Genomic DNA, 72,089 nt, shown 5'->3' on the forward strand with positions numbered 1-72,089 from the left:
GTCAAAATTGTGAGTCTCTATGAAGCAAATTGCCCAGTATTTTAAAATCAACCTAAAAACCCCCATTCCAAGCATGTTTCATGAAAACTTTTCTCCCCAATAGCTAGTGTGGCATCCCTTTTTTTCCTCTTATTTTTCTATTTGCTTTTGATCTTTAATTCCTAAATCTCTTTAATTTTTATCACATTTGAACCTTAAATCTCTATTAAAACCAAGAAATCATCCAAAAATTTCATCATCTTCATCATCCTCTCCCAAACGTGAGTTTTCAGGTTGTGTCAAAATCACCATTTTTCTTGCATTCAAGGTAACTAATCATATTCATATTAGTTTGAAATGTTATTTAGTTCTTTAAGTCAAATTATTAGTTTGTAAAACGCATGATTTAGATAAAAGCAGAAATTTTGGTCGTTAATGGTGGGTTTCAGGTTTGTGGATAAAAACTTGATTTTAAAGTGTTTTTCAACTTTTTTTAACATGATTAAAAGGTTTTTAAGGTTACTTTGAAGTTTCGTTAAGAAATTCTTGAGTTTTAATGAATTTTTGTCTTGAAGAACAAAACTCGTCGAAATATTTCGATACCTTAAAATGTGTAGTTTTGTGTAATTTAAAGGTTGGAAATTAGCTGTAGATGAATATGCAGGTGAATGAAATTTGTTTCATGGGAAAAGATTAAGTGTAGATTGAGATATTCGAATCTAAAGTTTTCTATATTAAAAGTTTCGGTAAAAAGATAAGGGGGTTGAAAACTATGATGGATCTTGTTATTATTATCTGAACTGTATGATAGATACTCGATTTGTTCTTAATTATGTGTTCTTAATGCTTTAGTTAATATTTTGGGTATTAATTCATGATTTGATGTGCTTATGCAGAGGAGCAAAAGTCCCTGTCTAAGAGTAGATTTGGCATAATTAAGTGGAGTTGATCGAACGCCTAGAAATAGGGTTACGAGATTTTGCCGGTGAAACCTAATATGGGAGTCCATAGATCGATTTACTGCTTCCCTATGGGTTTTAATTAAGAAAGAGATTTAAATTAATTCAACTAAGGGTTAGACGTTATTAGTCTCAAAAGAGATAATAATATAGGTTAGGGAGTCTCACGGATCAAGTCAAGTGAATAAATCGTCTGGTTCAGAGTCAGATAACAAGTGAAATCTAGGTGGATTCCTCCTTAGGTGTCGTCTTTATCAATTACTTTTCTTCAAGTCTTTTTTCCAAATCTTCTCTTTGCCTTAGTTTAATTAGTTAATTAGTTTAGTTAATCAGTTTAATAAACAACCCCTCTTCATTTCTAGGTTAAATAATAAAAAGATAGTTATTACTAGTACTTTTGGTTCCCTTGGGTACGACATCCCGGTCTTGCCATTACTATACTATTGTTCGATAGGTGCGCTTGCCTTTTCGTCGTGATAATAGTTAGTCTAGGTTTGATCTTCATTACAAATATTTATTACTTGTTACGAATCACGCGATCAAGTTTTTGGCCCCGCTGCCGGGGAACTAAAATAATAGGAACGCTCAATTTTTATTACTTTAGCGATTTATTTTTCTTGCAATTTAATTTTATTTCATTATTAATATTATTTATTAATTTACTTTTTTCTTTCTCTTGGCAGGTTTTTATAGTTTACGACTAGAAGAAACCCGTTAGGACCATTACTTTTTGACGAAGAAATTGATCGTACAGTTCGCAGAAATCAAAGAGAAATAAGGTGCAGCTTAAGATACACAGAGAACGAGCAAGAAGATGATACTCAACCCCCAATCGAAGAGATGGCTGAAAACCAAGGCAATCAGCTACCTTCTGCAATTGCGGTTAATCAAAATCCTGCTCCACGTACTATGTATGATTATGCTAAACCTTCTCTAATAGGAACTGAATCTAGCATAGTTAGACTGGCTATAGCTGCAAATACTTTTGAACTGAAACCTAATACAATTCAAATGATACAGCAGTTTGTTCAGTTTGATGGTTTGCAGGATGAAGATCCCAACGCTCACTTAGCAAACTTTCTGGAATTTTGCGATACATTTAAAATCAATGGCGTTTCTGATGATGCCATTCGTCTTCGGTTATTTCCTTTTTCACTAAGAAACAAAGCTAAACAGTGGTTGAACTCGTTACCACGAGAGTCTATCACTACTTGAGAACAAATGATCGAAAATTTTTTACTAAAATACTTTCCGCCGGCTAAAATGGCTAAATTACGCAATGATATCTCTTCTTTTGTGCAGATGGATTTAGAAACACTTTACGATGCATGGGAGAGATACAAAGACTTACTGAGAAGGTGCCCTCTCCATGGGTTACCGCTTTGGCTTCAAGTGCACACATTCCACAATGGTCTGAATCCCTAGACTCAGCAAATGGTTGACTCAGCTACTGGCGGAACCATCAACAATAAAACACCAGAAGATGCCTATGAGTTTATAGAGGAGATGTCACTGAATAACTATTTGCGGCAAGTTATGAGGACAAAGCCAACGAAAACCGCGGGCATTTATAACGTCGACTCAGTTACTATGCTGTCAAATTAGGTAGAACTTCTCAATAAAAAGATTGATGGTTTACTTGGTTCTATGCAGGTACATCTAGTAATGAGGTGTGACTCGAGTGGAGTAGGTGTGCATACGAAATATCAATCCTTCAATCCCACAACTGAAGAGGAATAAGTCAACTATATGGGTAATAATAACTTTAGATCTCAAAATAACCCATATAGTAATACTTATAATGCAGGTTGGAGGAACCACCCAAATTTCTCCTTGGGTGGTCAAGGGAATCAAAAGCCACAAAATCCTCAGGGTTTTCAACAGCCACCTTATTAACAAGAGAAGAAACCAAACCTTGAGAAGATGCTCTCAAAATTCATATCAGTGTCAGAAACCCATTTCCAAAATACCGAGACAGCACTTAAAAATCAACAAGCATTGATCGAAGGACTCGAGACTCAGATAAGCTAGCTTTCCAAACTAATCTCTAAACGACCACAAGGTAGCTTGCCAAGTAACACTGAACCCAACCCAAGGGAACAAATCAACGTAATTAATATCCAAAATGACGAAGGAGTCGTTGAGCCTAAACCAGAATTGAGGCAAGAAATAGTGGTAAACAAAGAGAGAGATGAGGTAGATCAAAATACAAACAAACCAGTGACTGTCGAATATAAACCTTGTGTGCGATACCCTAAAGCGACAAGGAAATACCGCTCAGACGAAAAATTCAGTAAATTCCTTAAACTTTTGAAAAAAAGTACATATTAACTTACCATTTATTGAAGCTTTGTCGCAGATGCCAAATGCAATAAAATTTTTAAAAGAGCTTTTAGTAAATAAGCGGAAGTTAGACGAAGCGTCGCATGTGGAGCTAAATGCATTCTGCTCAGCTATTCTACAGAATAAGCTACCCCACAAATTGAAAGATCCAGAGAGTTTTACAATTCCTTTCTTAATTGGTAGTTTAGATATAAGTCATGCATTAGCTGATTTAGGGGCGAGTATTAACGTCATGCCTTACAAAATGTTTAAGCAACTAGGTCTTGGAAAACCTAAACAAACTAGGATGAGCATTCAATTGGCATATAAAACTATAAGATTCCCTAGGGGTATTATTGAAGATGTACTCGTGAAAGTAGATAAGTTCATATTTCCCGTTGATTTTGTTGTTCTAGACATAGAAGAGGATAATAACACCCCTTTGATTTTAGGGAGGCTCTTTTTAGCAACTGCTAAAACAATTATTGATGTTAGCACAGATGATCTTACACTTCGTGTGGGAGACGAAACGATCACCCTTCAAGCTCGTAATTCTAGCATCACATCGAACATTGAAGGTAATACTCCACACCAATCTACTAAAACTGACAATATGACTTTGTAGAAATTGAGCTTCAAAGAAGTTCACTAGCCATGTTCCAGAAATAATAGAGGCATTCATGAAGAACGAAGGCTACGGATAGAGGAGCTAGACGAATGGCGAGTACACAAATTGAGAACACATGATAAACCAAAACTACGCCAAAATAAGCCCGATACCTCTCCTAATCAACTTAAGGTTGGCAATAAATCCTTACTAGATGCTGCAGATCCCCACATTGTCACGACCACACCAAATGAGGAATTCCCTCTTACGGTACTTTTAAGGTAAACAACACCCGATTAAAACCCTATTTTGATGAGATTGATAGCAGGAATGAGGAGTAAACTCCTTGAATCACCCTGACCATTCACTAGAGAGGTAAGTCGAGCTTAGACTATAAATAAGCGCTTCTCGGGAAGCAATCCGAGCACTAACATGTTTTGATTTCTTTATTTTTAATTTCTACCACTTTAAATCATTAAATTTATCTTTGAATTGCAAAGTTTTTCAGCACACATTGCCAGGAACACGGGTGTGCCTAAAGCCGTGGCCAAGCAGGGGAAGAGACACGACCGTGCGATACGGCTGTATGGAAGCAGGACATGATTTCCCCAAAATACGGGATGTGATAAATCCCCATGGCCGTGCGACATGGCCGTGGGTGAACTTGGTAGGTGAACATGGGCGTAGGAATGGAAAAACAAGGGCGTGCCAGGAGCAAGGTTCAATTCTATTTCTTCGACATGGGTGTGTGACACGCTCGTGCCGTTAGGCCATGGACAACAATACACGGGCGTGGTACCCTAACACACGGGCGTGGGTGAAGCGAACAAAGCTAGGCACGATCGTGTGACATGGCCGTGCGCCACAGACGCCCCAAACACACGGGTGTGGGATAGTAGCCGGGCACGACCTAAATTGCAAAATTCAAAAAACACGGGCTCACCTTCAGAGTACACGAGCATGGCCCTAGACCGTGTGCACCTCCCCTATATAAGCAAATCACTATTCATTTTCTTCTTCCTTTCAAAACCTTAGCCGAAATCTCCCCTTCCCCACTCCCTAATCTCTATTCCGGCCACCATCACCCAAATTCTCACTTCCCCAACCGTCAAACCACCCTAAAATCCACTCCCCCTGCATTAATCCTCACTTTCCCCTCTCTTTTCCCTCTATTTTTCCTCCACATGGCTGTACACCCACGCCACACGCCCGTGCTCGCCACCAACACACCCATGCACCACCCTACAGCAGCTTTTGGTTTACTTTCTCAACCTAAATACTTTAGGAATTTGCTTTAGTATTTTCTATATTTGAATTGTTTAAACTACTAAATAGCATATGCTAGTTTTGGGATTCTTGCTTAACTGATGATACATCTTTGATTCCAGTAAATGCTTCTGAATAATCATATAAAATTTTCACCTCTCGCTTGATATAGTGAAATGTTAACACATCTTGGACCTACTATGTCAATGCTCATACATTTTCAAGTACATTATGTCATCATCGAGAGGCAAGAAGGCCGTGGTCCCATCCTCAAAGAGACGTAGGGGACCGAGTTCTTCCTCGGTACGTGCTACAGCCGAAGTTTAGTACCCATTCCTTGAGTTTTCTTAACCTTCGCAGGAGGAGCTACTTCAGATACTACGCGCGCGACCCCTCACTACAGGTCACTGCATCGACTGGGCTGCCGTGGAGCAAGTCCAGCTAGCTGATGCCATCCACGCCCTCCTGTCCACAGACCCATGGGAATGGTTCTTCGTTGTTACCGAACCCATTTATTTAGAGCTAACTTTAGAATTATGCTCTACTTTTCATTTACAGATGGTGATGACGAACAATGACGACCTTGATACCATTCATTTTCGATTAGGCGGTCTAGTTCACGTGATGAGTGTCCCAGAGTTTGGAGTTGTTCTGGGACTTTATACCGATGAGTTTATAGAGGAGGAGAACATGAATGCACTACCACGCAATATCCACATTTTGCCCTCCTCGTGCTGGAAAGCTTTGGCACCACTCTCTTGCACCTACGACCCCAGCTGCTTGAAAGCCTCAGCTTTCGCCCTTTTTCTATACTATTTACATGCCATATTGGCACACACTTTGACCGGAAGGAGAGAAAGCACCAGCGTCGTCAACACCAACGACGCCTACTATTTATGGTACATGGCGAATGCACACGTGACTGACTTGGCATACTTCATTGCTTTCGCCATTCGCCATCAGACTGAGAGGCATCGAAAGGGGGTAATCTCTATCAGTCCTTACATGACATGACTTGCCAGACACTTCGGCCTCCTCAACATCGTGGCCCAGTCATCAGCGCCTACATTGATAGGTCAGATGTCCCTACAGGGCATCACGACAATTGATCGCTTGATTCGTAACAAGTAATAAATATTTATAATAAAGATCAAACCTAGACTAACTATTATCACGACAAAAAAGTAAGCGCACCTATCGAACAATAGTATAGTAATGGCAAGATCGGGATATCGTACCCAAGGGAACCAAAAGTACTAGTAATAACTATCTTTTTATTATCTAGCCTAAGAATAAAAGGGTTTGTTTATTAAGCTAATTATCTAAACTAATTAACTAATTTAATTAAAGCAAAGAGAAAATTTGGAAAAAAACTTGAAGAAAAGCAACTGATGAAAACAACACTCAATGAGGAATCCACCTAGATTTCACTTGTTATCTGACTCTGAACCGGACGATTTATTCACTTGACTTGATCTGTGAGATTCCCTAACCTATGTTATTATCCCTTTCGAGACTAATAAGTTCTAACCTTCAGTTGAATTAATCGAAATTTCTTTTTTAATTAAACCCCTAGGGAAGCAGTAAATCACTTAATGGACTCTCATATTAGGTTTCACCCTAATCTGGCAAAATATCGTAACCCTATTTCTAGGTGTTCGATCAACTCCGCTTAATTATGCCAAATCTACTCTTAGGCAGGGTCTATTCCTCCTCTGCATAAGCACATCAAATCATGAATTAATACCCGGAATATCAACTCAAGCATTAAGGACACATAGTTAAGAACAAATCGAGTATTTATCATACAGTTCAGATAATAATAACAAGATCCATCATAGGTTTTAACCCCCTTAGGTATCTAAGGGGTTTAGCTCATAATAAAATAAGAGTACATCTCAAAAGTATAAAAATAACAAAACATGAAGAAAACTCTAAAAAACCCTGAAGGAATTCTGAGGGAGATCTTCAGTCTTGGAGTAGCTCTGGCTTTTGGGATGGATCGTCTAGCTTGCTTCAAGTAATTCCCGGCGTGTGGTTCTGTATTCCAGAAAAGTTCTGGAAGAGGCCCCTCTTTTAGGTCACACTTAGGGTGTTTATATAGGCTTTGGATTAGCTTTCTTCCTCCCTAAGTATCATTTTTCGTGTAAAATACAACTCTTGAAAAAAAGGGACAATCCCGTGTGCCACCATCGTGTGACTTGATTGCCAGGCCATGTTCGATCCGTTAAATTGCACATGGCTGTGTGGGTCAATGGCCAGGCCGTGTGAATCGTGAGAGCCCTAGTCGACACCCTCGAAGGACACGGGCATGTGAGCAGCCCGTGTGGCAAGGCTTAGGCCATGTCATCTTCTCGATTTGGTCCGTTTTGTCCCCTTTTTTGCTCGTTTTTGGCTCCTTTTGACTCTTGGTGTTCATCTGAGTACAAAACATGAAATAACCATATTAAGAGCACCAAAATCCACAAATCTAGTAATAAACATCCATAAATATGCTAAGTATTTGGGGTAAAACTATGTATAATTTGGCATTTATCAAAAACCCCCACTCTTAAGCATTTGCTTGTCCTCAAGCAAAATTCTCATTTACTGCTAGAATTCATTCCTTTCAATCGCATAAGTATTATTGATAATGTTACAAATTATTCCACGAAAAATCATACACTGAGAATTAAACTATAGGGGCATTAGAAGCCTCAAACAATCTAAATCGAATATTTTGATAATAAAATTATAGGTAATCTCCTTCCTTCAAGTAATTAACTTTAGTCCTAAATATACAAGAGATGACATACTCACTAAAGATTCACTCAAATCACTCAAAGTGTTTAAGGTTCAAGATTAAGCACTCGATTGTCTAACATGAAAAAGTTATTACCATAGACTTGCATGAAAATCAAATCTCAACCACTTGTAAATGATATGATACACTAATCAAAAGGTCTTTGCATGGTTGTAATGGGGTTTAGGTTACAGGTATGGATACAAGCTGAAGAGACAAGGGTTAGAATCGAGATAATTTTAATATATTACCCCACTATTAAAAACTTAATTACTGAACCATAAAAAAATATCTAGAACTATTTTACATGAGTTCATGACAACTTTAGCTTGCTGAGAATTACAATAATAATATTGTTTTTTTTAAAGAACAAATCAAGTCAATACAATATAGAAATCATACTTCATGATTCAGTAACAAAAAATGGTGAACATAGTGAGGTAACAATATTAAATTCAATCTCGATAAAAAGGGTCAAATTAAGTAAGAAGATTTCAACAATAATAGGTTAATGGGTTAATGATGAGGGTTAATCAATAAAAAGGGTTAGTAGGCTCAACGGGGTTCACTAATAGTTTAATTATTTGAGAAGATTTTTTATGGAGTAAGTGGGTTAAATCCTAAGTGCCTTTATCATCTCAGTATATCAAATCATACGTGTGATCTCGACATGTATAATCGAAGCAAGTTCTAGAATAACAGTTCAATGTTGACACACTCAAACCACAAAAGAAGTGAGCAAGAAAGAAAGCAATATGCTAAAAAGGCTCAAAAATCTCACCAAAAATTTGGGTTTTTGATGTCATTCTTGTATACTTAAGATTTCAAGATAATACCTCAATTTAGGAAAAATAGTCTAAAAGTTTTATTTCTCAAAATATCAACTTATCATGCTCGAATCTTTATGGTCCTATAATCAAATAATCATGTATAATTACCTTGGTCTAATTCCTGACATATCAACAATAATTATAGATCAATCAGACTTCATTCTATCAATATTATGAGAAAATCACTTAAGCACAAGACCAAATTCAGGGATTTGAGAATAATGCAAAAAGTTAGGTTTCATGTTCACCCCTCCACTTAAGATGTACATTGCCCTTAATGTGCAAAGATAGATTATTCAAAATAAAGAAAATCATAAGAAGAAAGGAGGTGAAACTCCCTGTTATATGGATGCGGAGCTTGATTTTGAGGCTGGAGTGTTTAGGGAAAGTAGTAGCTGCCATTGTTCTTGGCTCAATGAAGAAATTGGGGCGTTGAACATGGCACTCGTGAGGTATTGTTTCCCATTTGTTTCCTCATTTCGTAAAATATTCCTAGCAATTTTGCTTGGAAGTCTGTAGAATCATGAAGAGCTTGTTAAGAGTTGGTGTGGAAGAGAGCGTAGTGGGATTACTTTTTAGAAATACCAGAAAATGAAAAAAAAAGTAAAATTTACTAATATAGATATGTCTTTTAAAATAAAATAATAAAATTGAAATGAAAATAGAAATTAAAAAAATAAAATAAGAATAAATAAAATAGAATAAAATAAGAATAAAAAGATAGGAGGATTCAATGATCCTCGTCAGTGAGGCACTCAGGTGGTGGCGCTGGAGTGGCAATGTGGAAGTGCTGGCACAGCTGCTGCATCATGGCCTGTATGTCGACCATCTGTCTGTCACATCGCTGATCTCGCTCGTGAATCATCTCGAACTGTGTAGTGCAATACTGCTCGAAGTGAGCGAGTCAGTCGGAAAGGTGCACCAATGAAGCAGTCGCATGAACTGGTCGCTCCCTAGATGGCATGGTATAAGGCTCCTCATGCTGTGGGGGGACATCATCAGGACTGTCCTTTAGATCCTCCTCGTCAATGGCATGAGTGAGACGGTACTTTGGAGGATCGGTCCCATGGTGGCGCTCAATCATCCTCATGTGTAACATAGTCGTGATGCCCTGTGGGGACATTTGACCTATCAGTGTAAGCGCTAATGACTGGGCCACGGTGTTGAGGAGGCCAAAGTGTCTGGCAAGGCGTGTCACGTAAGGGCCGATGGAGATCACTCCCTTCCTATGCCGTTCGGTCTGATGGCGAATGGCGAAAGTAATGAAGTATGCCAAATCAATCATGTGTGCATTCTCCATGCACCATAAATAGTAGGCGTTGTGGGTGTTGACGATGCCGGTGCTCTCTCTCCTTCTGGTCAAGGTGTGTGCCAATATGGCATGAAGATATCGTAGGGAAGGGGGGAGAGCTGAGGCCTTTGAGCGGCTGGGTTCGTAGGTGGAAGAGAGTTGTGCCAAAGCCTTCCAACACAAGGAGGGAGAAATGTGGATATTGCATGGTAGTGCATTCATGTCTTCCTCCTCCATAAACTCATCAGTGTAAAGTCCCAGAGCGACTCCAAACTCTGGGACACTCATTGCGCAAACTAGACTGCCTAATCAAAAGTGAATTGTGCCTGGGTCATCATTGTTCTTCATCACTACATGTAAAATGAAAAGTAGAGCATAATTCTAAAGTTAGCTCTAAATAAGTAGGCTCGGTAATAGCAAAGAACCGTTCCCATGGGTCTGTGGACAGGAGAGCGCGGATAGCATTAGCTAGCTGGACTTGCTCTACAGCAGCCCAGTCAATGCAGCGACCTGTAGTGAGGGGTCGCGCACGTAGTATCTAAAATAGGCCCTCCTGCGAAGCTTGCGGAAACTCAAGGAATGGGTGCCGAACTTCAGTTGTAGCACGTACCGAGGAAGAACTCGGTCCCCTGCGTCTCTTTGAGGATGGGACCTCGGCCTTCTTACCTCTCGATGACGACATAATATTCCTAAAAATACATGAGCATTGATAGAATCCAAGATACATCAGTAGGTAAACAAGAGGCCTAAAATTAGTATATGCTATTTAGTAGCTTAAACAATTCAAATATAGAAAATTCTAAAGCAAATTCCTAACTTGTCTAAAACATATTTGTAAGGGTAATAATATCTATGTAAAGCATGTATAGTACTAATGTAGCAACACAAATTTGGAAAAAATAAGGTTGAGAAAGTGAACCAAAAGTGCTGTAGGGCGGTGCACGGGCGTGTTGATGGGGGATATAACCGTGTGGAGGAAAAATGGAGGGTATAGAGAGGGGAAAGTGGGGATTAATGCAAGGGGAGTGGATTTGAGGGTGGTTTGGGGGTTGGGGAAGTGGGAATCGAAGGAATGGTGGCCGGAATAGGGGTTAAGGAATGGGGAAGGGTAGATTTCGGCTAGGATTTTGAAAAGGGGAAGAAGATGAATAGTGGTTTGCTTATATAGGAAAGGTACACACGGCCTAGGGCCACGCCCGTGTTCTTTGAGGGTGAGCCTGTGTTTTCAAATTTTGCAATTTAGGTTGTGCCGGCTACTATCCCATCACCCGTATGTCTTGGGCGTGTGTCGAACACGGCCATGTCACACAGCCGTGTCTAGCTTTGTTAGCTTCTCCCATGCCCGTGTATTGTTGTACACGGTTGAATGGCATGGGCGTGTCACACGTCCGTGTCGAAGAAACAAAATTGAGCCTTGTCCCTAGTAGGCCCGTGGTTTTTCATTCCCACGCCCGTAAGATCCTATCAAGTTCACCCACGGCCATGTCGCACAGCCGTGGGGATTTATCGCACCCCTTGTTTTGGGGAAATCATGTCCTGGTTCCACACGGCCGTATCTCACGACCGTGTCTCTTCTTTGTTTGGCCATGGCTTTAGGCACGCCTGTGTGGCTGGCTGTGTGTGCTGAAAAACTTTGCAGTTCAAAGATTAAGTTAATGATTCAAAGTGTTAGAAATAAAAAATAAAGAAATCGAAATATGTTAGTGCTCGGGTTGCCTCCCGAGAAGCCCTTATTTATAGTCTAAGCTCGACTTACCTCTCTGTTGAATGATCATGGTGGTTTGAGGAGTTCATACTCCTCATTCCTATTGTAAATCTTAAAATAAGGTTTTAATCGGGTGTTGTTTACCTTAAAAGTGCCAAACTTGGGATGACTCACCTCCACCGTACCGAATGGAAAAATACTGAGTACCGTAAGAGGGATTTCCTCATTTGGTGTGGTAGTGACAATGTGGGGATCTGCGGCATCTAGTAAGACTTTATCCCCAACCTTAAGTTGATTAGGAGAGGTATCGGGCTTGTTTTGGCGTAGTTTTGGTTTATCATGTGTTCTCGGTTTGTGTGCTCGCCATTCATCTAGCTCCTCTATTTGAAGCCTTCGTTCCTCATGGGTGTCTTTGTTCGCTACTTTATAATAGTGCACTGTCTCCGTTTTCTTGGTTCGAGGAGGTTTCTGCAGGAACGATTGAATATTAGTGTTGTCATCGACAAGTTTCATAGCATTATCTTGAGTCTTAGAGTTTTTGACTAAGTGGCGTGCTTGGAGTGTTACTGCGTCGTCTCCTGCACGAAGTGTTAGCTCTCCTGTGCTTACATTAATAATGGTTCTGGCAGTTGCTAAAAAGGGTCGTCCTAAAATTAAAGGTACCTCGTTATCCTCATCCATATCTAAGACGACAAAGTCTACTGGGTAAATGAATTTATCAATTTTAACGAGAACATCTTCAATAATACCCTTAGGAAATCTAATTGTTTTGTTAGCCAATTGTATGCTCATCCTAGTCTGTTTGGGTTTACCGAGACCTAGTCGTTTAAACATTTTATATGTCATAACATTTATACTTGCCCCTAGATCAGCTAAAGCATTATTCATAGACAAACTACCAATTAGGCAAGGGATTGTAAAACTCCCTGGATCTTTCAATTTGTTAGGTAGCTTATTCTTTAGAATAGCTGAGCAGACTGCATTGACTTCCATATGTAATGTAGCGTCTAATTTTCTTTTATTGCTCAGAAGTTCCTTTAAGAATTTCGCTGAGTTGGGCATCTACGACAGAATTTCAATAAAGGGTAAGTTAATATGTAGTTTCTTTAAGAGTTTGACAAACTTACCGAATTGTTCTTCTGTTTTGTCTTTCGTCATCGCTTTAGGATATGGCACACGAGGTTCATAATTCGTACTTACCTGTTTAGGACCATTATCGTTTACCTCTTCTCGACCTTTGTTCATCGCGTTGTCTTGCTGTAATTCTGGCTCCGGTGCAATCAATCTTTCCTTATTTTGAGTACTAATTGCATTGAGGTGTTCCCTCGGATTAGGTTCAGTATTACTTGGTAAGCTACCTTGTGGTTGTTCGGAGATTAGTTTGGATAGCTGGCCTATCTGAGTTTCGAGTCCTTGGATCGATGCTTGTTGATTCTTTAGTGCTGTCTCGGTATTTTGGAAACGGGTTTCTAACACCGAGATGAATTTTGAGAGCATCTCCTCAACGTTCAATTTCTTCTCTTGTTGATAAGGTGGCTGTTGAAAACCCTGAGGATTTTGTGGCTTTTGATTCCCTTGACCACCCCAGGAGAAATTTGGGTGGTTCCTCCAACCTGTATTACAAGTATTACTGTATGGGTTATTTTGAGATCGAAAGTTATTGTTACCCATATAGTTGACTTGTTCTTCTTCAGTTGTAGGGTTGAAGGATTGGTATTCTGTATGCACACCTCCACCACTTGAGTCACACCTTATTACTAGATGTCCCTGCATAGAACCAAATAAACCGTCAATCTTTTTATTAAGAAGTTCTACCTGATTAGAGAGCATGGTGACCAAATCAATGTTATAAACGCCGGCTGTTTTCGTTGGCTTTGTCCTCATAACTTGCCACTGATAGTTATTAAATGACATCTCCTCTATAAACTCATAGGCATCTTCCGGTGTTTTATTGTTGATGGTTCTGCCAGCAGCTGTGTCAACCATTTGCCGAGTCGAGGGATTCAGACCATTGTGGAATGTTTGTACTTGAAGCCAAAGCGGTAACCCATGGTGAGGGCACCTTCTTAGTAAGTCCTTGTATCTCTCCCATGCATCGTAAAGTGTTTCTAAATCCATCTGCACAAAAGAAGAGATATCATTATGTAATTTAGCCGTTTTAGCCGGCGAAAAATATTTTAGTAAAAATTTCACGGACATTTGTTCCCAAGTAGTGATAGACCCTCGTGGTAACGAGTTCAACCACTGTTTAGCTTTGTTCCTAAGTGAAAAAGGAAACAACCGAAGACGTATGGCATCATTAGAAACGCTATTGATTTTGAATGTATCGTAAAATTCCAGGAAATTTGCTAAGTGAGCGTTGGGATCTTTGTCCTGCAAACCATCAAACTGGACAAACTGTTGTATCATCTGAATAGTGTTAGGTTTTAATTCAAAAGTATTTGCAGCTACAGTAGGTCTAACTATACTAGATTCAGTTCCTGTTAAAGAAGGTTTAGCATAATTATACATAGTACGTGGAGCAGAATTTTGATTAGCCGCAATTGCGGGAGGTAGCTGATTGCCTTGGTTTTCAGCCATCTCGTCGGTTGGGGGTTGAGTATCGTTTTCTCGCTCGTTCTCCGTGTATCGTAAGCTGTGTCTTATTTCTCTTTGATTTTTGCAAATTGTACGATCGATTTCTTCGTCAAAAAGTAATAGTCCCGACGGGTTTCTTCTAGTCATAAACTATAAAATCTGCCAAGAGAGAGAAAAAGTAAATTAATAAATAATAAAATAAAATAAAATTGCAAGAAAAATAAATGGCTAAAGTAATAAAAATTTAGCGTTCCTAATATTTTGATTCCTCGAAAACGGAGCCAAAAACTTGATCGCATGATTCGTAACAAGTAATAAATATTTATAATGAAGATCAAACCTAGACTAACTATTATCACGACGAAAAGGCAAGCGCACCTATCGAACAATAGTATAGTAATGGCAAGACCGGGATATTGTACCCAAGGGAACCAAAAGTACTAGTAATAACTATCTTTTTATTATCTAGCCTAAGAATAAAAGGATTTGTTTATTAAGCTAATTATTTAAACAAATTAACTAATTTAATTAAAGCAAATAGAAAAATTTGGAAAAAGACTTGAAGAAAAGCAACTGATAAAAACGACACCCAAGGAGGAATCCACCTAGATTTCACTTGTTATCTGACTCTGAACCAGATGATTTATTCACTTGACTTGATCCGTAAGATTCCCTAACCTATGTTATTATCCCTTTCGAGACTAATAATGTCTAACCCTCAGTTGAATTAATCGAAATTTCTTTCTTAATTAAAACCCCTAGGGAAGCAGTAAATCACTCAATGGACTCCCATATTAGGTTTCACCCTAATCCGGCAAAATCTTGTAACCCTATTTCTAGGTGTTCGATCAACTCTACTTAATTATGTCAAATCTACTCTTAGGCAGGGTCTATTCCTCCTCTGCATAAGCACAGCAAATCATGAATTAATACCCGGAATATTAACTCAAGCATTAAGAACACATAATTAAGAACAAATCGAGTATTTATCATATAGTTCAGATAATAATGACAAGATCCATCATAGGTTTTATCTCCCTTAGTTATAAGGGGTTTAGCTCATAATAAAATAAGAGTACATCTAAAAAGTATAAAAATAACAAAACAAGAAGAAAACTCAAAAAACCCCTGAAGGAATTCTAAGGGAGATCTTCAGTCTTGGAGTAGCTCTGACTTTTGGGATGGATCGTCTAGCTTCCTTCAAGTAATTCCCAGCGTGTGGTTCTGTATTCCAGAAAAGTTCTGGAAGAGGCCCCCCTTTTAGGTCACACTTAGGGTGTTTATATAGGCTTTGGATTAGCTTTCTTCCTCCCTAAATATCCTTTTTCGTGTAAAATACAACTCTTGGAAAAAAGGGACACACCTGTGAGCCACGACCGTGTGAGTGATTTCCAGGCTTTGTTCGATCCGTTAACTTGCACACGGTCGTGTGGGTCAATGGCCAGGCTGTGTGAATCGTGAGAGCCTTAGTTGACACCCTCGAAGGACACGGGCGTGTGAGCAGCCCGTGTGGCAAGGCTTAGGCCATGTTATCTTCTCGATTTGGTCCGTTTTGTCCCCTTTTTTGCTCATTTTTTGCTCCTTTTGACTCTTGGTGTTCTTTTGAGTACAAAACATGAAATAACCGGATTAAGAGCACCAAAATCCACATATCTAGTAATAAACATCCATAAATATGCTAAGTATTTGGGGTAAAACTATGTATAATTTGGCGTTTATCAACTATGTTACACATGAGGATGATTGAGCGCCGACGTGGAACCGATCCTCCTCAGTACCGTCTCACTCATGCCATTGACGAGGAGGATCTTGAGGACATTCCTGATGATGTGCCCCCACAGCACAAGGAGCCTTCTACCACACCACCTAGGGAACGACTAGTTCATGCGGCTGCTTCATTGGCACACCTTTTCGACTGACTCGCTCACTTCGAGCAGTATTGCACTACCCAGTTCGAGATGATCCACGAGTGAGATCGGGGACGTGATAGATAGATGGACGACATGCAGACCATGATGCAGCAGCTGTGCATCACTTCCACATCGCCACTCCAGCGCCCCACCTGAGGGCCCCACTGACGAGGATCATTGAATCCTCTTATCTTTTTATTTTTATTTTCATTTCAATTTTATTATTTCCTTTTGAAAGACATATGTATATTAGTAAATTTTACTTTCTTCATTTTTTTTTTGGTTTTCTAACAAGTAATCCCACTGCGCTCTCTTCCACACCCACTCTTAATAAGCTCTTCATGATTCTACAGACTTTCAAGCAAAGTTGCTAGGAATATTTTACGGAATGAGGAAACAAATGGGAAATAATACCTCACGAGTGCCATGTTCAACAATCCAATTTCTTCATCTAGCCAAAAACAGTGGCAGCTACCACTTTCCCCAAACACTTCAGCCTTAAAATCAAGCTCCGCATCCATATAACAGGGAATTTCACCTCTTTCCCTCTTATGATTTTCTTTATTTTGAGTAGTCCATCTTTGTACATTCAGGGCAATGTACATCTTAAGTGGGAGGGTTGAACATGAACATGATGCCTAACTTTTTGCATTATTCTCAAATCCCTGAATTAGATCTTGTGCTTAAGTGATTTTCTCATAATATTGATCAAATGAATTCTGAGTGATCTATAATTATGGTTGATATGTCATGAATTAGACCATGGTAATTATGCATGATTATTTGATTATAAGACATTAGAGAATCGAGCATGATAAGTTAATATTTTGAGAACTAAAATTTTTAGATTATTTTCCTAAATTGAGGTATTATCTTGAAATCTTAAGTATACAGGAATGACATCACAAACCCAAATTTTTGGTGAGATTTTTGAGCCTTTTGAGCATATAGCTTTCTTTCTTGCTTACTTCTTTTGTGGTTTGAGTGTGTCAACATTGAACTGTTATTCTAGAACTTGCTTCAATTATACATGTCGAGATCACACGTATGATTTGATATACTGAGATGATAAAAGCACTTAGGATTTAACCCAGTTACTCCATAAAAAGCCTTCCTACATAACTAAACCCTTAGTGAACCCCCTTTAAGCCTACTAACCTTTTTTATTGATTAACCCTCATCATTAACCCATTATTGTTGAAATCCTCTTACTTAATTTACCTTTTTTTTATCGAGATTAAATTTAATATTGTTACCTCACTATGTTCACCATTTTTTGTTACTGAATCATGAAGTATGATTTCTATATTGTAAATACTTGATTTGTTATTAAAAAAAAAAGCTCATGTAATATAGTTCTAGATATGTGTTTGTGATTCAGTAATTAAGTTTTTGATAGTGGGGTAATATATTGAAATTATCTCGGTTCTAACCTTTGTCTCTTCAGCTTGTATCCATATCTGTAACCTAAACCTCGTTACAACCATCCAAAGACCTTTTGATTTGTGTATCATATAATTTACAAGTGGTGAAGATTTGATTTTCATGCAAGCCTGTGGTAATAACTTCTCATGTTAGACAATCGAGTGCTTAATCTTGAACCTTAAACACTTTGAGTAATTTGAGTGAATCTTTAGTGAGGATGTCATCTCTTGTATATTTAGGACTAAAGTTAATTACTTAGAGGAAGGAGATTACCTATGATTTTATTATCAAAATATTCAATTTAGATTGTTTGAGGCTTTTAATGCCCCTATAGTTGAATTCTCACTGTATGATTTTTCGTGGAATAGTTTGTAACATTATTAGTAATAATTATGTGATTGAAAGGAATGAATTCTAGCAGTAAATGAGAGTTTTGCTTGAGGACAAGCAAATGTTTAAGTGTAGAGGTATTTGATAAGCGCCAAATTATACATATTTTTACTCCAAATACCTAGCATATTTATGGATGTTTATTACTAGATTTGTGGATTTTGGTGCTCTTAATCCGATTATTTCATGTTTTGTACTCAGGAAAGCACCAAGAGTCAAAAGGGGCAAAAAATGAGCCAAAAAGGGACAAAACGGACCAAATCGAGAAGATGACATGGCCTAAGCCTTGCCACACAGGTAGCTCACATGCCCGTGCCTTTCGAGGGTGTCGACCAAGGCTTTCACGATTCACACGTCCTGGCCATTGACCCACACGGCCGTGTGCAATTTAACGGATCGAACATGGCCTAGCAATCACGTCACACGACCGTGGCTCACAGGCGTGTCTCTTTTTCAAAGAGCTTTATTTTACACAGAAAAGGATACTTAGGGAGGAAGAAAGCCGATCCAAAGCCTATATAAACACCCTAAGTATGACTTAGAAAGGGGTCCCCTCTAGAACTTTTCTGGAAGTATAAAACCACACGCCAGGAATTACTTGAAGAAGCCAGATGATTCATCCCAAAAGCCGGAGCTACTCCAAGACTGAAGATCTCTCTCAGAATTCCTTCAGGGGTTTTAGAGTTTTCTTTATGTTTTTTTTATTTTCATACTTTTGAGATGTACTTTTATTTTATTATGAACTAAACCCTTTAGATACCTAAGGGGGTTGAAACCTATGATGGATCTTGTTATTATTATCTCAACTGTATGATAAATACTCGATTTGTTCTTAATTATGTGTTCTTAATGCTTGAGTTAATATGTCAGGTATTAATTCATGATTTGATGTGCTTATGCAAAGGAGCAAGAGTCCCTGTCTAAGAGTAGATTTGGCATAATTAAGCGGAGTTGATCGAACGCCTAGAAATAGGGTTATGAGATTTTGCCAGATTAGGGTGAAACCTAATATGGGAGTCCATAGATCGATTTACTGCTTCCCTAGGGGTTTTAATTAAGAAAGAGATTTCAATTAATTCAACTGAGGGTTAGACGTTATTAGTCTCGAAAGAGATAATAATATAGGTTAGGGAGTCTCACGGATCAAGTCAAGTGAATAAATTGTCTGGTTCAGAGTCAGATAACAAGTGAAATCTAGGTGGATTCCTCCTTGGGCGTCATCTTTATCAATTACTTTTCTTCAAGTCTTTTTTCCAAATCTTCTTTGTGCTTTAGTTTAATTAGTTAATTAGTTTAGTTAATCAGTTTAATAAACAACCCCTCTTCATTTCTAGGTTAAATAATAAAAAGATAGTTATTACTAGTACTTTTGGTTTCCTTGGGTACGACATCTCGGTCTTGCCATTACTATACTATTGTTCGATAGGTGTGCTTGCCTTTTCGTCGTGATAATAGTTAGTCTAGGTTTGATCTTCATTATAAATATTTATTACTTGTTACGAATCATGCGATCACTCACTTATATGTGTTGTGATAATGGGGCGTTGAGGCCAAGGGATAGAACTCCGAGAGATAAGGGAATGTGAGCCATGCTTCATCCATCGGGATATATATGTGTGCTGTGTTGGAGAGTGTTAGCTATACACTTCACTTATGGGATATGTTTGACTCTATAAGTCTATGTGTAGTGTGTTGGAGATTTGTGTATCCGATGTGTGGTGATAGAGTCCACATTATGTTTCATCATCTCAAGAGTCAATTTATCATAATTTGTAATTGTATGTGATTCCTTATGACTATATGTGTGATTATAAGTTCTGATATATATAATTATATGTGAATAACATGTGTTGGACTATATGCTTAAATATTTGAATAGATAATGTATAAAAGGATGCATGAAAGATGACTAAGTATGTAAATTATGGTACAAAGTTAAAGACATTTAGATTTATGCTATATGTTGCCCTGATGATGCATGATGACTTGCTTGTGTAAGTGATTATTCTAAGCATTCACTGAGCTTGTTAAACTTACCCACTCATATTCAACCATTGTAGATACTTTGAGTTACTGTGAGTGGTGTGGATGTTGAGGGATTGATCCAAGCTTTTCTTTATTCTTTATAGTATGTGTTATTGATTGTTTTTGGATATAGAAGTTAAGGAAATGGGATAGACAAGTACAATGGTTTTGCTAAGTAAATTTTGGATTATTTATTTGCATGTTAAGTATGTTTAGAAGCATGTGGACTTGGATATGGTATTTGGAATACTGTTTAGACATTTTGATGCTTATTTGACTAGATAAATGAAGTATGATGTTTAGGGATAAAGTTTGAATGATTTAAATACTCTTAAATGCTGAATTTATGAAACCAGAAGCAGGGGTATTGATATTAGAGTCTTAAAATGATGCCTCTGTATCTTCGAAAGTGTAGGGAGTCGAAATACCAAATTGTTATCGATACCTTGACCCGAGCATCGATACTCGAGGCGTAATTATCGATACCTTGCAAGAGGTACTGATATTTTCCTATAATTTTGATTTCCAAGTGAAAAACATTAAGCTCTTTTGGTATCAATTTTGCATGTGGTATCGATACCACTAAGAGGAAATATCGATACCTTCGTGACGGTATCAATATCTACGTAATCTTTTTGGGAAAATTTGCTAAGTGGTCCCAATGTTTTATAAACGCTCATTTTAAGTTCGATTGTTGTATGCTAGCTCAATTAAGCATTAAATTGAGTTTGCATGACTTGTAATTGGCTTTAGGTGCTATCATTTTAAAGAAATTAAAGGATGCATGTTAATTAAATAAAACGTTTATGTTGGATTGAGATGAGACGGTGGTGTAGTGTCCTAATATCCATGCTCAGCGGCTAGGCTGGGTATACGGTGTTAGAACATAGGTGTTTTGTAATTCTTAACATGAAATAATAATTTTTTAGCTTACAACCTTTATAATGCTTGATTTTGGTAAGGTTAATGCTTATATGAAATAGTATGTTTTTGGAAAAAGTTAGTGTTTAATTAAATGTATATGATTTGGTAAACATGTTGAGATATGTATGTGACACTTGAAATAGCATGATTGAATGTGAATTAGTAATATTGTAACACCCTGTTACTTGTCTCGATTGCCAGATCTAGGTTACGAGTGTCACATTTGTTGTCGGAACAACCACAATCAACTGATGTTTGAAATATACAATTTATTGATAAATAAACAAGTAAACATAATCAACATAAAATACAATCATTTCCAGGCCTAGAATGAGCATACATAAGCTTTAAAGTTGATTCAAATTTGAAGAAGAACTAAAATGGAAAGATGCAAAATACAGGGCTAACGTTGCAACGTCAGAGATTTCCTCATCGCAATGTCACACACTAACTAGGTCTCATTGTGATGATAAGGTTCCTCGTCACGACATGACCTGGAGCTCAATCTTGTCCTGGATGAAAAAATTTTCATTCAATGTGGATCCCTTGTTGCGATGACATATGAACGACGTCGCGACATCAATGGTTGTTTTTGTAAAATTTCATTCCAAAAACGTGAAACTTCTAACCAACTCAAATTCAAGCTATTTGCACCTTCAAAATGACCAAGTAAACAGTTCCTAGACATTTTGAAATGTCCCAAAATCCTTCCATATCATCATTGACCCATTTATTTCATTAAAATACCATCATTGTTCAATAACATTCAACTAACACATACAAATTTTCAATTTGTACTCATGAAAACACAAACATACCAATTACTTATCCAATTCACTTCCAACAATATAAGCATGATATTAACCTATTTCAACTTAAGTCATTCTTTCAACACTAAATTTTCCATTTTTCTAAAGTTTTAAGATATCATTTATCAACATTTGTCAGATAGTCAAACATACTTAATATCATCTTTAATCACACATAAATCATCATGTACCATCAAATAACCCTTTTCTATCTACTACATACTTCATACTAATCCATACGACAAACGTATCACAACACATTCATATATAAACATACATGATTCATACTATTATCAAGTAGCAATACATATACACAAATTGTACCAAATTATCAAGTCATCTATCATATCAACATAATAATAACATGTGACTCCTTATAGGTACTTTCCAACAAAATAACAAAACATCACCAAAAAAATGAGTGTGGGATCACTATAGGATGCTGATATCGATGAGCACTCACAATCAAAACCTAACCTGTGCACGAAAACAAAACCATACGCGGAGTATAAACTCAGTTGGATTTTTACATCCGAACATTAAATACAATATAAATCATGTAAATGCATGAAATATCAATCAAACTTTCAAATGCAACTTAATGATTCAAATTATACCAATTCATCATATGCTTTACCTCATTCATATTCAATTTACTAGTTTGAGAATTTAATACATATCATATCATATTTAAATTTACAATGGTTAAATAATACAATTTCATTTCAGTTATTCCTAGTCTTATGGAACCGATAAACATAATCAATCTTTATTTCAATTAATCCCATACGTTATTATACCATTTTCCATTTTTATTTCCCTATTAACCAGACATGGACGGATACATGGATCAAACCAATCACACCAATTTGGCACCCAGTACGTCATTGGACAAATTTGAAGTATTAAGTTGTGCCTTGCGCTCATCAGTATAATTGAAGTGGTACATTACCCATATCCTTATTGACATGTAGTCAAAGTAACCTTGAACTATAACACTCTAAACTCGGCCTAGATGTTACGACCGAATTTGACGTGCCACATCGATTACTCGAAAACCCGACAAGCTTATGATGTTAAACCGGTTGTCGTAAAAGCCTTTATAGTTTTAAAGCCCGTGTATGCCTAGTGTTTCATGCTGTTTAAAACGTGTATATTTGTCAATACGTTTGTTTTTATCAGAATTAAAGTTGCAGGTTTGCTTACCGAAAACATTATTATTTTGAAAACCTGATGTTCCTCCTCTAGCAGTTGATAAATACCAAATCATAGCCCAATTAAAAGTTAAATCCCCAAATGGCCTTATTACAAAAACAAAACCCAAATATAAAATCAGTAAATAATAAAGTCATTCGTGATCGTGTGGCCACCCCCAGTCTCTCGCAGCTCCAAACCGTCTAAGGCTGAGGATTACCTGTACAATTAAAAGAAAGGGTGAGTTTGCGAAAACTCAGTGTGTAATCCCTTATCAGACTATAGAAAACAGTGCATGTAGTAACAGTCTGGGCCTGAGCCCTATTCAGTATTAGTACAGCCTAGGCCTTAGCCCTCAAACAGTAGTAGTGTTGGCCTAAGCCCAATACAATTTCAGTATAGTGCAAAAATGCAACCCATCCCAAAACCATCTAGCACATCACCCGTACCAACCAACACACCATGTCCGAATATCAATCAACCCACCCAACCAAGACACAAAACCGCAAAGAAAGTCGCCAAGAATAATAATGCAACAGAGTCCCAAGATAAAAAGTGTGGCAAGCCACCAGTAATAATAAACGTAACATAGTCACCAGTACAATACTTCCTCCATATTATAAACTCGACCCCATGTAGATGTTGTGTCATAAATATTACGTGTATGCAGTATGTCATACTCAAAACCAGTCATATAAATTTCATACTCACATCAATTAACCTAGCACTAGCGCTATAAAGGTCATTTCGTCAGTTAGGGGTAAAATAGTAATTTTTACCCCTTAGGGGTATTTTGGTCATTTAACTGATTTTAGGGTTCCGATATAGATAACGACCCTTCAGAAGGTCTACAATCGTCTCGAATGACACAGATAACCCATATGGCCAAAACAGTGTAAATGGGCCCAAGACCTATTATTCGGCCCAAGTGGGCCCACACGCTTGTGTGGCCCATTTAGCCTAATTTCAGTCACGACTATGCGAATACCATAGCCACGTTCATTATTTTCCATTTACCGAAAATCTTGTCCGTGTAGGGTCCACGAGTCTTTTGGGCCCGCACAGTCCATCTCGGCCCGACGAGGCCCATAACTGCCAAAGCCCACGAGAGAGCTCGTGGTGGCCTTTACAGTTTGTCGCCTATGATTTGTGGCTTGATTTACCACATGAGCATTCGCACGCTCGTGAGACCTCAAATGCCGAAGTTTCGACTTTTCGACTTTTGCCGATTCACAGTAAAGCAGGGGTATGAGTACACACCTCTTCCATTGCCTAGCAGGAGCGATATGCAGTATGCTGTTACACACCTGTTAAAGATTGTAGTAGCAAAGCCCCTCGGGATTGAGAACCAACCAACAAGCTTAGCTCCTCCTTGATCATGTATTCTTCCCAACTCGATCCAAAGATAGAGTATGCACTTGCAAAAGCAGCAATCGGCCCTTGCTAGACGAGACTATACCCCAGAATACAAGAGAATTTCGACAGCCCACCAGGAAATGGTCATGTAACACCCCCACGCCCGAAACAGTCACCAGAGTCAAGTTGAGGTGTTACTAAACTTATCTTCCTTTTAAACAACTCTAAACCACTTATTTTAATTTTCGGAATAAACTATTTTTCTGCGTCATGGTTGCTTAAAAATTCATTTCTCGAATTTCAAAACTCGAAATTAAGATCTGAAAATTTTTCCTGAAACTAGAATCATATATCTATCTAATAATTTTTTTTCTAGAATTTTTGACTTAGCCAATTAGTACAGTTTATTAGTTAAAGTTACCCCTGTTTCAGAATTCGACTACACTGGCTTCTACTTACTACGAACCACTTTTCTCTCTGTAAAACAATCATATGACTATACCGTTTATTTCTATTAAAACTAGATTCAATAAGGATTCTAGCCATATAAAGTACACCACCTAATTATTTTTTTAAAATATATGGTGAATTTCTAAAGTTGGAACAGGGGATCTAGAAATCGCTCTGGCCCTATTTCACCAAAACTCAGATACCCTATAAAATGCAAAACCTTTACCTGTTTTACTTATTCCATATGAAAATAGACACAACGAGATTTAATTTTATATATTATTCACCATCAACCCATGTCTCTATAATTTCTTGTGATTTTTCAAAATCTCGTTATTTCTGATACTTGAATCTGTTTTTAAGTTACTTTCACATTTTTCTTAGTTTTCATGTGATAGTTACTACTTAATCATACATACTATTAAACATGTATATCATCAGCCACTCTATTAGCTAATCACTAGCAAGTATTTACACATCATTCATTGATCATATCGTATCAAAAGAAACCAAGTTCCTATACATGCCATACACAAAACGAAACGTCTAACTATACCAATATGATTTCTTCAATAGTGTGATCGGGTCTCAGACGTTTCCTTCGATCCCTGAGTGGCTTGATAAAAATTATAAGAAAAAGAAAATAAAGAGAGTAAGCACTAGGCTTAGTAAGCTTACAAGCAAATAAATTACAACATTCAACATAATGAATAATTATACATAATGTCACCTAGCCTCATAAACTTTCTTTACTTCTCATTTTCTACCTTTTTCTTTTCTCACTTACCTTCCCTTTTGCTGATAATTCACTGTAATTTAACGTGTACAATGACCCGTTGAACCACTCGGAATACTAAGGATACTAGGGTCGTTCTTGTCTATCAATATCCTGCCAATGTCATGTCTTCGACATGGACTTACATGAATTATTCCTGTCTCCAATGCCATATATATATAATATGGGCTTACATGGCTCATTCTGTCTCCAAAGCCATATAAGCGATATGGACTTACATGGCTCATTTCGTCTCTGTCTGTCTGTCAACCCCAATATCCTAACATTCCTAAGGTTCAAACGGGCTTCCTACTACTTTTCTCTATCACTTACGCCTTTAATTCGACTTTAAATATTCAAAGAAAATAAGTATATAAATGCTGAAATTGACAATAATAATGTAAAATAAAAGAATATTACATTTATTTATCAGAACTTACCTCGATACAAAATGTGACTAAACTTTATAATTTAGTCCTTTACTTTTCTTTTCCCGATCTACTCCCAATTTCGCTCTTCTTGATCTATAATAGCAAATTTAACTTATTTAATATTCACATTTATCAAAACAGTCCTTGACCCAAACTTTGGCAAAATTACATTTTTGCCCCTAAACTTTCACATATTTGCACTTTTTCCCCAAGGCTCGTAATTTAAACTTCATCCTATTTTCTTATGTTTTATGACATGCTGATCATTTTTACCTTCTATGACAACATCAAATTCACACTCTAACATGTACTTATGACTATTAGGTATTTTTACCGATTAAGCCCTTTTACTCGTTTTTACTTAAAACCGAGTAGCACAGGTTGTCTAACATAATTTAAAACCTCATATTCTATTATAAAACATCAAAATAAACACTTTTCACCTATGGATATTTTTCCAAATATGAACCCTAACTTAAATTATTGCTAGCATAAGCTTTATCGAGCTATAGGGACTCCGAAAACGTAAAGAACATTAAAAACGGGGCTTGGAATCACTTACTATGGAGCTTGAAAGCTTGAAACAAACCCTAGCTATGGAGAACCCTTGAAATTTCGTGCTAATGAAGAAGATGATGAATTTTGTGTTATTTTTCCTTTTATTTCATTTAATATCCAAATGATGAAATGCCCTTCCTTATTAAACTTTCAAAAATTCCATCCATGTCCTATTTTGTCCATGAACTTAGAAATTGGTCAAATTGTTATTTAAACCCTCCTAATTAATATTCCAAAGCAATTTCATACTAAAAACTTCTAGAATGCAAGTTTTGCAAATTATTCGATTTAGTCCCTAATCTCAACTTAAGCACTTTATGCATAGAATTTCATCATGAAATTTTCACACAATCATACAATCATATCATGAACCTCAAAATAATAATAAAATAAATTTTTATACCTCGAATTTGCGGTTTCGCAACCACTGTTCCGTTTAGGCCCTATTTCGGGATGTTACAGGTCACACACAAAGAAGAGACGAAGAAGAGATACGAAGCAAGGAAGAAAAAAATTGAAACCTTAACAGGGTTCGGTTAATAGTAGCATCAAGAGAATGGAGAAAAGAACAGAAATGAGAGAGGAGAATGAAGGTTTCGGTACAAGCTTGTGAATGAACTAAAGGGATATTCGGTCAAGGGAAGGCATCCAAAGCTGGAAAAGAATGGAGAGTTTTCGGGTAAGAGAAGGAGAAAGAGAAGAAAATGTGGTAAAGGTCAACAAAGCCGCAACTTCAAAATGCCAAAACGGAGATTAGAGGAACAAATACTGAAAAAAAATAAAAGAAAACAACACTCAGAAGAAACCCATTCGACACTCAATGGTATGATTGAATAGGTACCCACAACTCCCTATTCAACTACACTCCCACCACACCTCAAACTTCTTGAAAATCTTTCCTGAATCTCTCCTCTTATCCCTCCTTGAAATCCTCTACAACAACCTTTAAGACCAATTCAAACTCTTCATCCTCAGTGTTCAACTCCAACACTAACTCTTGCCGTCCCCTTCTAGCAAAATAATTATTCCTTTGTTTGACATGGGATTCAAACTCATGCCCTCTTTAGATGATCCACACGCCAACTACCACTAAGCCACAAGGCTCTTTTATGTCTTCACTCAACCACATTTATTTATAAAGCCTACGCACCAGTGTCTAGGTTCTTTTTAAGCAAAAACAAAAATTCTGTAAAAGCTAGAGCTTGAACCTAGGACTTCCCAGACACCCCAAAACATGCCCAAATCACTTAGCTAACACACCAACATGCAATTTGTGTCAAAATCGGCAAAATTACGACCCCTAAATTTTTAGGGCGTTACAACTCTACCTCCTTTAAAGAAATTTTGGCCTCAAAATTCACCTGGTCAGAACAGATGAGTGTATTGATGTCGTATCATTTCTTCTGGTTCCTACGTGGCCTCTTCTGCGCCATGATTACGCCAAAGCACTTTGACTAATGGAACAGCTTTCTTCCTCAACACTTTAACATCACGCTCCAATATCTGTACTTGTTCTTCCTCGATGGTTAGATCAAGCCTAACTTCAATTTTCTCAACTAGCACGACGTGCGAGGGATCAGAACAGTATCGCCTAAGCATTGAAATGTGAAACACGTCATGAATTCTTTCCAGCTCCGGAGGCAACTCAAGTTGATACACAACCGATCCTACACGCTTAAGTATCCTGTAAGGCCCAATAAATCTAGGGCTCAACTTGCCCTTCCGTCCAAAGCTCAAAATTTTCTTCCACGGTGACACCTTCAGAAAAACATAATCCATCCAAAGCTTGCCCTTCGATCTCTTTACGCTTTAAATTCGCATAGGACTTCTGCCTATCAAACGCTTCTTTCAACCAATCTCAGATCAGCTTTACCTTGTCTTCTATATCAGCAACTAGCTCCGGCCTTAGAATTCGCCGCTCACCCAGTTCAGTCTAACAAGTAGGAGTACGACACCTACGACCATATAACACTTCGTATGGTGCCATTTGAATACTGGACTGGTAGCTATTGTTATACGCAAATTCTGCCAACGGCAAATAATCCTCCCAGCTTCCGCTGAAATCCAATACACAACTTCTCAACATGTCTTCCAATATCTGAATTACTCTCTCAGACTATCCATCTGTCTGAGGATGAAATGCAGTACTAAAATCCAGTCGTATACCCAAAGCATCGTGTAGCTTCTTATAGAACCGAGATGTGAACCTAGGATCTCTGTCAGATATGATAGAAATTGGTACACCATGCAATCTTACAATCTCAGCCACATACAACTTGGCCAACTTCTATAACGAATAATCAGTGCGGACATGTATGAAGTGGGCAGACTGAGTCAGTCGGTCTACAATCACCCAAACCGAATCCTTCTTAGAAGCCGTCAAGGGTAACCCACTTACAAAATCCATAGTTACCCTCTCCCACTTTCAGAGTGGCATCTTAACTTGCTACAGTAACCTAGAAGGTAATTTATGCTTAGCCTTAACCTGCTAGCATGTCAAGCATTTACTCACATAATCGGTAACTTTGCTTTTTAACCCAGGCCACCAATACAACTCATGAAGATCTCGGTATAACTTGTTCCCACCAGGATGCATGGCATAAGGACTACCATGTGCCTCCTGCAGAATAGATTACCTCAGATCAGAATCCTTCGGTACACACACCCTTCCACGAAAGCATAACGCCCCTTCCCCATTCAGTCTAAAATCTGAAGTCTCACCATTTTCCACTTGTTGGAAACGAGAAACTAGCGACTCATCCAGTAACTATTTCTCCTTAATTTGCTCAATCCAAGTCAGTCTCAGTTGTAGTTCAGCTAACATGCTACCATCATCGTACAAGCTAAGACGAGTAAACATTGCTCTTAAATCAGAGACAACTCTACGGCTTAGTGCGTCATCTACCACATTAGCTTTACCTGGGTGGTATCAATTGAATAATCATAATCTTTAAGTAACTCAATCCACCTTCATTGCCTAAGGTTCAACTCCTTCTGAGTAAGGAGGTACTTGAGGCTTTTATGGTCTGTATAAATAATCGTTCTTTCACCATATAAATAATGCTTCCAAATTTTTAGTGCAAACACCACCGCCGCTAACTCCTAATCATGAGTGGGATAATTCACCTCGTGAGGTTTAAGCTGCCGCGACGCATAAGCAACCACCTTTCTTTCTTGCATCAACAAACACCCAATCCAATGTGTGACGCATCACTGTAAACAGTAAATTCCTTCCCAAAATCTAGCTGTATCAAAACAGGGGCCTCAGTTAAAACTTTTTTCAATTTTTCAAAAACTATCTTGCTGTTTGTCAGACCAAATAAACGGAACCTCTTTGCGCAGCAACTTCGTCAAAGGTGCAGCTATCACTGAAAACCCTTCCACAAAACATCTGTAATATTCGGCTAAACCCAGAAAACTTCGAATCTCAGATACAGCCTTTGGTAGTTTCAAACCCAATACGGCTTCAATTTTTTAAGGATCAACCCTAATCCCATCGGCAGACACCACATGACCCAGAAATGTCACCTCTTGCAGCCAAAACTCACACTTGCTGAATTTTACGTACAACTGCTTCTGCCTCAGAATTTAAAGAACAATATCCAAATGTTCATCATGCTCCTCCTCGGTTTTTGAATACACAAAATATCGTCTATGAACACTACTACAAACCGGTCCAGATAGGGTTGAAATACTCGGTTCATCATGTCCATGAAAGCAGCTGGTGCATTCGTTAACCCAAACGACATTACCAAGAACTCGTAGTGACCATAACGAGTTCTAAACATTGTCTTAAACACATAGCTTCCTTAACCTTTAACTGATGATAACCAGATCGAAGATCTATTTTGGAGAACACTGTAGCTCCTCGCAACTGATCAAACATGTCATCTATCCTCAGTAACGGGTACTTATTTTTGATGGTCAGCTTATTCAATTGATGATAGTCAATGCACATGCACATGGAGCCATCCTTCTTCTTCACAAACAATACTGATACTCCCCAAGGACACACACTCAGTCGAATGAATCCTCGGTCTAACAGCTCTTGAATTTGAGCCTTTAACTCCACTAGCTCCTTTGGTGCCATCCTATATGGGGCGATGGACACTGGAGCTATTCCTAGCAGAAGCTCAATTCCGAATTCGACCTCACAGTCTGGAGGTAAGCCAGGAAGCTCTTCTAGAAAAATACTCGAAAACTCCTTAACAGTTCTGACATCCCCAACAGAAAGACTTTTAGTCTCAAAATTGCTAACATATGCCAAGAAAGCCTCACAACCCTTGCGAACCAGCTTCTCGGCTCTTAACACCGATATCACATTAGACAAATAATTTCTTCGCTCCCCTATTATGGCCACCTCCTCATCCCCCGAAGTCCTCAACACTAACCACTTAGCAGCACAATCCAACTTCACACGATGCTTCACTAGCCACTCCATACGTAAAATAATATCAAATTCCTCGAATGGCAGTTCCATCAAATTTACCGGAAAAACCTCCTCTTGAACCTCTAAGGGCATATCCTTGAATAACTTATTCACTCTAACCGATTTTCCTAGTGGACTCAACACTATCATTTCACTAGCAGTGTTCTCAAACTGAATGCCCAACGTTTCAGATAGCGCACGCAACATACGAATGCGTAGATCCAATATTAATTAAAGTAACGTATGGTAAACTATAAATCAAGAAAGTACCGGTTATGACGTCAGGGGCGTTACCATCCTCTCGGCGGCGAGCAGCATAAACCAAGGCTGGTTGTCTCACCTCGGTATTACCCATGCCCCTACCTGGTGCTCCACGACCTCGTCCAAACCCATTTCCACCTCTGGCCTGCCTACGACCTCTCGGTGGTTGTTGACCCCCTCTCACTGACTGCACGTACACTGGTCCTGTAGCTTGCGTCCAAGTAGTCACTTGAGTACAGTTCTTAACCTAATGGTCCATCGATCAACATCTAAAGCATGCCCCTATTCGCTTCCAACACTCACCTTGGTGAACTCTCCCACAATCAGCGCAAGGCTGTGGTCTCGCAGTAACAACAGGATCTCCAGCTTGGACTGGCCCATCAAACTTGGCTCTCTTGATAGGCCTACCTCCAAAACTCGAGGATCCGAAGTCCCTCTTAACTCTGCCCCTATCTTTCTCCCAGTGTCGGTGCTCAGAGCGCTTCACATCCTCAGTAATCTTTGCTTTCTCAACTAGGGTAACAAAGTCTCGCTCCCTCTGTGGAGCTATTAGAACTCTCAATCCATCGTGAAGGTCGTCTTCAAAACACACACAGCGTTCATACTCAGTGGCTACTATTCCACGAGCATAACGACTCAACTGCAGGAACTCTGCCTCATATGCCGCCATAGTCTTATTCCCCTGGGTCAAGTTCAGAAATTCCTTCATTTGGGCGTCTACATAACTTGCACCCACATATTTCCCCTGAAAGGACGCCTTGAAGAAATCCCATGTCAGACGGTCAGCTTGTGTACCTTCCCTCATAGTAAGCCACCATTGGTAAGCCTCATGTCGCATAGAACGACGGTAGCTTTCACTTTACATTCCACAACAGTCAAGATCATCCATTATCCGCTCCGTAGCCTCTAACCAATATTCTGCCACATTCGGGGCTACACTAGAAACACCCCTAAATATCTCCTCCCCATTAGATCGAAGTCACTCAAAAATTGACCCCCGGGCCACTAATCCCGTACTCGCTCCAACAACCTTTTCAAGAACTCATAGCATCTCCTGAGACAAGGCATCATCCCCAATTTCTCAATCATGAGACCCAGTATCAGTTACTGGTGAAGCCGGTGTCTCCCTAGCAAGCATGTGACCTGATGCCAAAGACCCAGCTCTAGCACCCCCTCGGCCTCTACCACGACCTCGTGTACCCCTTCCACATACGCTTTATCTATATTTAGAAGTTTTATGCTATCAGTTTATAATTCCAGTTGTTATTAAAAGATATTTTATGATAAACAGTATTTAGAGCTTTATTTTCGTAGATCAAGAGTCCACCACCACTATCAGTCTTTTACAGTCTCAGTTTGTTCTAACTAGAAAGTCCTGTATTGTGCTATCATCTATAACACTTTCTCAGCATAACATTATAGTTTAAAGCAATAGATACTAGCAGAGAACTTACAGATTTGGTGTCGAAGACTCGGTGTGCCACACTTCTAGTAACATCATTTCAGAAACAAGTCAAGTTTCGTTGATAAATTTCAAAACCAAATTTTAGAAAACCCCCTTCAAACCCTAATTTCAGAAAGAAAAGAAAAATAATTTCTTGCCACCCACACTACAGCCGAGTTTTGTAACCTGGCTCTGATACCACTAAATGTAACGCCCCAAGCCCGGCCTAGACATTCCGATCAAATCTGACGTGCCACATCGATAACCCAAAAACCCGACAAGCTTATGATGTTAAACCGGTTGTCGTAAAAGGCTTTATAGTTTTAAAGCCCGTGTATGCCTAGTGTTTCATGTTGTTTAAAACGTGTATAGTTGTCAATACGTTTGTTTTTATTAGAATTAAAGTTGCAGGTTTGCTTATCGAAAATGTTATTATTTTGAAAACCCGATGTTCCTACTCTAGCAGTTGATAAATACCAAATCATAGCCCAATTAAAAGTTAAATCCCCAAATAGCCTTATTACAAAAACAAAATCCAAATATAAAAATCAGTAAATAATAAAGTCATTCGTGATCATGTGGCCACCCTGAGTCCCTCGCAGCTCCAAACCGTCTAAGGCTGAGGATTACCTGTACAATTAAAAGAAAGGGTGAGTTCACGAAAACTCAGTGTGTAATCCCTTATCAAACTATAGAAAATAGTGCATGCGATAATATGCAGGCACGAGCCCTATTCAATGTCGAGACTGACCTAGGCCTTAGCCCTTAAACAGTAGCAGTGTGGGCTTAAGCCCAATACAGTTTCAGTATAGTGAAAAAATGCAACCCATCCCAAAACCATCCAGCACACCACCCGTACCAACCAACGCTCCATGTGAGGATATCAATCAACCCACCCAACCAGCACACCAAAACAGCAGCAAAGCTGCCAGCAATAATAATGCATCGTAGCTGCCAGTAGCAATAAGTGTGGCAAGCTACTAGTAATAATAAACGTGACATAGTCACTAGTACAGTACTTTCTCTATATCATAAACCTGACCTCATGCAGATGCCGTGTCATAAATATTACGTATATGCAGTATGTCATACTCAAAACCAGTCATATAAATGTCATACTCACATCAATTAACCTACCACTAGCACTATAAAGGTCATTTCGTCAATTAGGGGTAAAATAGTAATTTTTACCCCTAAGGGGTATTTCGGTCATTTAACTAATTTTAGGGTCTTGGTACAGATAACGACCCTTCGGAAGGTCTACAATCATCTCAAATGACACAGATAACCCATATGGCCAAAACAGTGTAAATGGGCCCAAAGCCCATTACTCGACCTAAGTGGGCCCACACGCTTGTGTAGCCCATTTAGCCCAATTTCAGTCACGGCTATGCGAACATCGTAGCCATGTTCATTATTTTCCATTTACCAAAAATCTTGTCCGTGTGGGGTCCACGAGTCTTTTGGGCCCGCACAGTCCATCTCGGCTCGACGAGGCCCATAATAGCCAAAGCCCACGAGAGAGCTCGTGGTGGCCTTTACAGTTTGTCGCCCATGATTTGTGGCTCGATTTACCACACGAGCGTTCGTACGCTCGTGAGACCTCAAATGCCAAAGTTTTGACTTTTTAACTTTTGCCGATTCACAGTAAAGCAAGAGTGTGAGTACACACCTCTTTTGTTGCCTAGCAGTAGCGATATGCAGGGTGCTGTTACACACCTGTTAAAGATTGTAGTCGCAAAGCCCCACGGGATTTAGAAGCAACAAACAAGCGTAGCTCCTCCTTGATCATGTATTCTTCCCAAGTCTCGATCCAATGATGGAGTATGCACTTGCAAAAGCAGCAATTGGCTCCACACCTTGCTAGACGAGACTAAACCCCAGAATACAAGAGAATTTCGACAGCCCACCAGGAAATGGTCACACACAAAGAAGAGATGAAGAAGAGATGCGAAGCAAAGAAGAAAAAAATTGAAACCTTAACAGGGTTCGGTTAATAGTAGCATTAAGAGAATGGAGAAAGGAACAGAAATGAGAGAGGAGAATGAAGGTTTTGGCACAAGCTTGTGAATGAACTAAAGGGACATTCGGTCAAGGCAAGGCGTCCAAAGCTAGAAAAGAATGGAGAGTTTTCGGGTAAGAGAATGAGAAAGAGAAGAAAATGTGTAAAGGTTAACAAAGCTGTAACTTCAAAATGCCAAAACGGAGACTAGAGGAACAAATGCCGAAAACAAAATAAAAGAAAACAACACTCAGAAGAAACCCATTCGGCACTCAGTGGTATGACCGAATAGGTACCCACAACTCCCTATTCGACTACACTCCCACCACACCTCTAACTCCTTGAAAATCACCCTGAATCTCTCCCCTTATCCCTCCTTGAAATCCTCTGCAACAACCCTTAAGACCAAATTCAAACTCTTCATCCTTAGTGTTCAACTCCAACACTAACTCTTGCCGTCCCCTTCTAGCAAAATAATTATTCCTTTGTTTGACATGGGATTCGAACTCATGCCCTCTTCAGATGATCCACACGCCAACTACCACTAAGCCACAAGGCTCTTTTATGTCCTCACTCAACCATATTTATTTATAAAGCCTATGCACCAGTGTCCAGGTTCCTTTTAAGCAAAAACAAAAATTCTGCAAAAGCTAGAGCTTGAACTTAGGACTTCCCAGACAACCCAAAACAAGCCCAAATCACTTAGCTAACACACCAACATGCAATTTGTGTCAAAATTGGAAAAATTACGACCCAATTATACCCGAATTTGCTTGAACCGTTAATAGGATAACGATTTTTTAGTTTCATTTACAATCCAATATTCCAGTTCCATTTCACAATTTCATCAACCAGTCATCCATACATATATGTGACATCATAATTCATCTTAATACATATTCAATTTCATAATTATAATGATATACAATATTTTTACATTTATTCAATTTAGTCTTTTATCAAAACTAACCAATTAATCAAATCCAATCAATTCAATTCATCAATTGCAACTCACCATATGATCTCACCATGCAAATAAATTCATAAATGCAACAATTTAAGTGCTTTGAATTATAGAAATACAAACTATAAACTCTGAGCTATTCGTAAACAACTTTATCTTTTCCTTTCTTTTTCGATGAATTCGAGTCGACGTTAGTTATGAATCAACATGAACATATAGAATCATTAATATAGAAATAGATTTACACTCAATTGCAAATTTAAGCAAAATTTACAATTTATTTTATTTAGTCCCTAAAACCGGGACTAACATAACTTTCAATTTAAAACCCCTAAGTTTTAACCGATTTCTCTATAACCCATTTAGAACCTCCTATTTCTCATTTCTACCTCAAATTTCAAAATCTATACATTTTAGCCCCTTTGAAAAAACTATAAATTAACTTCATAATTTAGTCATTTTTTATCCATAAGCTTAAAATCTATCAAAATAACACCAAAAAATTCAAGAATTCATCAATGGCATCATTTTAAAATTTTAACAATTCCAAAAAATAACATAAGGATCAGCTAGACTAAGCTCTCGAGATTCCAAAAACATAAAAATTACAAGAAAAAGACTAAATTGGACTAACCAATTTTGGAATTGAAATAGAAATTCCAAGAGCCAAAGGTTCCCTTTCTCTCTTCTCTTCTCTCAGTTTTGCATGCACCAAAAGGGAAAATGACTTTGTTTCTTTACTAACTTTCCATTAACTTATTTTATTACTTATGTTTTATTTTATTATTTTATTACATAAACACATATATTTCATGCTCCTTTACTGACCACTAATTTCCAATGTGGTATAATTACCACATTGATCCTTAATCTAGGTTTGAAGATATGAAAATCTATAGTAATTTAACTTTTACCATTTTTGCAATCTAGTCTCTATACCCTAAATTAATTACTAATTCGATAAAATTACTTATCTAAAATTCAATGCATCTTTAATATAACACCATAAATATTTAATTCACCTCTAATATAAAAATATTTACAATCTCAATTTAAGAAAATGAGGTTTGAAATTGAATATTCTGACACCACTAACTTTCGGGTCTTTATAAATACTAAGGTTGAATGAATGTTTGTAGTTGAACAAGTTGAAACGGTAAGTTTTAGCGCCAAATTGAGGTTATATTGAATTGGTTCATTGGAAATGATTCAATGGTTTGTTTTGGTATGGTTTGAATTAAGTTAAAATGGTGAATGGTCGAGCTGCATCTGTAGGTTTGAGGAAAGTTTCGAAATAGGTACCAAATGGCTTAAAATTTACCAAAAATAGAGTTTCTATCTCAACGAGTAATCTACCTCATCACAATGTCGACAGATGGTAAGTCATGTCATGACGTTGAGTAGTTTGAGGTCACAACGTGAAAAATTGTTTTGTGATGTCACGACGTAGGGGAGTTGACATCATGATGTCGACCTTGAAATTTAAAACTTTACAATTTGGTCCTATTTCGTGCTCGGGTCAACAAAAGAGCTTTTGTAAGATTGATTAGGACTCAAATTTGTTTGTTTAACCATAAATGAATATCTTTAGCTTTGAATTACAAATGTATGTAAGTATTTTACTATAATTTGACTGTTGTTACTTCGATAATGAATATGGCATCCCATTACTTGAAATTGGCGATCAAGTTGGGCGAGGGGTGTTATAGAAATAGTGGTAATGGGATGACCACTGGTCCATGCACCTTTAAGAACTAGTCACAAGAGGAATCATTCCATTCTTACCAATGAAATTACAGAAATCTCAAAAAAGCCTAAGGGAATGATGTTCTTGACAAGGGTAAAGCACCACTATTTCCTTTTACCCCCAAAAGGAAACGATCAAGTCTAGTATTCGACTCTTCTTTAGATTTAGACTCAAATGAGAACATGCCTATCAAGAATACTTATCTTGGAGGAATGTCACACACCAAGAGGCCCAACATTCTTTTGTCTTCTCTTACAAAGAAACATTCAACCAAGAAAGTCCTTACTAATCCCGCTTTCACCATAGAAGATGCTCTATTGAAAAATAAAGAACAACCTTTCTTGTTTATTGCTTGCACCAACAAGTATCTCCTTTTTGCCAAGAAATCCTTTATAGAAGAATAAAACATCGATGAAAGAAGTTCTAGTGATTGAGGCATCAATGTTATATTGGAGAAGAATGATCTTTTGTAATCTGTTGTTTTTGTGAATCCATATCTTAAAAAGGTTGTTAATGACTTCTATGCCAACCTCTTCAAGTCTGTCAATGATCAAACTAACAAACTTTTCTTCAAGGCCTATGTATGTGGAAGATGATATAGTTTTTCCCTATAAATCAGGAAGCTAATGCTTTATCCTTGCTCCACTAATGTCAAGCTAGACGAGTCTTATGACACCATGGCCAAAACAATCACCAATGAAGTGCATCTCATTTAGCTACAAGCAACCAAGCTACAACCTTTCCACATTAGAGTGCACTTATGTCAGTTATTTGTTGTTGCTACTCAAAATTGGATTCCTAATAGTTAAAGGAATACAATTTTCAAGAAGATGGCCATACTACTAAGAAGATATATAATGTGATTCAGTTTGATCTGGGAGAGCTTATATTTCAAGAAACCATCATACATGCTACTCGTGTTTACCCCAAGCTATGTCTTTCTTTCCCTTATCTTATTTTTTAAATTCCTTATAAGCAAAATACTAAAATTGTTTTGGCCATAGAAAACTATGAAAGGAAGCTTGTGGAGTTAAAGTTTTCATACAAATGGCTCAAAGGGAAACACTCAGTCGTAGTTCCTAAAGTTTTTCTTGATGTTGTGGTTCAACCAAATGAAACAGTGTTTGTTGGAGTTGACACTGAGGAAGGTGTCTCAAACCAACTTTTAATCTTTGAGCAGAGGATCCTTTGTAACACCTTTTACCCGTATTCAACATTGGGATAGGGTTTGAGGCATTACCAGACTTAAACGTAAACAAACATACAAAATCGAGCCATAAAATTTCATCCAAATTTAAAAATTTTCAATCACATGCAAATTGTCCCTTATTGATAAGCCATACAAGTAACATGTTTTCAATCCCATTCTTGATGCATCTTTGGATGATTTATTATATGAATTAGTGAATTTGATGCTCCTAATCTTTTAGATTCATGTTTCCATACTTAGATGAGCATAAGGGAGCGAAAGGAGTGAAAAACGAGCCAAAATCGGGCAAAAAGAGTTGTTTCCAGGATCCACACGGCCTAGGCATTTCCACACGGGCTGGCGAGACGCCCATGTAAGCCACACGGGCTGGCCACATGCCCATGTGCCAGTCTGTGTCGATTTCACACCCTAATTCCCTGTTATGCGAAAAAGCCCAATTTTTTAGGGTTTCTAAGCATTTTACGGTCTATAAATACACACTAGAAAATGACTTAAAAAGGGATAAAGAATAGAAAGCAGAAATTACTTGAAGAACGCCAACGAATTCGACTCAAAAGTAAGATATCCTTCAAGACTAAAGATCTCCCTTCAATTTCTCTCAAAGTTTTTGGGTTTCTTTATGTTTTGTTGTTTTCCTATTTTTGAGATGTTTTTCCCCAAAATTATGAACTAAATTCCTTAGATACCTAGGGAAGATGAAACCTATGATAAATCTTATTATTTAATTTTCTGAATTACATGATAAATATTTGTTCTTGTTCTTAATTATGTGTTATTAATTCTTGCCTTAATATTTTTAGGATATTAATTCAAGTTTGATATGCTTATTCAGTGGAGCAAAAGTCCCTGTTTAAGAGTAGATCTAGCATAATTAAGCAGAGTCGATTGCAATCCTAGAAGTAAGACTACATAAATCTGTCGGATTAGAGTCAAATCTAATAAGGGAATCCATAGATCGAGTTAATACGACAATAGGGGTTTTAATTAGAAAGAGATTGTAATTAATCAACCTAGAGTCAGTTGTTCTTAGTCTCGAAAGAGATATTAACATAATTTAGGGATTTCTACGGATCAAGACAAGTGAATAAATCATTTAATTCAGAGTCAGAATAATAAGTGAAGTCTAGGTGGATTCTTCCTTGGGTATTGTCTTTATCATTGGTTTATTCGATTATTTCCTTCACTCTCTATCGCGTTCATTGGTTAATTAGTTTAGTTAATTTTAGATTAAAAAAATCCCTTTTATTTTAGGCTAAATAATAGAAAGATAGTTAATACTAGTACTTTTAGTTCTTGTGGATACGATATTATGGACTCACCATAGCTATACTACTATTCGATAGGTTCACTTGCCTTAGTCATGATCATAGTCTAGTTTAGTGATTCATAAAACGATCATAAAGTTTTTGGCACCGTTGCCAGGGACTAAAATATTAGGAACACTAGATTTTTATTACTTTAGCCATTTTTATTTTATTTTTTGTTTTACTTTGAATTTACTAACTTTTCTTTTATTTTCTTCTAGAAGCTTCCTTTAGTTTATGACTAGAAGAAACCCGTTAGGACCTCTAGTATTTTACAGTGAGATAGAAAGTACAGCTCGCAGAAATCGTAGAGAAGCGAGGCAAAGTAAACAAAGTACAATGGAAGAGCAAGAGGATATTATTATTAATACTGAGGAGATGGCAAAAAATCATAATAATCAGTTACCTCCTGTGGTTGCTGTAAACCCTGTAAATCCGAATCCTGATCCTCGTACTATGTACGATTATGCCAAGCCCAATTTAACTAGGGCTGAATCGAGTATTGTTGGACCTGTTGTTGCTGTAAATAATTTTGAACTGAAACCTAATACTATTCAAATGATTCAATAGTTTGTTCAGTTTGATGGTTTGCAGGATGAAGACCTAAATACTCATTTGGCTAATTTCTTAAAATTCTGTGACACTTTCAAGATAAATGGCGTTTCTGATGATGCCATTCGCCTACAATTATTCCCCTTCTCGTTGAGAAATAAGGCTAAGCAGTGATTGAACTCCCTACCACGAGGTTTTATCACTACTTGGGATCAAATGATCGAGAAGTTTTTGCTGAAGTACTTTCCACATGCTAAGACAACCAAATTGAGGTATGATATCTCTTCCTTTGTACAAATGGATTTAGAGACTTTATATGATACATGGGAGAGATATAAGGATTTATTGAGAAGGTGCCCTCACCATGGGTTACCTCTATGGCTACAGGTTCAAACTTTTTACAACGATTTGAACCCCTCAACTAGGCAATTGATCGACGCATCCACCCGGTGGGACTTTGAATAACAAAACACCTGAAGAGACTTACGAGTTTATAGAAGAGATGTCACTGAATAATTATCAGTGGCAAGTCATGAGGACAAAGTCGATGAAAGTAACCAGTGTTTTTAATGTTGATATGGTCATCATGTTGTCAAATTAGGTAGAACTTTTGAATAAAAAATATTGATGGTTTATATGGTTCTATGTAGGTACATCCAGTGATGCAATACGGCGCAAATGGAAGAGGGAACCATCCAAAAAATCGATCCTACAACCTAAGCACAGAAGATGAAGAAGTCAACTATATGGGTAATAATTTTAGATCTCAGAATAATCTGTATAGTAACACTTATAATACAGGTTGGAGGAACCATCCCAACTTCTCTTGGGGTGGTCCAAGCTTTCAACCACCTTACAAACAGGAGAAGAAGTCGAACCTTGAGGAGATGTTGACGAAGTTTATTTCAGTGTCAGAAACTCGTTTCCAAAACAACGAAACAACACTCAAAAATCAACAAGCATCGATTCAAGGGCTTGAGAATCAAATTGGTCAATTGGCAAAGATGATTTTAGAAAGACCACAAGGTAGCTTGCCAAGCAACACTGAAACTAACCAAAGAGAGCAGCTTCATGTGATCACTACTCTAGATGAAGAAGGGTTAACTGAATCAGAATCTAAATTGAGGCAAGAAACTGTGGTAAGCAATGGTAAGGTTGAGGTAAGCCAAAATAAGCAAGATTCGGTTGGTAAGGAATATAAACCTCATGTGTCATATCCAAATGCGACAAGGAAAGACCACACAAATGAACAATTCGTTAAATTTCTTAAACTGTTAAAAAAATTACATATTAACTTACCGTTTATTAAAGCTCTTTCACAGATGCCAAATTTTGTTAAATTTTTAAAAGAGCTTTTAGCAAATAAGCGGAAGTTTGATGATTCATCGCACGTGGAGCTAAATGCAGTGTCTCAACCATTTTGCAGAATAAACTACCCATCAAATTGAAAGATCCAGGAAGTTTTACTATTCCTTATTTAATTGGTAGTTTAAGTGTTAATAATGTTTTGGCTGACTTAGGGGCTAGTATTAATGTCATGCCCTACCAAATGTTTAACAACTAGGTCTTGGGAAACCCAAACAAACTAGGATGAGCATTCAATTGGCAAATAGAACAATTAGATTTGCTAGGGGTATTGTTGAAGATGTTCTCGTCAAAATTGATAAGTTTATTTTCCCAGTTGATTTTGTTGTTCTAGACATGGATGAGGATAGTGACGTACCGTTGATTTTAGGACGGCCCTTTTTAGCAACTGCTAGAACTATCATAGATGTTGGCACAAGTGAGTAAATACTTTGTGTAGGTGATGACACGATTAAACTCCAAGCTTGTGATTCTATTAGGATATCTAGTGATCGAGATGATATTACGAGCTCTGTTAATGCTAATAACCTTGTGGCTCAACATTCTTTGCAGGAAACACCTCGGAAAAATGTGACAAAGCCGTAGTTCATTTTACATAACAAAAACAGAACAAATCATGAAAAAAGAAGATTACAAATCGATGAACTAGATGAATGGCGGACACACGTCAAGGAGAAACCTAGATTACACGATGAACCAAAGCGACTCCATCACGAGCTTAAGGATGAGACGAACCAATTAAAGATTGGCGATAAGGAATTGTTGGATAAAACGGACCCTCAAATCGCCACTTCAAAGCATAATGCAAACGGAGCACTTCTTTTATGACACTGAATATTTTTCCATACGGTACAGTCGAGGTATATCATTCTAAATTTGGCACTTTTAAGGTAAATATTACTCGGCTAAAACCTTATGTTGATAATAGAATTGAAATTGAGAAAGAGGAGTTTCGACTTCGTGAACCACTGTAATCGTGCGAATATGAGTTAAGCTGAGCTTAGACTTTAAATAAGCGCTTCTCGAGGGGCAACCCGAGTGTTAACACTGCTAATTTTCTTAACATTATTTCATAATTTTTTTCTATTAATTAATTTTCAAAATCTAAAAAAAAGTGTGTTTTTGTCCTACATGACCTGGCCACACGGGTGTGTCTAGCACATGGCCTGGCCACACAGGCGTGTGGGATCTCACATGGGCGTAGGAGAAGCGAAAGAAAACACACACGGCCTGGTGACATGGCCATGTGACCCACATGGCCTGGACACACGGGCGTGTCCTAAGCCGTGTGAAACCTGGACCTAATTTTTTTCAAAGTTAGATAGTTACACGACCTGGCCACACGGGTGTATGGAGCACACAGCCTGGCCACGAGGGCGTGTGGGATCTCACATGGGCGTAGGAGAAGCGAAGGAAAACACACACGGCCTGGCGATATGGCCATGTGACCCACACGGCCTGGACACACGGGCATGTCCATGGCCATGTGAAAACTGGGTTAATCACCCCAATTTTATTTTATTTTATTTATTTTAATTGTTATATTATTTATTTTTATTTTACAAATTAATTAATTAATTTATTATTCTCATACTTATGTTTTTAATTTTTTTATATTTTAATTTTTTATATACTTTTATTATTTTTATTTTTATTTTTCTATTTGTATTTTTTCTTTTTTCTTTCGTATTTTTTTTACTATTATCATGACAATTACCTTTTAAGTTTATTGATATCATTGAGTTTATTATTATTATTATTATTATTTTTATTATTTTATTATTTTTATCTTTCTTTTTAATTTTATTTTAGTTGTTTTTTTCCAACTTATTTTCATTATTATCTTTTGAAAGATTTATGGTTGTTTCTAATCGAGTTATAACCCTTTAATTTTCTTTATTATTTGTGTTTATTTTCTTGTTAGTTTGCTATGAATCATGAGTTGCATTTAAATTTAACTGCAATTTCGCTTTTCACTATTCTGAAGATTTCATCCAATATTCAGGGCAGTTTCAATTTTCTCCCTCTCTTATGATATTCTGTTTATACTGTGATTATATATGTTTGTACATTGAGGACAATGTACATCTTAAGTGTGGGGAGGCTATCTATAGAATTATTAGAAAATCCTGAATTATGTCTTGTGTTTAAGTAATTTTCTCACATTACTATTAGAATGAATTCTTTTTAATTTATCATTATCATTGATGTGTTTTAGATTAAATTCATAAGTAATTGTGCATTGATTGTTTAAACTTTAAGACACTAGAGAATTAAGCATGATAAGTCTATTTTCAGAAAAAAAAATTTAGGTTGTTTCCCTAAATTGAAGTATTTCCTTGAATTTTGAGATTTGCAAGATTAACATCAAAAACCATAATTTTTGTGAGATTTTGAGCCTTCAGAACATACACTTTTCTTGCTCACTCTATTATTGGTTATGAGTGTGTCAATACTGATTGGTTATTCTAGAACTTGCTTCGATTATACATGTCGGGACCACACATTTTATTTGATATACTGAGATGATAAAGGCACCTAGGTTTTAACCCATTTATCCCATAATCCTACCTTCATAATTAACCCTTAGTGAACCCCCTCTAAGCCTAACAAATCGTTTCTTGATTTACCCTTTAATATTAACCCATAACTTTTTTTTGATTCATTGAGAATCGTTTCCCATTGACTCCCTTTTTTTCGAAATTTGATTTGGTTAGTTGCTTAACTATGTTCTTTAGTTTCAATTGTTAAATTTTCTCTTATTATCTATTGTTCTAAAAAAAATGAAAAAAAAAAAGGTGAAAAAAAAAACACTTATGTTGAATTATTACTAGTTCTATGTTTTTTAGCTTAAGTAGCTAATTTCATATTCTGAGAAGAAGCTCGTGTTATTCTTTAATAATTTCGATTGATGTAATTATTCAGTATTAGTTTATTTTTCTAGTTAGGTAATTTATCAATTCGATCTTGATTCTAACCTTCTTTTTCAGCCTTTAGCTACACCTTTAACCCAAGCCCCGTTACAACCCTTTAAAGACCTTTTGATTTGTGTATCGTATCATTTTATAGTGGTGGAGATTTGATTTTCATGCAAGCCTATGGTAATGACTTTTCATAATTGACTTTTGAGTGCCTAATTTTTGAACCTTAAACACTTTGAGTGATTTGAGTGAATCTTTAGTGAGGATGTAAAATCTTGTCGATTTTAAATTAAAGGTAATTACTTAGATAAGGGGAGATACCTATGTTTTCATGTCTTAAAAAAAATGTCTGACTTGGACTGTTTGAATCTTTAGGGCTCTTTTAGTTGAATTATCAATATGTGATAATTTGTGAATTATGACAAAAAATTATTGATGAGAATTACAAGTTAAGAAAGATTAATTTTAATTGTACCTTGAGGATTTTGCTTGAGGACAAGCAAATGCTTAAGCATGGGGATATTTGATAAGCCATAAAAGTAACATGTTTTTAATCCCATTCTTGGTACATCTTTGGATGATTTATTATATGAATTAGTGAATTTGATGCTCCTAATCTTTTAAATTCATGTTTCTATACTTAGGCGAGCATAGGGGACCGAAAGGAGCAAACAACGAGCCAAAATTGGGCAAAAAGAGTTGTTTCTAGGATTCACATGGCTTGGGCATTTCCACACGAGCTGGCCACACGACCATGTGAGCCACACGGGCTTGCCACATGCCCATGTGCTAGACCGTGTTGATTTCGCACCCTGCTTCCCTGTTACGCAAAAAAAAAACCCAATTTTTTAAGTTTCTGAGCATTCTAAAGTCTATAAATAGATACTAGAAGAGGACCTAAAGGGGGACACGGAGTAAAAAGCAAAAATTACTCGAAGAACTCCAATGGATTCAACTCGAAAGCAGGATATCCTTCAAGACTGAAGATCTCCCTTCAATTTCTCTTGAAGTTTTTGGGTTTCTTTATGTTTTGTTGTTTTCCTATTTATGAGATATTTTTCCCCAAAATTATGAACTAAATTCCCTAGATCTCTAGGGAAAATGAAACCTATGATGGATCTTATTATTTAATTTTCTAAATTACATGATAAATACTTGTTCTTGTTCTTAATTATGTGTTATTAATTCTTGCCTTAATATTTTTAGGATATTAATTCTAGTTTGATGTGCTTATTCAGTAGAGCAAAAGTCCCTGTTAAGAGTAGATCTAGCATAATTAAGCGGAGTTGATTGCAATCCCAGAAATAGGACGACATAAATCTGTCGGATTAGAGTCAAATCTAAGAAGGGAATCCATAGATTGAGCTAATGCGACAATAGGGGTTTTAATTAGAAAAAGATTTCAATTAATCAACTTAGAGTCAGTTGTTCTTAGCCTCGAAAGAGATATTAACATAATTTAGGGATTTTTACGGATCAAGACAAGTGAATAAATCATTTAATTCAGAGTCAGAATAATAAGTGAAGTCTAGGTGGATACTTCCTTGGGTATTGTCTTTATCGTTGGTTTATTTGATTATTTCCTTCACTCTTAGTTAATTAGTTTAGTTAATTTTAGATTAAAACAAATCTATTTTATTTTAGGCTAAATAATAGAAAGATAGTTAATACTAGTACTTTTAATCCTTGTGGATACGATATTTTGGACTTATCATAGCTATACTACCATTTGATAGGTGCGCTTGCCTTAATCGTGATCGTAGTCTAGCTTAGTGATTCATAAAACGATCATAACTTATAAAGGCCCCAAAACATAATCGGAAGCGATTTGGGACTCAACCGAGAACTTTCAGAACCTTTTTGACACTTAAAAAATATTGTTGTTTTGGAGAGCCACACGCCTGTGTGGGTAGACCGTGTGGTCACACACACCCGTGTGGCTTGGGACACGCCCGTGTCCTTAGCCCGTGTAACTCTCTGTTTATGACTTCATCAATCAAATAAGGTCACACAGCCAAGTCACACGCCCGTGTGCTTAGGCCGTGTGGCGAATTAAATTCCAAAAATCAAGTGCAGACTTCACACGGCCTGGGCACACGCCTATCTCCTAAGACTGTGTCCTCCACATGGCTGAGACGCACAGTCATGTCTCTGCCCTTGTGTTTACTACTAGGAATTCTATTTTACATTAATTACGGTGCAGGGGACACACGGCCAAACCACACGCCTATGGGGCAGACTGTGTGTTACACACGGCCTAGGCACATGCTCGTGTGTCCAACCATGTGGACAATTTCTAAGCTATTTTCCAAGCCATTTGCCACCCTTAAGCACACGCACACTTAAACCCACTTCATGGAAAACAACATGGCACATTTATCGTATAAAGCATAGACATTTTATGTTTTTAATAAGTCAATGTATAACATATCCAAGTTAGTGGGTTTACCCAAGGTATTCCACACCAATTTCATGGATAATCATATTTTCTAACCTACTTCCAATTTTACATTTGTACCACATTTATTACCATACACATAATCATATTTCATTTGTTAAACATACATGCCATCCTTCACACTCATTATCACAAACAATCACAAGCCTCATCAAACACATACCTTTAACATATAACCTACATCTCATCACACATCCATCAAACAACCACAACAAGCATAAACACATTTGTATGCATGCATAACTAATTAGGGTTACAATCGAAATAATCAATATGAGCTACCTCTCATGGCCATATACAAAATGAATCACAATACCATCATGAGCCAACACATTTGGCTAATCAATATGACACATAACAAAAGACCAAGTCCCTATACATGCCATATTCAAAATATTGAATCTAACTATACCAAATTTCCAATTGATAGTGTGATCGAAAACTCCGACGTCCTCTGTTCCCCAAGCTAACTTGGCAACACTATAAGAAAAAAGGGAAAGGAAAAGGGGTAAGCTTTAAAGTTTATTAAGATCATATGCAAAAAAAAAAAATGCAATTTAAACAAGCTTCAATCATGCGTTTAATATAATGAACATAAACTTGCATTTTAGTATCAAATCTTTTAAACTTATTCTTCATATATATGTATATCCTTACCACAAGTTCATCATATCCCATGATGTTCTCATGAGTTCGATATACATACCTGTGCCCACTTGCACATAACAACTTACTTCCTTGTCTTTGACATATTCATTGAGACTACACATTGAACTTTTCTTTGGATTACCCGTTGAACAGTTGGAATACCATTAAATACATCAGAATTCTCGCAGCTAAGTGCCCTATATGTAGCCATCACTACCTTATATCACATATCACATGTTGCTCGCTTTCGAGCTACTCACGGGTCTGCTCACACAAGCTATCGGTTAGGATGTAGCTACACGGGCTGCTCACACAAGCTGTCAGATATCCGCAACACATGCCGGACTACCCAGCCACCAGTAGACATACAAGACCAGTACCTGGAACCCCATAACATGTGTTACATATATCATGAACTCAGACAACAACTCATGAGCTCAGATCGTATAGTTCCTAGTGACATGTCACTTGTATCCTAAACTATTCCTAAGGTTCAAATGAGATTTTCATCGTATCACTGTCGGACTCGCTCGTAATATTGACCTCAATGTACATAGTATCAATCATTTTCTCATGGAAGGAATCAAGACTTACACATATCAATAATATAGCATGTAAATTTACAAAATAACAAAGTATTATACATAATACATATTACATTATTCACATATGAACTTACCTCGGTACAAAATGATAGAAATGAGCCAAATCTTCGTAAACCTTGTTTTCCCCCCGATCAAGACCCGAATCACATTTTTCTTGATCTATAATGCCAAATTTAACTTGTTCAATACAAAAATTATTCAAATCGACCCATAACACATACTTTTTTTAAAATTACCCTTTTACCCTTAACTTTTCACTTATTTACACTTTAGTCCCTAAGCTCGTAAAATGAAATGCATGCATTTTCTTGGTTACCCAAGCCTAGCCGATTTATATTCTAACTCATATCAGCCCACATTTCTCATTAAATCACATTTCTACTATCCATTTTTACATCTTTTACAAATAGGTCCTTTTTGGGGTTTCCATGAAAAATCACTTAGTAAAAGATGTTTATTACACATCAAACTCTCATATTCCTCCACTAAACATCAAAATACATGCATGTTACACATGGGTAAGTTTTCGAAGATGAACCCTAGCTTAAAATAATAGTAGAAATAGCTAGATCATGCTTCAAAGATTTCAAAAACATAAAAAACATTAAAAATAGGGCTAGAGAGTACTTACAATCAAGCTTGAAATGTTCAAAACCCTAGCTATGAAGAGCATGAAATTTTCGGCACCCCTTGGAGAAGATGGACACAATTTTTGACTTGATTTTCCCATTTTATTCTTTTATTAACCAAATGATTAAAATGCCCTTTTTACTTTTCTTTCAAAATTTTCCTATTTATGCCAATTTTTGTCCAAAATTTTAGAACTTAGTCTAATTGCTATTTAAGGGCCTCTAATTAATAATCCCATGCAATTTCATGCTTGAAGATTCTAGAACACAAGTTTTGCAACTTATTCAATTTAGTCCCTAAAGTCAAATTAGACACCTTAGGCATAGAATTTCTTCATGGAAATTTCACACAAACATGTAGTCTTATCATGGACCATCAAATAATCATAAAATGATTATTTCTATTTTAGATTTGTGATCTCGAAACTACTGTTCCGAGTAGACCCTAATTCGGAATGTTACATCCTTCAACACCTTAATATTGATATTTCCTCCTAGGAAAAGGCCATTTAACAACTTCAGGCCAACATTCGTAAATCCAAAGCCTTGAGAAGTGATCTCTTGGCCAAACTACTCTAGTAGAATCTTACCAAAATTCTTGAAAAAAAGGAGGAGAAATAGTGTCTATCTAGATTTGGCACTAATGCATCGCTACCACTATTTTTTGAAGTTATTTTTTCTTATGTATTTGCATATTTTTGGGTTTGTACTTTTTGAGACGCTAAAACTCTTTTTGTTGGTTATTTTTTGTGAACCTTTTTTTTGTTTGCTTACTATAATATAATTCCTAGTGTACTTTCATTATTAATGCGATCCTTATTTCTTTTGCATTAATGATTGACTTGCTTGATTATGCTATTAGTTGAGTATAACAAATTAAGGGTTACTTAGGGGGAGCAATTGTATCTGGTTTTAAAATGTTATTTTATTATGGCTTTTTTCTAAATTTTGCCAAATGGGAAGATTGTTGAGGCAATTTTTAAGCAATGTCTAGATTAGTGCCAACAAGTTGTGGCACTGCCTGCTCAAAAAGCTTACCATGTTTAAGTTAACAAATTTTAGCAACAAAAATCCTTGGGCTTTGATTCTAGCTGATACTTTGGGTGACAACTAGCCATCTCTGATGCCCAAACTACACATAGCAACATATCTTGGAGATTGATTTGAATTTGAATCAAAACAATTAACTTCCTAAGTTTAGTAGATTAGATTGTATTGGGAAAAACTTGGAAGTATTTCCTAAAGATTCAAGACTTACGCTAAGCTGGTTGAAGATATTCTTTATGGTTATTATCTTGCTTGTTTCTAGGGAAGATTGATTGCAATTGATATAGTATGTTAGCAAATCCCAAATCCTAATAAATTGAAGGGACTTATATAGGTGGTGTATGAAATTAAGAGAACTCATTATTGTTCATTGAGAAACGTTTTTGCTGAGTGCATTGAGTGAAAAATCAAGTGTCTTACTTGGTTAATGTCATAAGGTTTCATGGGGAAAACTTGGAGGAGAATTTTCTAGATCCTAGGTATAAAAGTGAAGAGCCTTATATGGTAAGTGTAAGAAGTTGTAATCCCTTATTGTACGAGTTGCTAAGATAGTGGATTATGTCTCTGGACTAGGCCTTACAAATGTAGGGAAAGCGGACTATGTAAACATATTGAGTGTTCATTGTTTCTCCGCCTTGTTCTTCACCAATGCCTGAAATAGTTGGCACTGTTAGTAGCACTATTTCCGACACTGCTCAATTTCTGATTCTGGCACTGCTCAATTTCTAATTGCAAATATCGATTTGAAACTACAAATTAAAAATATTATTTTTTAAAAAACTTGAAAAAGCCACCCAAGAAATGCGAGGGGGTATTCATTAAATAAAAAAAATAGCCTTTGAAATTAACATGTGCCCCATAACGGGGCAAAAGAGAAACACATTTTATTTTTTATTTAGTTAATACAACATAATTTAAGCCTTGTTATAGAAAAGATATAAAAATATAAAAACTAATGTTTTATATATTTAAAATAACAATGTTGACAGATAAATCAAATAAAGAATATATTCAAGTATTTATAGTCCTATATTATATTTTTATTTTAAATTTAATCAAACAATAAAATTTTTAATTGAACTGATGTGTACAATTAAACAATGAGAAAATTTATTAGATGATTACGTAATAAATGAAAATATATTTTAATACTTTTAAACAGATCTTTATTTTAAAATCTATAAAATATTAATAGAAAAATAAACATATTCATTAAAATATTAATGTTTACGACTTGCCATTGTTGCTCACCCAGTTCATCAACTGATCTTACCTGCTGATTACGTAAACTAGGATACACACTTAGGGTCAAGCTGGATGTTTTATGGGATTGAAAAGCGGATTGTCAACATTAATTATAACTAATTAACTTTTAAGATCAGTTTGAGTAACAAAAACAAGTCATAAATCACAATTAAAAGCTGATTTCACTGTTCACAATGTTAATAAAAAAATTAAATATAAATATTTATATACTTTTATAATTAAATTTAATATTTTTTAATTATTTAAATCAAATTTGGACCAGATGGATTTGAGTTAAAGTAGAAATAGTATTGTCTAAACTTAGCCTAAATCAGGTCAAGCCTACCTAATCTACCCATAAACAACTCTAACTGAAATGGATTGAGAAAAAAATATATTTATTTTAGATTTTATCTTTTATAATTCTAAATCTTTTATGTTAAATGGATTTTGTTCAAACAAAATGTTTGGATTTAAAAATGTAAATCCAAACCCTTTTTCTCCTAAATTTTGGTTTTCAAATAAGACATTAGATAGAATATATAAAAGTATAATCAAACCTCAAAAATTTATCTAAATCTGGTTTAATTAATTTTTTCACTCAAATTTTTTGATGAGAACAAACAAAGTTATTACAAAAGTATAATCAAATTTAAAGGAATCCCTAAGTGAAGATCTTCACTTCTATCAAAGGTCAGTTTTACAATATAATCAACTTTTAAATTCTCGAGAGATATATCAATTTCGATTGATAGTTGGATTTATACTACTCATTGAACAATTAAACCTAATAAGTTTTTGTTTAAATGGTTGAATTGAATAACCTGATCTAATTTTAAAAATTACGCTATTCTTGTTTATACAAGTGCCACATGAAACTGACACATAGACTAGGAATGGGATAGATTCATGTTCATTTCAATTATATATGCATGCATTGGAAGAATATAAAGAAAAGTAGGATTTTGTAGTTTTGTGGGCAATAAAGATAAGGACTTAAAGATGTCAAGTTTAGTTGTGTCTGGACGTTGGTACAAGGGCTTACCATTTTTTTTATGAAAAGTAATAAATCTTTATTACTCAACAAGGTCAACCAGAGCAATACAACAAGGGCTAACAAATTGGGCATAGATCAAAACATAATTTCGGGAAATCAAATTCATTCTAAAGAGTTTTGGATAATTAATCAAAGAAGCAAGATTTACTAAATAATTCCCATCACAAACATTTTTGAAAAAAAAATATGAAAAAACCTACAAAATCATATTCGTTTCCTCTTCCGAATAATTAAAAAAAACCACTAAGTGTTAAAATAAATATTAAATTTAAATTATAAAATATATTACTTTAAAACAAACAAATTTTTAAATGATGATAGTTTTTTCTCCAACCTCACAAATTAGGAAAAGACAAGGAACAAATAAAGCTAAAAGTCATATATAGATATTCCTTGAGGTTAGAAATAATGAGAAGAAGATTGTACAAAAAAGATGGAAAAAGAAAACGTCATTGTTTAGTGTTGGCAGAATTAGACAAGAGCCACATGTTTAGGGATTATATGTGAAACAGACACATAGATAGGCTCTTATTAATTTGAATATGCACAGGAGGAATATAAAAAAAGTAGGTTTTTGTAGTTTTGTGGGTAATAAAGACAAGGAATTAAATACTTAAAGTTGCGTTGTGTCTGGACGTCGGTTTTAAGGGCTTACAACATTGGTTGGACGGCTCAAATGCAAGCCTTGACAGTCACAGAGTCCTGTATAGGTCGGTGACTGGCTGCACCCCCCCCCCCCCAAAAAAAAATATATATATTATGGGTCCCTCTCAAAACATCACTCGTCTCTCTTTGGAACTGTTGCATTTAATTTCGTGATTTTAACACTCACTTTTTGTTTTATACATACCATACCATAATTGTATATAAAGGAATCTTTTTTTACACTGTTTTAGATATCTAAGACACCCAAACTGGGATGATGAGGAAATAAGAGACCACGCTTTGTGGTTGAAGATTTTTAGCTAAGAACAAAATTGCAATAATTTGCAGTGAAAGTGGCAAACAAGTGGGTTGACAACCGCCAAATTGGTCCAGGCCACTAGTTTTATTGGACAAACGTCCCTCAAAAAGAAAAGAAAAAGATATCACTTTGCATGGATCAATCTACTTAAGTGGCCCCTCTTTATGTCCTCAATAATCATATTCTACATATTTATTTATTATTTGGTCATGATTATGTGGATATTTTTAGAATGACTGTTGTATATAATATTTTCAAATAAAATGGTATAAAATTTTGTTTTATATATTTATAAAGAAACCGTAATTATATATTTTATAAATACACATTTAGAACAAATTATATAAAGAAAAAAAATTGATAATTAAAAGAAAATTCAAGGTATGAGTGGTGAGATCCAGTGGGTTTAAACTTTTCCATCTCAAATACAAAGGTGTGTTGTTCCGGTTGGAAAAGTGATTTCCATTCGATGTGTTGTTTTGGTTGCTTTAAAATTTTAAAGTCGTGTTCATTTGTAGAGGAATTTAAGTAACTAGTAGTGATACATAAATGCTTTAATTAGAGTTGGATTATTCAATTTTTATTCTAAACAAGTGAAAATTTTCTTTTAAAGCATTCTATGATTCATTTTTATATAAAACAATTTTAAAGTGCAATATACACTTGCTCTTCCTGAGATAAAAGGTATTGTATTTTAAAAATAGGGTTTCATGGTATTTTGCATAATTGAAAGAAAATAACTATTTTCAAATCTAACAAATACCGTACAAGCTAAGAATAGTTATTCCATGGATGTCGAAAGCACAAAAGCACAAGCAATCTATGCTAAGAGGTTTGATGATTCAATGGACTTCATTACAAAATTGGAGTTATGAGTTGCTATAGAGAAGAGGTATAAGAATGAGGATGTTGGACATTCCTTGCGAACAGGTATCTGGACTTTAAAACCTAAAAGTTGCGTTCATTTGTAAAGGCACTTAACCACGACTTAGTGCATTATAAATAGATGCTTGAATAATCAAAGTTAGATTATTCAATTTTCGTTCCAATTAATTTCTAGTGGAAAATTCTTTTTCAAGTATTTTATAGAATTTTTTGGCCTGTATTAGCTGCTTAATTTGTGAGAAACAAAATATGAACAGGAGTGACAGTGGAAGTGGCCACTTTTGTAATAACTGCAACAACCACAATGAAAATAGGGGGCAACAAAGTTGTTTACGCAATTTGATTTTCCTATGTTTGTAAAACCTAGCTTAGTGAGATGACCAGTATATCTTAAACAAATACATCTAGTAATCCTAGTTCTAACACACCCCAATGAAGAATTCTCACTCTTGTATCTAAAAAATTAGACCTCTCACCTCTAAATTTTCTCATTTAGAACTTAACTTGTAAAACCAAACACACAAAGGTTTTATAATAAAAAATGCACTCCAACAAGAAATGTTCCTTACTGAATAGATAGGTGCTCTCAATACATAACACATCAACTTATACAAGTTTGCTCAGACTTGCTAACATATTGAAGATCAATCACAATTCCTTCTAAACAACAATTAAAATAGCTAAATAAAATACAACATTAATGACCAAAGTATAATGGATTGGTGACAGAGATAAGTCTTCAAGTTTTGATCTAATCCAACTTCCTTGATCCAAGGGATTTGATATAAATGATCTGATTCGATCCAATCCTTAGGAAATGTTACTCTAAGGGAATTGATCTCCGTTGATGGGCTTGAATCATTCCATGATATTAGCATAGCAGGATTTGATTCAATGAATTGTCAATCTTCCAAATATGACAAGTTGTTTTGTCGTGGTGGTGTTAGAAGTTAGCACTTTCGTTAGCACATTGCAGCAACTTCAAAATATGTCAACAATATCTCCAATTAACAATTTTCTAAACAAAACAATATTATGATAGGAAGTTAACCAACAAACAAAAAAGCTCCCCATTAGTATAATCCCCTTAACCCAACATTGTTAACTTAAAAAATAATTAAGCATTCAACCATCAATACTCCATTTGAATTTCACATCAATAAAAAAAACCATAATTATATCGAAGTAAGTTGTGGACAAGAAGAATATGCAAAAAAAATAAAAATCATCCATCCAATAACATCTAGGCCATCCAATAACAAAATAAAGCATCAACATCAACATTATCAACAACAATCAATCCAATTGATACTCTCCCCTATCAGGCATCATCATCTATTAAGAAGTAGCATCTCCCTCTTTTTTATCAAAATATTACCAAAATACTTACAATTGGGAAAGGCAAAAAGATCATTGTGGAAGGTTTTTTTGTTTAGCTTGTATCTTTTAAATAACTTTTACTTCTTCTTTGAGGTTGGCAATGATTTGATCATTAGCTTCGATGGAGGAAGTAAGCTCATCAATCATCCTAACTCCTGTAGGAATCGTCTTAGAGCTTGAGGAAATGAGCATTTCTCATTCCTTTCGTGTTGGCACCTCTTCTCGATCACCTTTTCCATCATCATTTAATTGTTCCTCTGGTTCATTAATAGTATATTTATGTCACACTCGGTTTTTGTTTAAGTCTTGAACTTTAGAAAAAATGGGGAGCTAATTGAATCAAATAGTAAGTTGGTGAGTTTTATTGGAAAATTAAGAAAATTTTGTGGTAGGATGGTAATTAGTTGAGATGTATTTTTGGATTGGTTAAGTTGAAATTACCTGGTCCCCTAGTGGAAGATAAAATGATTACCGATGGATGGACTAATTGGGACTTTGGTGATTGTGCAAGAAGGGTTATATATGTGGGAAGATTTAACCAATTGAAGGAATTCTTCCTAATTATGTTCTGCATTATCTTCTTTGGTTGCATCGAAAGAAATGAAGCCGAGAAAAGCTGTACATGGGGCATGGATCGTGAGGATTAAGGCCAAAAAGTAGAGAATTCAAGAACTAGTAAGCCCTTCTATCTTTCTGCATTCATGAGATTAGAAAAAAGAGAAGTAAGAATTTTTGAAGTCATCGAAAGACTTCTATAAGATATTGGATTTTTGTGTTTTAAATTTAAATACATTTGGTTTGACTAGAATACGGGTTGTTATGCTTAGTTGTTGCCAGGACGAAGGGGGCTCTAGCATTTGGATAAGCTAAATTGGCGAGGATAAAAGATTTCAGGTGAGTTTTTATGCTCTACCTTGGGTATTGTTGTTTATTGTGTTAGAATGTTGGCTTGTGTGTTTGTTATGAGTTATATCTGAATTCCTTGGTTGTATATGGTGTGATGAATGAGCAAGCTATGCATTTATAATGTTGTGGAAATAAATGAATGATTGAGATATGTTCTTTGAATGCAAGATGTGGAAAGGTATGGATGTATTGATATATTGTGTACTACAAGTCATAGTAATGAGTGAATTGTTATGTTTTTTATGTATGTTTTTAAAGTGCAGAGTATGGGGGAATTACTTTGACAGGGTAGCTGAAGATAGGAAAAACTGACGTGATGGAAGAATGGGCAGATTATTATGGGATACAAGGGAGTTTGGAGGCATATTGGGACGATTATCTTCTGGTCATTCGAGGCAACACCATGACGACGATTATCTATTGGTCTTTTGAGGTGACACTGTGTAATAAATATATAGGTCCTTCGAGGTGATACCGCGTAATCGATATATAGGTTATACGAAGTGACACCTCAAAAGGGGTTTTTGATTTCTCATAATCAAAAGTCCGTGGTTAACCATGGCATGATCTAGTGGTGAACAGGTACATCTTATGGTGAAATGGAGTCTGCTAGGACAATAAACAGGGAAGTTTATCAGGCAGAAAAAGGGAAATCAATATACAACTTGAGTGCCGAGCAATCTGACAGGAAATGATTATGGCACAAGCGAGAACATGGGCAAGTGGGATATTAAGAGGATCCACCGAAATGCGAAGGTAAGGGGAGTGGGTATAAGCATATTAAACGCAACATATGAGAAAAAAAAGGCTATTTTTCTTCAAAGTATTTAAGTATTCACCATTATGAGTCTGCCAGTATTTGGCAAATAAACCAGTCTTGGGAGTGTTAAAGTGTGTCGATTAGGAAAATTCCAATCTTAAGAATCTGTAGGTAAAGAAAATGCCAGAAACAGGGAAAAATCCACCATAGGCCCTTATAAGAGGGGAGTTTGCCAAGGATTATCTTGGGTGGGCAGTCTGCCAAGGAATTATAAAGGAAGTGGATGTTTGTTAGGACTATTTAGCATGAGAAAGTATACTTAGGACTATCAAAATGTGGAAGTCTTCCAGAAATGATCGAGGAAAGATATAGTCCATTGGGAACTATTTGTCTATGAGAGTTCCTATTAATGGTCTGAAAAAGGAAATGTCCTATGAAGCTATCTTATAAGTACAAGTCTACAAAGGAAGGGGTGTTTAATCATTAGCCAAATCTCCAATTTAAGGTTGCGAATGAGGATATTATTAATTGGATTTCCTTAAAAGGAGAGTTCAGTGCAGTAGGCTAAGTCCTAAGAAGGTAATCATCTGGGTTATATAGTAAGCCCATATTAGGTTAGTATGGAACGAAGGGGTTAGGGTAAGAATCTGCAGTAGTGGTGAGATATCTGCTAATCCACCAATAGTAGACATCGATCCATATAGGCGCACATATGGTTATCTTTCATAAATCAAAACAGGAAAGGTCAGATGAGAATCTGAGATGAAATGAAACCGAGTCGAGTTCTAGAAGAACTTGTTTAGAAGAGAACAATTATGATTAATCAGTCAAAATGTCCACCAATGGTTGGATTAGAGAATGCAAGGCAACGACCATACTAGAAAATCAATGGAACTTCCTAAGACACCCAGGGAGTTCTAAATTATGTGCTTTTATTTTATTCTTGGAAATATATAGAGCCTTTTATGAGTAGGGCAATGTAGGTCCTCACTAAGTTCATTAAACTTACGATTGTACTACCTGGTATGTAGGATTAAAGAGTGTTGGAGTCTTTATGGAAAGGGACCTAACCAGACTTCGCCAAATTCTCACGATGGGCATCAAAGTCATTTCCTGCAGATGGAGAGGCTTCCTTAGAGGCTACTCCTTGGGGATTAATTTAGTGTATTTGTATTAATGTCTCGAGTTACAAATATGAAAATAATTATTCACGTTTAATAAGGTAGAATGTATGTAAGAACTCAATGCTTTTATTATAAGGGATATATTATAATTTTGAAATTATGAAATTTGATGCTATTCCTGAACTTGAGTAAGATTGAATACTAGCAATGAACGTATAATTTGGTATTGTCTAATTCTATAAGCAAATCGGATTAAAATATTTGTTAGGAATTCAAGTTAAGTGTGACACTTGATACTCAAACCCAACGATCGGGTAACATTTCAAACATAGGGTTTAACAAAATGTACTAACCCCATGAATCTATTGTTCTCAAGAACTGTATCAATTCCATTGTTAGCAAAACTATACATCGATGTTTTGCTATTTAATGAAGCTTTTCTTAAGGAAAAAAATGTACCTCTTAGAACAAGAAAATGTTAAAAGTACTTAATTCCTCTTCTCAACCAATCTTTCTTTCTTTTTTTTCTTAGCAGTATCAGCAAGCAATTTTGGAACACTGGCTTGCTTCATTTTCTTGTTCCTTTGTTCAATAAAGATTGGAATATTTGGATGCTTGGTCTTGAATTTTCCAGCTGTGACATTCTTTAAGGATGCATCCTCATCAAAACTTGAAATTTTTATTGGTTTTTATTCATCGGATGAGTCATCAGAACTTTTCTTAACTAGCTTTTGTTTATTGTTGGCCTTTTCAACAATAGAAACTTTGCTCTTTTCTTTCTCTTTAACAATTGCAATGTCGACAAACTATTCTGCCACTAGATAGCACGTTCTTCTTCTGGTCATAATAGATGGGCCAATGGAAATGGACACTTCCCCAAATCACTTCAATCTCAAAGTCTGAAGCTCTTAACTTAGCCTCCTCCTTAATAACCACAGTGATAGTAAGGTTCTGAGCATTACCTTCTTCAACCTTCTTAGGTTCTACCAAGGGTTACATATTAGTGGTGAAAACGGATGTATCAAATGATCTTTCTGAGGATGATGGTTATGAAATTATAGTAGAAATATTTACCAAAGTACTATCAATTGTGGACACAAGATTATCTTAGCTAGTGGTAGAATCGATTAAGGCATCAATCCAGTGTATACTTAGGTGTACCAAAGTACTATCAATTGTGTATGCTTAGGCTTAGGGGATTGTCCAAAAGCACATCAATTTCTTCACCAAATTGTTGAATTCGTTGAGATAGTTCAACAATAGTAGTCTCTATGGAAGTAAAGAAAAATTGTCCCCTTAAACCCTTGGGAGTAATAGGAGTTGAGTCTTTATAGGACAGATGGGAACCAAGAGTAGTTGGCACTAACTAAGCTATTCTTTTTCCATTTATGCCTACAAAAGTGGGTACTTCCAATCATCTTTTGATAGGTTCAGTAGGCACCTTAACTAGTGGTTGTGAGGATCCCTTATCAATAATTTTTGTTTCTTCTCAAATTGATCAGAAAAGTTATCTTTACGTGATCCATTATAGGTACAAGAGGAGTTTATTGAAGAACAAGTTAAAGTTTGTAGAGAGAAACAAGAAGTTGAGACTTCTCTGGGACAATTTTTGCTCTATTATTTTTAGATATTTCTAAAGTTTAACAAATGAAGATAAATGAGAGTTTCATGGATATTTATAGCAATAAAATGTAGGCATCTCCCTTAAAACATTTTCTCCAAGATTTGGAGAGAGAAAATCTTAAAAATATTTCCCCACCAAAAATAATATATATATATGGTGCCAAAAGTTTCATTAACCGTCAAAATTATTGGCAAATCCATTTATCACCATAATTACCTAGAAATCCAAAACAACATCAAGCATTGTGGTGTTGATGTCTTCTAATTTCAAACGAATCCTCAAGCTTGACAAACCCTAATAGAACTTTTAAAACTCTCAAACCTATTTGAATCCAATGCTTTAGTGAATAAGTCAACTAATTGGTTATGTGTAGAGATATACTTCAATTCAAATGACGCATCATCAACCAATTCTTGAATTAAATAGTTTTTGAAATCAATGTGCTTGGTTCTTAAATGTAACACTGGATTCTTGGGAATATTTATGGAAATAGTGTTTTCATTGTAGGCCATGGCTACAGTCATTGCTACCTAAAATCTTCCATCATCTATCTCATCCATAGCAACTGAGCACAGCAGCTACGAGTAGTTGTGTACTATGTTTCTACTGTAGAAAGAGAGATCGACCATTGCTTCTTACTACAATAAGAAACTTAGTTGGATCTCAAGAAAAAACATTCTCTCGATGTGCTTTACAATCATCAATAGTCCTAGCACAATCAACATCATTGTACCCTATTAAACTCATTGCACTATCTTTAAAGAACCAAATTCCAAATTCAAGTGTTCCATGAATGTACCTAATGATACGTTTGATAGCCTTAACATGATATGCTTTTGGATTTTCTTGGTGTTTGGCATATTCACCAATGCTGAAACACAAGTCAAGTCGACTGGCTATAAGGTAAAGTAAGCCCCAAATCATATGCCTACATGTGGTCTTGGAAGTGGGCACTCTTGTTATTTGAAAAATCAGTTAAGAAAATAGTTTTACAGTTATAGCAAAAGATAAAAAATTTTCAAAACTGAGCCCTTTGTGATATTTATAGTAATAAAGTTTAATTGAATGGTACCTGTGCTTTTTGGGAGACAAAATCAAGCCAATCGTGACTTTTAATCGAATGACATTCTCTACTATCTTTGTACCACGAATTGCATTGAGTGTGGTCTCGAGCCAAATCACAAGTTCATTAATCAAGAATTATGAGGTGTGTATTTTAAGTCAATTGGTGTCATATATTTATAGGGAGAGATACTAGAATTCTAGTTGAACCAACCCTTGATAAATAATATTTATTTAATAGAAAACACACTTATAATCTAACTAGAGTAAGAGGTAGGTGACACACCCTAGTAAATATTACTTGGGTTTCCCCCCTCACTTATTGTATGATGGGAATTGGGTCTCTCATGTATTAGGTCCAATTATACATGCTTCCTAGATGTTTGAGCCAACACTTTATAATTTAATCCAACTCAATACTTATTTTCTATTTTCCAAAATAAATAATTTTTATTCAATTAGTTTATTTAATTGAATTAACTAAATTAATTTCTCAATTAAATAATTTTCACAACTCAATTTTAATTCAATTAAAATCATAACAACTTTACCGTAAAAGAATCTATGAAGTAATATATTTAATTTTTTATTCAACTTATTCATAATGACTAATTAATTTAATTTAATTTTTAATTTTCAAATATTTAATTATTTAATTATTTAATTATAATTAAATAAATAATAATTTAAAACCTTAAATTAATTCTCAAGTCATTTTTTACTTAGCGAGAAAATACATTCATTTGTGAATGTGGTCCATTTCTCTTACCTTATTGTTTCCATTCATTTTTATCCATTTGGTTCTATAATCAATTCAATTATGGTTTAAAAAAGTTAGCGGAGGAATCGATTAACATATATAATTAGGGCTCAAATAATTTATAATTAAGTTCTGACTTGTCACCTATTAATTATAACATTATTTAGTCAAGAGATCATTCCATTAAAGTATCATGACTGAGCTCTCCCTTGCTATATACTATTACAAAAGCTACTTAATAAATGCTCATCCATGACCTTGTCATAAGTGTGTTATCACCATAGGATATCCTTAATCTCTTTGGGATAAATTCGCTCTTCCAATATGATCCTATTTTATCTCATGGTAATGATTATATTTTACTTTATGAAGAGTCGATTACTATCAAATAGTAATCAAGTAATTTATCACAAAGACAAATGACCCGTGACCACATTTACTTCTTAGCTATAATTTAATTTTGATAAGAGAATATCATTTATCCTTTAGTTGGCTATGAATTCCACCATTGTGGAATAATTTTGCATATTACATAAGTTGTATACACAATGCACTAGCTTTCAGTTCCTTATCTATTTGAATTAAGGCTTTTACTTGCATCAAAGTATTCGAGTCACGCATACATAGTCCATCATCCACTCAAGATTAAGGTATATAACATTTTGAACGTCACAAGTGAATAGATCCATAAACGGATCTAGGATATATTCTACTAGGGTCATATTAGATATATTGTCAGTCCTGACAGTCACTATCTATGTCTTTATCTTCCAGGAATCATCAACTCCTATGCTCAGAACAAAACATCTTCCTAATTGGACTTGATACACAACATATTAGTCTTTCAATCAATTTCTCATTTTTATTAGACTAATGACATGTTTAAGTTATCTACTAATACAAGTTGTCTTTTCGTATTACGATCTAACCATGCAGTACTGCTTAGTATTAGTTAAACATTAGATAACTAGTGAATCAATATTTGCTTCCATTTTGTTTTGCTTGAAAATACCGTTAAAGATAATATACATAAAATATTAATGCAATCAATAGATATTTTATTAAATCAATTTGTTTGAAAAATAAAAGTGTACAAAGACAAATATACTACACTTAGGACACTAGATTCAACACCATCAACATCAGGACTTAACTTTTCATTGACAAACATTGAGGTTCTAGTAGGTTTAGAATTCTAAAGATAGAATTTCCTAGAATTTCTTTACCAAATTATTTGCTTACTGTTGCTTGATTTGAAAGCTCAGAAAGTGTGACAGCTCACCCACCTTACTTATCTCGAACTTATTTTGCATTATCTTTATAAACTTGTCTTTGCATTTGTTGATGTTGCCCCAAATATTATGCCATCGTCATATATCTGAGCTATAGTTGTAGTTCCTTTGTGCCTTTGAATGAACAATTCTTGTTGACATAACCCCCTTTGGAAACCTTAACCAACCAAAAATTGAGATAGCCTCTCATACCAAGCTCGATGGCCTTGTTTCAGGCCATACAACGCATTTAGCCTCTCATACCAAGCTCGATGGCCTTGTTTCAGTCCATACAAGGCATTACTCAATTTGTAAACCTACTCTAGATTTTGGATCTTTGAAGCCTCTAGTTTGTACCACATACACCTCATTCTTGAGAAATCCATTAAAAAAAAGGCACTTTTAACATCTATTTGATACTATTTGATGTTAAGGTGCATTGCCATAATGATTAGTAGTTTGATAGCTTCAAGTCTGGCCACAGTTGTAAAATTTTCTTCAAAGTCAATATCTTCAACTTAAGTTTAACTATGGACCATGAGTCTTATCTTGTTGCGAGTGATGTGACTATGGCTTGGATCCAATATACATCCTTCAAGACATCCTCAACTCATTTTGGTTCAATTTGAGAGGTGTAGCAGGCAAGTCTCACCATGTGTTGATTGTTTTTTCCTTAATATACCTCTGGTTCAAAATCTTTCATCGACATCTCCAGTTATATCAGCTGTTAACTAGTTCTTCCTGACTTTTGAAAAAGGTTGAGGTGGCTCAATATATGTATTTTGTTCATTTTTTTGATTAAGAATCTAAACTTCTTGAGTTTCTATAAGTTGTTTTTCTTCCAATGTTAGGGGAAGTGGGCACTTCCACCGGTGCATTGGGTGTTACTTCATTGTCTTCATCACTATTGGCTTCATGGACTCTTGCATCATTTACCATCAAATTGTGGAACACCTCAAACCTGGCCCAGACGTTATGGCCAGATCTGACGTGTCACATGGACTTACGACTTAGTATGCATTCATTTGGTTTAAGTGATTGGGGTGGCCTTTGTAAAACAATGGTTGAATGAAAAGCGGTTTATCAATCTTTAGGCTATCCATTTGTTGTGCTTGTTGAGTCTTGAAAACGTTCATTAATTTTGAAAATCATGAGCTAACACTAGCAGCTTCATCATAGTATAAATATAATCGTAAAATAAAACCATAGCGGAAAAAGAAATTTAAATAGCGGCCTTATTACAACTTAAAACCCAAAATTGAATCGAATATAAAAATAATAAAAATAAACTAACTTAGAAAAACCAACTTTGCAGATGATGTGGCCACTCCGATCCTCACGCTCCAAGCCCACTATGGTTGGGGATTTTCTGAGATGAAAATAAAGGGTGAGTTTGGTAAACTCGATGTAACATAACCCAACCATAGCCCAAAATAAATCAAACCTCAGTCAGACTTATCGGGCCTTGGCCCAAGACTGAAATCGAATGAAACCCATAGGCCCATAGCGATCTGAACAAATATATCATGAATGCGAAATCCTAACCCGAGCCATCCATAACACCCCTGCATCAAACCTTACACCATGTGAGGAGACTACTCGACCCACCCAACCGCTACACACCACAAAAATTGTAGCAAGGTCGCAAATATTGTGACGAAGTCACCAGATACAAATATTATGGCTAGGCCACGTAGCATATATATATATATATATATATGGCTAAGCCACTAGATTGCAAATGAGGTCGCCGGATATTGTGACGAAGTCACGGAATCAGATATATGTGGCGAGGCCACCAGATTGCAAATGAGGTCGCTAGAACGCTTCCTCCATCAATATAAACCCATGTCCCATGCAATGTAAATAATATGTCATGGCATACGATACGTAAAATGCACCATTATGCTTTTTAGAAAAAAATAACCCTAGGGGTAAAATCGTAATTTTGCATGCATAAGGGTATTTCAGTAATTATTACCTATTGCTAACGTTTCATGCTCATTCTAACATTTACCAAGTAATCAGAAGTACTTACCTCGTCTTTTTACCAAAGTGGGCCCGTTGGCCCATTGGCCCATTTTCGGCCCATTAAGCCTAAAAATACTGTTGTGCACGAAAATGTACACTCTGCACTCTAATCATCCAATTACACCATATTCATTAACAATTGTCTCACGAGAGCTCGCACGCTCGCGAGTTCACAAAATACCAACGTTTTGGTATTTCAGCTTTTACCGATTTAGTCTAAGGGAGGGTGTTGTTACACACTTGGTTGATGACGATTGATGACGATATCTCTCACGCGATAATCCTACAATCGATCACTAACACATTAGACTTACGAATTAACGATAACTAACATAAATCCATGTCAACTAACCCAATCATCACACAAGTTAGTCATTTACGCACGAGGGGCAAATTAGTCATTTTACCCTCCAGGGGTAAATCGGTAGTACTACCCTACAGGGGTATTTTAGTAATTCTATAACTTATCCACTTGGGCCTATGGACCTATTGGGACCACATGGCCCATTTCAGCCCATCACGGCCCGAAATAGCCGTCCTACTGCTAGAGTAATGAGAAATACACACCTGTTAGGAGACTACAGTTAATCCGCGCTCCAAACACTCTTAGCTGACACCCAACCCAAACGAGCACGTCACAAAGCGAAAGGGATCAGCTAAGAAGAGTATTCCTACTTTCATCATGGTTTGTTCTATTTAAAGCCAGCTCTCCATCTACTTTTATGTTAGCTTCCCGATGTGGGATCCCTCCATCACCAGAGTTTAAAACCAACACCAACTCTTGCCGTCCCAACATAGCAAAATAATCAACCTTTACGTGCCAAGGGATTGGAACCAAAGTCCTCTCACATGCCAACTCACGCCACCATCACTAGGCCATCAACTCATTTGTGTCATAAATCCACATGACACATTAAACTTTAAAGCGCACCTACTTGCTTCTAGATTTATTGAAAAGAAAAACCAAAATAAATTGCAAGAGCCAAGACTTGAACCTTGGACCCCTTGCTTGCTCTATGGCGTCACTTTCTTGTCCCCTAAGTGGCGCCACCTTGCCACTACACCACACTCTTTTTTGTGTCATCTTTTACCCCTTTACTCTTAAAAGCCCAAACGCCAATTCCATCACTTGTTCATAAAATTAAAATTCCGAAGACTACCACGGATTTAACTTAAGTTTGGGCCTTCTAAAGGCCCACTAACCTACTAAAATATATATATTTTAACCAACCAGAACACACACAAATTTTTAAAAAAAAACATAGAAACACAGAAAACCCGAAAATTGGGGCGTTACAACTCTACCCTCCTTAAAGAAATTTCGTCCTCAAAATTTTACCTAAATCAAACAGATGAGGATATTGTTGATGCATCGCCACTTCTGACTCCCAAGTAGCTTCCTCTCTGCCATGATTATGCCACAGTACCTTTACTAGCAGAACTAATTTCCTCCTCAAAATCTTAACATCTCGATCCAAAATCTGCACAGGCTCTTCCTTAAAAGTCAAGTCTGTTTGGACCTCGATCTCTGCAACCGGCACAACATGAGTAAGGTCAGAACAATACCTCCTTAACATGGAGATGTGAAAGACATCATGAATCCTATCCAACTCTGGAGGTAGCTCCAACTGATAAGCCACTGGACCTACTCGCTTAAGAATCTGATAAGGCCCAATGAACTGCAGACTTAACTTGCCTTTCCTCCCAAACCTTAATATTTTCTTCCAAGGTAAAACCTTCAGGAAGACCATATCACGCACAGAGTACTCAATTTCTTTGCGCTTCAAATCTGCATATGATTTCTGTCTATCAGATGCTTCCTTCAACCAGTCTCTAATCAACTTGACCTTATCCTCAGTATCTACCACAAACTCAGTCCAAGAACACGCTTCACCCAACTCGGTCCAACAACTAGGTGTACGACATCTTCGCCCATACAGTGCCTTATAAGGAGCCATTCGAATACTTGCCTGATAACTGTTGTTGTAAGCAAACTCTGCCAACAGTAAGTAATCCTCCCAACTGCCTCGAAAGTCGATAACACATCCCTTCAACATGTCTTCCAGAATCTGGGTAACCCTTTCCGACTGACCATCAGTCTGAGGATGAAAAGCTGTACTAAAGTTCAACCGCGTACCCAATGCCTCATGCAACTTTTGCCAAAACTAAGATGTGAATCTAGGATCTCGATCAGAAATAATCGACATTGGCACTCCGTAAAGTCGCACTATTTCTGTCACATACAATTTGGCTAACTTTTGGAGTGAATAATCAGTGCGGACAAATATGAAATGAGCATATTTGGTCAACCTATCCACAATTACCCAAATCGAGTTACCCTCTCCCACTTCCAAAGTGGTACTTTCACCGGCTGCAAAAGTCCGGAAGGTAATTGATGTTTAGCTTTCACTTGCTGACAAGTCAGACATTTTCCCACAAATTTCATTACCTCTCGCTTCAATCCAGGCCACCAATACAACTCCTTTAAGTCGCGATACATTTTACTCCCTCCAAGATGCATAGCACACAGACCTCCATGAGCTTCTTTCAGAATTGCTTGCCTCAAGTCAGAGTCCTTTGGAATACAAACTCTACCTCGGTAAGACAGAACTCCCTCACTGTTCAGTTCGAACTCAGAAGTATCCCCATTCTTGACCTGCCAGAATCGAGAAACCAGGGACTCATCCCTCGACTGTTTTTCCTTAATCTTATCCACCCAAGTCGGCCTAACCTGCAGTTCTGCTAACAGACTACCGTCGTCATACAGACTCAAATGAGCAAACATGGCCCTCAGATCAGATACAGTTCTACGACTTAGGGCATCAACCACCACATTAACTTTGCCTGGGTGATACTCAATCGCGCAGTCATAATCCTTAAGCAACTCTAACCATCTCTGCTGCCTAAGGTTCAGCTCCTTCTGAGTCAGCAAGTATTGAAGACTCTTATGATCTGTGTATATAATACACCTTTCTCCGTACAGGTAATGTCTCCAAATCTTAAACGCAAAGATTACCGCTGCCAACTCCAGATCATGAGTAGGATAGTTAACTTCATGTGGTTTAAGCTATCGCGATACATAAGTAACCACTTTACCCTCTTGCATCAGCACACAGCCCAACCCTACATGTGATGCATCACTGCATACGGTAAAATCTTTTCCAGACTCTGGCTGAATCAGTACAGGTGCCTCGGTCAGAACTTTCTTCAGCTTCTCAAAAGATTCCTGTTGTTTCTCAGTCCAAACAAATGGTACTCCCTTCCTTATAAGCTTTGTAAAAGGCGCTGCCATAACAGAAAATCCTTAACGGTTCTAACTTTATCCACTGTCAGATCCTCAGTTTTTGATTGGCTTACAAATGCCAAATAAGCCTCACATCCCTTTCAAATCAACTTCTCGGCTTTCAATGCCGACACCACATTAGACAGATAATCCTTACGCTCGCCTATCACCAAAACCTCATCATCTTTTGTGGTCTTTAACATCATTCGCTTAGCAGCACAATCCAGAGTAGCCCTATGCTTAACAAGCCAATCCATTCCCAAAATGAGATCAAATTCTCCGAAAGGTAGCTCCATCAGATCTCTAAAGAAAACTTTTCCTTGAGTTTCTATAGGCACAACTCTATACAGTTTAGCTACCCTAACCGAGTGACCCAAAGGACTTAGTACAGATACCCCACTCACGGTCTCCTCAGAGCGCACACCCAGCGGCCTAGATATAGCGCATGCAACATACGAATGGGTAGATCCAACATCTATCAACGTAGTGTATGGCATACTGGAAATCAGAAATGTACCATTTATGACGTCAGGTGCATCACCCTCCTCTCGGCGACGAGTCAGATACACCAATGTCTGGTGACTAGCCTCAAGAATCCAAAGACCCACGCCAGCGCCCTCTTCCTCGACCATTTCCATTACCACCTCTGCCTTGCCCACATCCTCTCGGAAACTGTGGCCCACCCCTCACTGGTTGAGCGACCCTTTGCTCTAAAACTTGAACCTGATCTGGTTCTTGGGGACAATCCTTAACCCTATGCTCCATAGATCTGCATCGAAAACAAGCACCAGAACATTTCTGACTCACCCATATGCATCTTTCCACAATTCATACAACCCTGCCGTCTAACAGCATTCATCGGTACTGCTCGAACTGGCTCCATTACCCTTGCTCTCTTAACATTCCTGTTCATACCACCTGAAAGTCCTGAACCTCTCCTAAAATGATTCCGATCTTTCTCACGATTCTATCTTTCTGTATGCTTCACTTCCTCAGCTATTTTAGCTTTCTCCACTAAAGTAGCGAAGTTACGCTCCCTCTGCGGAGCAATCAGCACCCTAAGTTCATCTTTCAGGCCATCCTCAAAGAGTACGCTACGCTCATACTCTGTAGCGACAATCCCAGAAGCATACCGGCTCAATCTCAGAAATGCAGACTCATACTCAGCCACTGACTTATTCCCTTGGACCAGGTTTAGAAATTCTTTCTGGCGAGCGTCCACGTAACTAGCCCCAACATACTTTCCATTGAAGGCTGTCTTAAACAGCTACCAAGTTACACTGTCAGTAGGAGTTCCATCTCTCACCGTGAGCTACCACTGATAAGCCTCATCCCTAAGTAACGATATGGCTCCCTTCAGCTTCTACTCCACAGAGTAGTCCAGATCATCCATAATCCGCTCTGTGGCTTCTAACCAATACCCAGCCACATTCGGAGCTACACCAGATACGCCCCTAAATATCTCTGCTCCATTGGCCCAGAGCCGCTCAGAAATAGACCCCCTTAATTTTATTTCCCGTACTTGCCCCAGCAACCCTTTCCAAAACTCGGAGCATCGCCTGGGACAGAGCATCGTCCCCGACACCTCGATTATGAGACTCTACCTCCGTTACCGGTGGTACCGGTGCATCTGCTGCCAGTACATGTCTTGAAGACGAAGATTCAGCCTGAGCATTACCTCGGCCATGTCCACGGACTCTTTCACGAGCTGCTCGTGTACTCATTTCGTATTATCTAATTAATAATTTTATGAATCAGTTTAATATTTTAGTGTTTATTACATATGTCTAATGAATAACAGTAATTCAGAGTTTGAGTTTGTTTCCTTTTGCGGTATCCTAGCTACAGTCTCAGTCTACTTATTAGAGTTTCTATAGCTCCAGTGTTACCCTAACTAAAGTACCATGATAAGGTTTTGTACAAGCATATAACAGATATTTCAGAAACAATCAGAAAGGCTCAGAAAACTTACAAACTTGGGCCGGAGATTCGGTGTGACACCTACTAAAAAAACCTAATTTTAGAAAACCAATTTTAATCTTTAAAATCATCTATTTGTAAAGAGAAAATATTGGAAACATTCTCGAAAACAATTTATACTCAATTTCCAAAAAAAAATGATTTTCGAAAACCTTTATTCAGTGTTTCTTTACAAACTCTCGTTTTAGACCCGTTCCACAGCCGAGTTGTTGCAACTTGGCTCTGATACCACTAAATGTAACACCCCAAACCTGACCCAGACGTTATGGCCAGATCTGACGTGTCACATGGACTTACGACTTAGTATGTATTTGCTGGTTTAAGTGATTGGGTTGGTCTTTGTAAAAACAACGGTTGAATGAAAAGCGGTTTATCAATTTTAGGCTATCCATTTGTTGTGCTTGTTGAGTATTGAAAACGTTCATTAATTTTGAAAACCAAGCAGCTAACACTAGCAGCTTTAGTCATAGTATAAATATAATCGAAAATAAAACCATAGCGGAAAAAGAAATTTAAATAGCGGCCTTATTACAACTTAAAACCCAAAATTGAATCGAATATAAAATAATAAAAATAAACTAACTTAGAAAACCAACTTTGCGATGATGTGGCCACTCAATCCCTCACGGCTCCAAGCCCACTATGGTTGGGGATTTCTGCAGAGATGAAAATAAAGGGTGAGTTCGGTAAACTCAGTGTGTAACATAACCCAACCATAGCCCAAAATAGATCAAACCACCTCAAAGTCAGACTTATCTGGGCCTTGGCCCAGTACAGAAATTAGAATGAAACCCATAGAACCATAGCAGATACAGAACAAATATATCATGAATGTAGAAATCCCAACCCAGAGCCATCCATAACACCCCTATACCAGCCTTACACCATGTGGGGAGACTACTCGACCCACCCAACCGCTACACACCATAGAAATTGCAACGAGGCTGCCAGATATTGTGACGAAGTCACCAGATACAGATATTGTGGCTAGGCCACGAACATATATATATATATATATATATATATATATATATATATATGTGCGGTTACCAGATTGATTGTCATGAGGTGCCAGATATTGTGACAAAGTCACGAGCAATATATGTAAGCGAGGCCACCAGATTGCAAATGAGGTTGCCGTAACGCTTCTCTATCAATATAAACCCGTCCCATGCAATGAAATAATATGTCATGGCATACGATACGAAATGTAACATCATGCCTTTCAGAAAAAAATAACCCTAGGGGTACAATCGTAATTTTGCATGCATAAGGGTATTTCAGTAATTATTACCTATTGCTAAGGTTTCGTGCTCATTCTAACGCTTACCAAGTAATCGAAGTACTTACCTCGTCTTTTTACCAAAGTGGGCCGTTGGCTGTTGGCTGCTTTTCAAATTTATTAAGCCCAAAAATACCGTTGTGCACGAAAATGCACACTCTGGACTCTAATCATCCAAATGCACCATATTCATTAACAACCGTCTCACGAGCGCTCGTATGCTCGCGAGTTCACAAAATACCAACGTTTTGGTATTTCAGCTTTTACCGATTCAGTCTAAGGGAGGATGTCGTTACACACCTGGTTGATAACGATTGATGATAA

The 72,089-nt window shown here is 36.7% G+C and overlaps 3 non-coding genes across 3 annotated transcripts; 1 reads left to right on the plus strand and 2 right to left on the minus strand.

Moving 5' to 3' along the window:
• Positions 1 to 2,207: 2,207 nt before the first annotated feature.
• On the minus strand, positions 2,208 to 2,314 carry LOC128282667 (small nucleolar RNA R71). Its single transcript, XR_008273021.1, has one exon. It is a non-coding gene; the product is annotated as a small nucleolar RNA R71 (small nucleolar RNA).
• Positions 2,315 to 13,785: 11,471 nt separating this feature from the next.
• LOC128283078 (small nucleolar RNA R71) lies at positions 13,786 to 13,891 on the plus strand. The gene has a single exon (XR_008273420.1). It is a non-coding gene; the product is annotated as a small nucleolar RNA R71 (small nucleolar RNA).
• A 26,851-nt stretch (positions 13,892 to 40,742) lies between these two features.
• On the minus strand, positions 40,743 to 40,849 carry LOC128282993 (small nucleolar RNA R71). Its single transcript, XR_008273339.1, has one exon. It is a non-coding gene; the product is annotated as a small nucleolar RNA R71 (small nucleolar RNA).
• Between the last annotated feature and the right edge of the window lie 31,240 nt (positions 40,850 to 72,089).

Source organism: Gossypium arboreum, chromosome 10 (genome assembly GCF_025698485.1).
Source record: "Gossypium arboreum isolate Shixiya-1 chromosome 10, ASM2569848v2, whole genome shotgun sequence".
NCBI lineage: Eukaryota > Viridiplantae > Streptophyta > Magnoliopsida > Malvales > Malvaceae > Gossypium > Gossypium arboreum.